The sequence below is a fragment of the Rhododendron vialii genome, chromosome 7a (genome assembly GCF_030253575.1).
Source record: "Rhododendron vialii isolate Sample 1 chromosome 7a, ASM3025357v1".
Classification (NCBI taxonomy): Eukaryota; Viridiplantae; Streptophyta; class Magnoliopsida; order Ericales; family Ericaceae; genus Rhododendron; species Rhododendron vialii.
This window is the reverse complement of record NC_080563.1, coordinates 27708637-27780725: the sequence shown is the minus strand read 5'-3', so window position 1 is coordinate 27780725 and position 72089 is coordinate 27708637. Positions and strand designations below refer to the sequence as shown.

The 72089-nt window shown below is 40.3% G+C and overlaps 3 protein-coding genes across 10 annotated transcripts; 1 reads left to right on the top strand and 2 right to left on the bottom strand.

Annotated features, from left to right (window-relative positions):
- The first annotated feature begins 32215 nt into the window (after window positions 1-32215).
- On the top strand, window positions 32216-32938 carry LOC131332853 (uncharacterized). Its single transcript, XM_058367162.1, has one exon. It carries the CDS (start codon window positions 32216-32218, stop codon window positions 32936-32938), a length of 723 nt encoding a protein of 240 aa, XP_058223145.1.
- Window positions 32939-47794: 14856 nt separating this feature from the next.
- On the bottom strand, window positions 47795-55171 carry LOC131333859 (ACT domain-containing protein ACR2). 3 transcript variants are annotated; one of them, XM_058368644.1, is made up of 9 exons: window positions 54861-55171; window positions 53985-54062; window positions 53821-53872; window positions 53584-53698; window positions 52507-52574; window positions 51669-52059; window positions 51214-51527; window positions 50773-50877; window positions 47795-48319 (listed from the first exon to the last, which is right to left on the bottom strand). In XM_058368644.1, exons 2-9 carry the CDS (start codon window positions 54053-54055, stop codon window positions 47981-47983), a joined length of 1455 nt encoding a protein of 484 aa, XP_058224627.1. In that variant the 5' UTR covers window positions 54056-54062; window positions 54861-55171; the 3' UTR covers window positions 47795-47980. The 3 variants fall into 3 exon arrangements, with proteins under 3 accessions (XP_058224627.1, XP_058224629.1, XP_058224628.1); XM_058368646.1 differs by having other exon boundaries at window positions 53976-54062; window positions 54861-55170; XM_058368645.1 differs by having other exon boundaries at window positions 51669-52047; window positions 54861-55168.
- Window positions 55172-59115: 3944 nt separating this feature from the next.
- LOC131333383 (RNA-binding protein 2-like) lies at window positions 59116-64587 on the bottom strand. Of its 6 annotated transcripts, XR_009201790.1 has the most exons (7): window positions 64400-64542; window positions 64086-64175; window positions 63246-63623; window positions 62847-62908; window positions 61752-61989; window positions 59934-60015; window positions 59439-59499 (listed from the first exon to the last, which is right to left on the bottom strand). XR_009201790.1 is itself a non-coding variant. In XM_058367867.1 (5 exons), the coding sequence occupies exons 1-5, from the start codon at window positions 64440-64442 to the stop codon at window positions 59387-59389; spliced, it is 681 nt and encodes a 226-aa protein (XP_058223850.1). In that variant the 5' UTR covers window positions 64443-64587; the 3' UTR covers window positions 59116-59386. The 6 variants fall into 6 exon arrangements, 3 of the variants coding, with proteins under 3 accessions (XP_058223850.1, XP_058223851.1, XP_058223852.1); XR_009201789.1 differs by lacking the exon at window positions 64086-64175 and having other exon boundaries at window positions 59444-59499; window positions 64400-64574; XR_009201788.1 differs by lacking the exon at window positions 64086-64175 and having other exon boundaries at window positions 59447-59499; window positions 63246-63626; window positions 64400-64587.
- Between the last annotated feature and the right edge of the window lie 7502 nt (window positions 64588-72089).

The window sequence follows — 72089 nt, the reverse complement described above, 5'->3', positions numbered from 1 at the left end:
CCAACTCAACTAAAGGTACTTTACCATACCAGGGTCCTTTACCGGCTCCCAACATCCTCAAACAACTTTAAAATTTTTATCCTTTATTTATCCACGTCTATATGTTCACTACTCGAAACCACCCATGAATCTAAGTGCATTCTAACACGTACAACACGATACAATCATTAACAGCTCAATTCATAACATGATACATTTCAATGAGATAAAAAGTACATATCAAATAATATTGTGCGATTAAGTAAACACATAATATTTTATGATTGGGCTGATGCCTTTAAGGTTCGTTGAACAAGTAATTTAATTGTAGTTTTTATTAATTTCAAAGGTGTCGTTAGCGATTTCGTAGGCTTAGCTTTGTTAACGTACTGGAATAAACTCTTAGGAACTAAAGTATAATTATCGAATCAAAAATTTGATCCATTACAGCAACTTACATTATAAAATCTAAGGGTGCAATTTTATTAGTTAAAGCTTACTATTACTAAAAATCTTATTATATATATATATATATATATATATATATATATATATATATATATTAATGATAAGGCTTGATTGTTATTTGACTTGTTCAAAAATATTAACTCCCACCTATTGATAACAGGAGTACAATAATCATAGCATGCATTTATTTATTCTACTAAAAAGAAGTCAACCACATAGTTTAGGTTCAAATTGAGAACTAAAGTATAATAAGGGGGCAAACTGCAATTTAAGAACATTATGCTTAAAACCAAAACGTGTATGCACAATGGTGCATTTCTTATTTCCTGAAAATAGAGTATTCTCGATTTCCATGATTTCCGATGCATACATGCAATTTCTCCCATTATCACTTACTTAAATCTACATATAGGAATTATTTTATACTCTGGAGAAAGTAGGGAAGCGATTATGCTACCTTTAATCTGGACAAAGCAATTCGGTGGAGTCCGGTGGATTTTCGTTTGGCAGCAAAAGATCGATATTCTAGCAGCAAATTTGGACTGGAATAACTTGACCCAAACTCTGCCGTTTTGGACAATTCTTCTATCCAACGCGAAGTTCTTGAAACGCTCTATAATTTTTGTGAAGAAGTCTAAGCCCGAAAACCATTTGAACTAGGAGAAAAGTGGAAGTTTTCATAAGTCCTGTGTGTTATCTGGAAACAGAAATCTGAAAATTTCACTGAATTTTGGACGGCGATAAATCTATCAATCCTTGACTATTTTGGGTGATTCTTGGATTGAAATCAAAGCTCTCAACGCCCTCTACAACATTCGTGAAGAAACTCAGGCCTAAAAACGTCATCAACAAGGAAGAAAAAGGCCATGAACAGAGGTACGTGATATGGACGAAAAACGAAATGGTGTGATCAATCTTTTCTTTTTTTTTCTTCTCTTCTTCTTTTTCTAGATTTCTTCTCACTCTCTCTCTCTCTCTCTCTCTCTCTCTCTCTCAGCCAAATAAAATGGAATGGGAAAGATGGGTTTGGTTTTGTAGTAGACGTGGAGTAATATAGAGGGAGTAGTGGAAGAATGTAGGAGAGTGGGATGTTATAGAGATTAAAGTGAGATATAGTTGGAAGAGTTCGAAGGGGACTGGATACGTGAAAAGATAGAGATAGAGGGAGAGATAGGTGAGGGACCAAATCCCATAAATTATGAGATGGTTACTAATATCTATTTTATAAACATATAGACACACTTATATATAGTTACAAGCTAATTAATAATGTATAAGCTAAATTAATTTTAATCACCAAAAATTAATCTAGGTTCTAGTTTAATCTAATTACACTTTTAAATAATTAATCGATTACTATAGACTATTTGATTAAATAATAATAATTTCTTTATTCGAAAAAAATAGGGCAAAAATCCAGGTCATTACAATCTATCCCCCTTAAAATAATTTTGTCCTTGAAATTAGTTCGTTGCTACCATTGCATGTAGGTTTCACTTTGATCGATGAGTCGTTGTAGTATCACCTTCGCTTTTTCGGTTATCTCTTGAAAGTTGGGTCTTTGACTCTCAGAAGGTGGGTCCTCCCCCATAAAGAAACAAGAAGATTCGATGAACTAAAATAAAATTCAAATGGTTTGGAGGTTTACATGCCAAATGGAAAGGGCGATATTTCATTCTCTATGAGTTAGAGTACAAGTAGTTTGGATTTGAGGAGCAAGGAGTGGCTACTATCAAGTTAATAAGAACTAATCAATGATGATGGTTCATGTAACTACAATAATGATGATTCAAGACCAAACACACGAACAAAATGAATGGATACTTGTCTCGCATAAACAACAATGGTTCTCGTAGAGGAGCCCATTTATTTCGATGAAGTTCTAGAAATGATTACGAGATGAAGAATTGAAAACTGAACCGATATTTAATTATCTTGAATTACGTCGGCCAAATGCATTTCAATGCAAGTATCTAATTCTAATGGTTTCAAATGTATACATACGCAATTGGCTCATTAGGCCATTCTCAAAATAGAGCAAGTTCTTGGTATTTCAAGGGCTGAATCTCATCCATTCAAAAGGATACACGACTCAAAGAAAGAGTAGCATCACAAATACATATAAGTGTTCTGAAATTCGAAATTCTAGAAAAATATTGAATTTATAATTATAAAATTTGGAAGCATGAATGCAGAGGAAAAAAAAATTCGAGGGGCTTGATGACGATGAGATATTTCTATACAGCTAGTACTTAATAAATGAGAATTTCACAAAGCTTGTACCAATGGTCTTATAATTGAGTAGACTGTTGAGATAGCAAGGATGAGATTGATTGATTAAAAAGAATTTGCAATAAGAGAATTCTTAGAAATTCACAACTAACAAAAGAGAAGTGTCATGAGACTCGGAGTGAAAATTTCAACGAGCTTAAGCTCTTGGGTTTGTACTTGAATGAGAGAAAAAAATGCATCGAAAGGAATCTCATAAGAAAATAATCGAGAGAGGTTGAAAACATTGAATAGTGATAATATATTCAATTGACTAAGAAAGAGGATTAGATGAATGTATAGTTGTCAATCTCCTCTTCTATCCCCCTTAAAAGAATAGAACCTCAATGCAAGAGGACGCTCGCTGTCTTCTCGGATGTTCATGACTTCGAGCAGTTTCTGAATCTTCTAATCTATGATGGTGCCACGTCTAGATCAATTTGTGCAAAAACATAGGTGGTTAGCGATTGCAGATCTCTGACAGCATCATGCTTTTATTCATCGGTCTACAACTTTGAGAAGCCTACGATGTTTGAGGTTTCGGTGTCAAAATAGTCACAGTGACGACGACTACTAGCAGCTGTTGATCTCGCAGATTCTTGATATCTTGTTAGGATGCACGTTAACATTGACATCAACGTTAACATTGTTGTAAGGGTGGCAGCGTTGCGATCAACGTTGACATCATGGTAATTGGTTTCAGCACTAATTCTTGTGGTGATGGGTTTCTACCTATTTGGTTCTCCAAAGGTATCATGTACAAGCATTTTGAAATTGCAATGGTAAAGTTTTGGTTTCATGTCTAACGACAAGTAATGATTTCAAAAAAAAAAATGATAATATAGTACAACTAGTCAAATCCTATTGGCACATATATACAATAAGCACTAACAAGTAAAGCTTAAATGTTAGTCAACTTGTAGAGCCTATGTTTTCTCACGGTACGTTCTCACAATGGAACTACCCTATGTGACTTATTTTCAATCACAATCTACCAAGGGAAAGAAAGTATTCTTTTTTTTTTCTAGCAGGTACTCCATTCACTAAGTGGCGTTCTCCGACAATACTTTCTCCTTCTGTAACAACCCCGATTTTTGGTCAGTAAAAATTTCGTTAAATATTTGAATTTTATTTGAATTACTTATTTTCTCTTGAGTGGCTATATGATTTCTTGTTAATTTTCGTCGTAGTTAGATTTTGGTCATTGGTTAAACTCTCGACTAGAAACCCTACTTGACCAATTTAGTTAGTTTCTAACCAACTAGTTGGAGGAACCGAGCAACCAACTCACCTAGTTACTAGATGAACCTTTTGGACCTTTTGAACTTTTTGCCTTTACCCATTGGTTCATATTGTTAGGGTAATTTTTTGTCCATTGGACAATAAGCTTTTCATTATAATATTTGACTAAAAGTACATATAGTCTTTTCAAATCTTATTTTAAGTATAAAAGTACTTGTACTTCTTTTATCCATTGGTCTTTAACCGCAAGGGAAATTATTATCCATAGGGTAATAGCCCTAATCTTCTAACAAGGTACAAGTTTTATTTTTATAATCAAGATTTGGATTCCTATGTACCTTATTACATTAAACTATTGGGGTATATCTAAACCCTAGATTTTCAAAGTACTTTATTTATTAAACTAGTAGTTGTACTCTATTATAAACTAATGGGGAGAATCCTAGCCTATTATTTAATTGGGGTACTTGGTACCACACCTATATTTAAATATAGGGCTTTTGTCACATGCTTTAAAGGACAACTTTGATTATTTTAATATAAAGTTCCCTAGTTACTATTGTCCATTGGACAATAATAGTTAGGAGATTTATTATCCATTGGGTAAAAGGTTTAGTCTTTCAAACAAGTACATGGGTTTATTAAACTAGTCTTTTTCTTAAACCCCATGTGATAAAGTACATAATATTCTATTATGAAGAGTACTTAATAGCCTTTAAAGCCTAAGATTCTCCTAAGTACTCTTTTATTATTTTATATTGGGGTTTTGTACCCAATTGGATTAATTTATTGGGGAGTTGATCTTCTTAGAGTACATTAGTACACTAGTTTATTTATTTAAAGGGACATGTGCCTAATTGGATTTCTTTAATGGGATTTTGGATTTAGAAAATCTAGTACCTTGGTACTTTCTTATTCTTTCTTGTTATTATAGGTGTCTATATATATATATATATATATATATATATATATATATATGTAGTGTACTTGTGAGAGAGAGAAAGAGAGAGAGAGAGATTGCCGAGAGAGAGAGGGAGAGATTGCCGAGAGAGAGAGGGAGAGAGAGGCCGAGAGAGAGGGAGAGGAGAGAAAGAGCCGAGAGAGGAGAGAGAGGGAGAGAGAGAGAGGAGATTTGATGTGTACCTTGATCTTTGATCTTCTTTGTACTTCAAATCCATGGGTGAATCTTCCTTCCTAGCTAGGAAACTAACCCTCCATTGTCCTCCATTGTACTTCTATGATTTGTTTAAACACCAAATCTTGTACGACTAGTCTTCTTGCCCACCAAATCTTCCATAATCCCATCCAAGGTACACAATCTAGCCATGCAAGCCTACCATTTAGCCTTTGATCTTCCAACCAACCTATTGATGGGCCATTATGACACAATCCTAGCCTTTGTCAGCCTAAGATTTGACTACAAGCTAGACCTAGGTTGTAATTACCTAGATTCACCTAAAAAGCCTAAGATCTTACTTGATTCTATAGCCTTACACCTAAGATATGATTGGACAAGGCATGGCATGACATGTGAGGTGATTTGATAACTTAATGGAGCAAATCCATGGAGGATTTGTAGAGAGAGAGGGCCGGCCATGAGAGGGGAGGGAGAGCCCAAGGTTTTGCCTATAAATAGCAAGCTATTCCAAGCATTCAACTCACACCTTCACCTAGCAACTTCTCTCTCTAGAAAAATTTGTGTTCTTTTTTTGTTCTTTCTTTTGTTCTTCTTGTTCTTGAGTTCTTCTTGTGTTCTTCAAGAAACTCATCCAAGACCGCCACTAAACCGCCACCCGACCACCCTTCGATCCATAAAGTAGAGTAGTGTTAGTCAAGAAGAAGTTTCGAGAGAAACTATTCTCTTTCGAAGCTCCCGAAGGCATACCTTAGGAAGTTACTCCGTCCGACCACCGACTAACCTTCCGTAGCTGACTACCGCCAAGAAGTAAGGTAGGATCCCATATACACTATCTCTAAGTATATGTAGAATCCCTTGCCCCTAACTCTACGTATAGAACCGTATGTTAGAAAGTAGAATGTCTTTACTCTTTATAAACATGTGTTGTTTTGAACTTTCGACAAAAGAGGAAAGAATGGATTTTTGAAAGATAGAACTTATTGTTTGTTTAGAAGTATTTGTATTTTGATATTTAAGATGGTTATGAGCATGCATATATGAATTGCTTGTATTACTTGTGGTGTGATAAAGCATAAGTGATTTCACTCCAAGGGCGTCCGTACATGTGGCATTGTGCTTTGAATAAGCATAAATGATACACTCCAAGGGCGTCCGCACATGTGGCGTTATGCTATAAGTGGTGATTGAGCGTGATAAGTAATATAGAATTGGATGATCTTGTTAGAATGATTCATGCTTATTTTTGTCCTACCGCGGAGTTTCTGCATGTAAACGAGACACGAGAACCGAGAAAGTAGAAACATAACACCTAGGGTGTGGTTAATAAAGGGAAATGTTTTCCGAGGAAGGAAATATTTTGAAACTACATTATGACCGGTTTTGGTTGCATAATGTGGGTGTGTGTGTGTGTGTGTGTTCCAATGGGAATCCGGGAAAGCAGAACCATTGTGAGGTTGTGTGTGTTCCAATGGGAATCCGGAAAAGCGGAACCATTGTGAGGTTGTGTGTGTTCCAATGGGAATCTAGGAAAAGTGAAACCATTGTGAGGTTGTGTGTGTTCCAATGGGAATTCGGGAAAAGCGAAACCATTGTGAGGTTGTGTGTGTTCCAATGGAGATCCGGAAAAGCGGAACCATTGTGAGGTTGTGTGCGTTCCCATGGGAACTCGGAGCGGCGGAACCATGGTGAGGAATGGCTTGGTTATCCGCGGTACGGAGCCAATGCAATTGTGTGCCAATGGAAACCCGGGACGGCGGAACCATTGTGAGGATACTCGAGAACCCGGAACGGCAGAACCGAGGTTGGGTGTGTTTAACAAAGTTGTTTTTGAAAGGTTGATTTGTAAATGAAAATGTTGACACAGTCTACGATGAGTCACGTAGGAAAAACACGGAAAATCTTGGACACCAACGTTGATTGATATTCGAATATGGATGTGTCATTGTTAGTTTTGTATATACGTATCATGTGAAAATCGATGTTTCAGTATAACCTGTTGTTTGTAAGTTATGGGTTAGCGGTATGGGTTTGTTCTGCTGAGCTTTTGTAGCTCACGGTGTTGCCTTTTTGGTGACCCTGACATATTATATTGGTGGTGACGCCGGTATAATGTCTCAGACCTCATAGATGAACAGGGTGAGATGTACACCTTGGAGGCTTTTGGAGCTGAGGAGCTGGCTAGGATGGAGGAGCAGGTGGAGCTGTAGTTAGGAACCCTAGAACCCCCTTCATTTGTGTAAATATTGAACTCTTATGAGAGTTTTGCTGTAATAACGAGCCAGACTCCATTTGGTTTTATCAATAAAATGTTTATTTAACGTACCCAAAATTCGGGGCGTTACACCTTCATTGGGGTTTGCCTCTTCGTCTTCAGACTTTGAACTTTTCGTCTCAGTTGATCGGTTAGCCAAATAAAAAAGGAGCGGTTCCTCTATCGCTTTCTTTAGATCAGAGTCAACGTTGATTTCATACATCCTCAGAGTCTAAATTGCAACAGCTAATAAAATATTTATATGCTATACTTAGGTACGATGCCGCAGAGTTACAAAAGTAATAAATAAGATAAACGTTTAACTATCTAACTTTACGCTCTCGAAAAGTGATCTACCCAATCTACCCAAGGCCATGAGTCTGAACCAAAAGCTCTGATACCATGTTGTAACGTCCCGATTTTCGGACACGTTAATTAAATCATTTTCAACTGATTTAATAATTCATAAAACTAATATATAAGAAATGAAATTTTATTAAACAGAGTTTAGCAGCAGAAACCTCATATACCAAATTCAAACCTACTTAATTGTCTTAGAAACCAACAAAATGAAATAGAGTTTGACAAATGTGATAACACTTATGAAAATTTAAATAAAAGTACGTCAAATTAACGAAGCTTCTAAGGGTATGGCCTCCAAGGCTCAACAAATTCCCCTTCCTCAGCTGGGAGGTCTTCACCCTGGTACGGATCGTCTTGCAACGGATTCTGCTCTTCGATCTTTTGATTACCTGGCATGAAACGCCAGCCCAAAGGCGCACTATAATGAGTTTTGAAACTCAGTAGATAATCTCAACCCTACTAACCCCTTACCTTACATTTAGCAGATCAACAATATAATAATTCATGATACACAAAAGGTACAAATTAACAGCACATCGTCATTTTCTTTACTATCCATCGACTTACATGAAATCTAAGGATCCTCTCCACAAGGTCCTTTCCTCCCACATCCACCAACTTTGACCGTCCCATAGAATAACTCTCCATGACAACTCAGCATTAGGGGTCACACTATCTTATTATTAGGATCCTTTACCATCTCCCAACTCTACACACTGGGTACTTTACCATACCCATACTCTACACACTGGGTACTATACCGTATTCAGGGATCCTTTACCGTTTCCCAAAATACTGTACCTGAAGTCCTTTACCGTTCTTCAAACACAAACTAGGTACTGTACCGCATTTAGGATCTTTTACCGTATCCCAAATACTATACCCGGAGTCCTTTACCATCCTCCACACACACACTGGGTACTGTACCACATTTAGGATCCTTTACCCTATCCCAAATCCTGTACCCGGAGTCCTTTACCGTCCTCCACACACTCTGAGTACTTTACCATACTCAGGGTCCTTTACCGTTCCCCAACTCAACTAAAGGTACTTTACCATACCAGAGTCCTTTACCGGCTCCCAACATCCTCAAACAACTTTAAAAATTTTATCCTTTACTTATCCACGTCTATATGTTCACTACTTGAAACCACCCATGAATCTAAGTGCATTCTAACACGTACAACAGGATACAATCACTAACAGCTCAATTCATAACATGATACATTTCAATGAGATAAAAAGTACATATCAAATAATATTGTGCGATTAAGTAAACACATAATATTTTATGATTGGGCCGATGCGTTTAAGGTTCGTTGAACAAGTAATTTAATTATAGTTTTTATTAATTTCAAAGGTGTTGTTAGCGATTTCGTAGGCTTAGCTTTGTTAACATACTGGAATAAGCTCTTAGGAACTAAAGTATAATTATCGAATCATAAATTTGATCCATTACAGTAACTTACAGTATAAAAATCTATTGGTGCAATTTTATTAGTTAAAGGTTACTATTACTAAAAATATTATTTTATATATATATATATATAAGGCTTGATTGTTATTTGACTTGTTCACAAACATTAACTCTCATCTATTGATAACAGGAGTACAATAATCATAGCATGCATTTATTTATTCTACTAAAAAGAAGTCGACCCCATAGTTTAGGTTCAAATTGAGAACTAAAGTATAATAAGGAGACAAACTGCAATTTAAGAACATTATGCTTAAAACCAAAATGTGTATGCACATTGGTGCATTTTGTATTTCCAGAAAATAGAGTATTCTCGATTTCCATGATTTCCGATGCATGCGTGCAATTTCTCCCATTATCACTTACTTAAATCTACATATAGGAATTATTTTATACTTAGGAGAAAGTAGGGAAGCGATTATGCTACCTTTAATCTGGACAAAGCGATTCGGTGGAGTCCGGTGGGTTTTCGTTTGGCGGCAAAAGATCAATATTCTAGCAGCAAATTTGGACTGGAATAACTTGACCAAAACTCTGCTGTTTTGGACAATTCTTCTATCTAACGCGAAGATATTGAAACGCTCTACAACTTTTGTGAAGAAGTCTAAGCCCGAAAACCATTCGAACTAGGAGAAAAGTGGAAGTTTTCATAAGTCCTGAGTGCTGTCTGGAAACAGAAATCCGAAAATTTCACTGAATTTTGGATGGCGATAACTCTATCAATCTTTGACCGTTTTGGGTGATTCTTAGGTTGAAATCGAAGCTCTCGACGCCCTCTACAACATTTATGAAGAAACTCAGGCCTAAAAACGTCATTAACAAGGAAGAAAAAGGCCATGAACAGAAGTACGTGATATGGACGAAAAACGAAATGGTGTGATCAATCTTTTCTTTTTTTTTCTTCTATTCTTCTTTTTCCAGATTTCCTCTCTCTCTCTCTCTCTCTCTCTCTCTCTCTCTCTCTCTCTCCTGAATAAAATGGAATGGGAAAGATGGGTTTGATTTTGTAGTAGACCTGGAGTAATATAGAGGGAGTAGTGGAGGAATGTAGGAGAGTGGGATGTTATAGAGATTAGAGAGAGATATAGTTTAAGAAGAGTTCAAAAGGGAGTGGATAAGTGAAAAGATAGAGATAGAGGGAGAGATAGGTGAGGGATGGGTAACCAAATCCCATAAATTGTGGGATGGTTACTAATATCTATTTTATAGATATATAGACACACTAATATATAGTTACAAGCTAATTAATAATGTATAAGCTAAACTAATTTTAATCACCAAAAATTAATCTAGGTTCTAGTTTAATCTAATTACACTTTTAAATAATTAAACGATTACTATAGACTATTTGATTAAAAAATAATAATTTCTTTATTCGAAAAAAATAGGGCAAAAATCCGGGTCGTTACTAAACGGGCCAAGTCAGGTTTGGGTATGATTTGACCCATATTTGACCCAATCTATTTCAACCCACCTAATATTAACCCGTCCAGACAACCCACAACCCAATTCAACCCGCCCAAATCCATCCATTTGCCACCTCTAGTTGTGGGTATTGACTTTAGAGGCGAATGATTCGAATTTGGTTGGTTGTTGGGTTGATAGTAAAGGATACGTTAGTTGCAAAGTGTTTGGTGGGTCATCCCTCTTGCTCGTAAACTCGGCTCTTCGAAGCCTCCCCAGCATCCACAAATTCATGTAACGACTCGCACTAGCTGTCCTACTTACCCTTAGTCTAACCACGTGGCTCAAAAGGTTAACCTCAAGTTATATAGTAGTTGGTCAGAATCACTTATATGTCATATTTATTTCCTAAACTTTTTCAATGTAGGACAGCTGCCCAAGGGGTGGGTTCTCACAATCTCCCCCATTTAGGATCGCAACGTTCTCGTTGAGCCTCATGGTCCATCACTTCCACCCACCAAGCGACGTGAGACAAGTACCCGCTCAAGCATATCAAGCTCCTCAAGTTTGTCTTATGTGGGACATGCCCAATGTGAGAACCCATTGTCCCACATCAGGGAAATGGGATGAAATATAAGTATTCGCCCACCAACTACTATATAAATTGAGGTTAATCTTTTGAGTCACGTGGTTAGGCTAAGAGTTAAGCAGGTTAGCTGGTACGGATTGGGATACCCAAGCACGACAACCACCTCAAACTCTTCACTTGTCGAACCCACCTAAGCACGTTTTCTTGAGGGACCTGCCTCACACTTCCGATTGGTGTCGGCTCTGATACCACCTGTAACGACCCGTGCTAGTTGATTTATTTACCTTTTTTTAACCATGTGGCTCAAAAGATTAACCTCAGGTTATACAGTAGCTGCTCAGAATCACTTATATATCATATTCATTTCCTAAGCTTTCTCGATGCGGGACAACTGTTCAAGGGGTGGGTTCTCATAGTCTAACCTTCATCAGTGACACTGATGGAGGATCTTATCTATTTCTCTCAACTCTGATCCAAGTCTCAGGAGGATCAAATCTTATGAGATCGCGAAGTTTTAAGGAGGTTTGGGGTTTTCCCTAACAAATAAATGGCCAGATCTGAGGCGGCTGCCCCAGCGACATTTTAGGTGATCGAAGTTTTAGTTTTTCATTTTATTTTCAGTTTGTTGTTGTTTATCTCTATTTATGGAGATTTTTGTTCCTTGTGTGCAACTTCTCCATCCTCTGTAGGTATTGTTTTCCTATACTTGGTGAGATCCTACCTGTTTGCATGAGAAAATTATTGGCCCAATCAGAAGGGGACAGGTGGTCATTTATGTTGCATTGCATGGAATGCGTAAGGAGTGAATGCATTGGATTATGATACGTTTAAGAGGATGACATCGTTCTAAGCTAATCCAGTATCCTTTTGATGAGCAGTTAAAAGGAAAAGTAGTTATTGCCAGGTGTCACTCAAGGAATGAATAAGGAAAGTAACTACCCAGTTTGAAGTAGAGGAAAATAGATATTGTTTTATTTTCCTTAAAAAATGCAAGTGGGGCAGTTATGCATGAGCACGATCAAGGGAGTTGAAGGGAAAACTGCCCAATCCAACCATGATGGGAATAAAGAGAGTGAAGATGTAGAGACCCGTATTTTACAAAAATGGTTTAAAGGTTTTATAAATGCTAAAGTAGTGCATAAATAAGAAATTTGAGAGTTTATTTGATTTGGGGTTTAAATGATAGGATTGTTAGTTGCGGAAGTGAAAGTGTGATTTGTATATGAGGTAATATATATATGTGGGTGTGTGCGTGTGTGTAGGGGATCAAAAATCCCATCTCACTCTCTCTCTCTACCTCTCAACTCTCCCTCCCTAATCTCTCTTTAACCTTCTCTCTTGAAACTCCATCTCGAAACCCAAAACTCATGGCAATCAACCACCATTCCACTACCTAGACGTGATTTCAAGCTTATGGTTCAATGGATAGAGCTCAGGGAGGAGTATTCATGGGGGATTCCGAGTTGGAAAGCTAGGGCTTGATTGTTGGAGCTCGAACTTCGATCATTGATCATTGAGGTAGGGATTTCTTACTCTCTCTATGTGTTTATGAGTTGATTGTGGGCTTAGATCGTGCCTTAATTCGTTGTTGTTGTTGGGGTTTTGCCTTTCGAGATCATCCTAGGTTCATTTGGTATTCGTCCTATAGATTTTCGTTTAGAACCTAGTCGGTGGTGTGTCGTGGAGTTGTTGTGGGTTTGGTATGTGATGTAGGGTGTTGCCATAGACTTAAGGGAAATAATGTGGACTTAAAATATATATATATATATATATATCAATGTACAATGGGATATGTTTCGAGTTTGTATTATATTGTGTGATGACAAATGGAAGGATGTGACTTTGGAAAGTGTCGTCTTCTTGTATATGGATTGATAACGCATGTGTGTTTATGTGAGTTATGAACTTTGAATTGAGGGTCCTACAACGCAAGGTGTGGTAATGCGGAGACTCTAGTAGTCCCGCAACGCAAGGTGTGGTAATGCAGAAACCCAGGTGGAGAGAATTCACTGTAACGTAAGGGGTGATAATATGGTTGAATATCTTGCATGATGAAGGAAGTTATGATTGGTTATAGAAGTTCGTGTTGTTGTTTGAGTTGTTTGTTGCTTGAGATGGTAATTGTCAAACAAAGGAATAAATGATCGATTTTATCGAAGTTTTGAAAAGAAAGGAATTTAGTTTTGGAAAAAGGATTTTTATGAAAAAATCCTTTGGTATTCCTAAGCGAATCAACGGTTCCGGTATTTGGACACAAATCAACGGATTCCAGTATTCAAGCGAATCAACGGAGCTTGACCTATAAAGGTCGAGAATTTTCACAAGTTGTTTTGGCAACCAAAGAGGAATGTTTTCTTTTTATGAAAAGAGACTTGATGTTAAATGGTAAGAAATCCGGAGATTAATGGTGGCATTCACTTGTGAGGTCTTAAAATGGTTTGAGAAACTATTGTGGGTTATTTAGATTGATATGTGCTTAATGCGGCTCCTAGTTGATGTATAAATGATTAGGGATATCTTTAAGGCGTATTGAATTCCCTAGTCATAGTCCATCGGCTCATTATGGTGCCCCTTTGTATCTCTTACATATTTATTGGAAAATCATCTATTCTCATTGCATGTTTCATCACATTTACATATAGCTTGGGTATAGAATTCTCTACTGGGCTAGTGTACCTCAACCTATCATTTTCAGGTACATCTCAAGGACCTTGACGTGGAGAGCATGGTGTGCATGCTTGATCCCATCTCTTTTAAAAGCCGCCCGAGAAGTGATTTCATCGTCTTTTGTATGATCTCTCGGAAAGATGAAATTGTAAATTCATTTGAAGTCTTTTAATTTCAGATATTATGTAACCTCTAAATTTACTCTCTGTAACTAGCTATGAAATTTGGGCCGTAGTGCCAATGTTGTAATTTTTTAAACTTGGGGATTTAGTTTGTAAATGATCATTTTGGGAACTCTCTTTGGGGTTTTATCTGTAATATGAGAGGATCATTTATTGAAATGGATTATTTATTTTATGTTGAAAATCCAGGGCATGACAAATTGGTATCAGAGCGTTAGGTTTGAATACCTAGAGACCGTGGGGAGACTTAGTCTCATGGGTTCAAAAATCATTTCATATTTTAACAAAAACATGCGTGTGCTTGCATGACCAACGTGTGATCATCGATGTAGCATTGTATCTATGTTCATGTGGATTGGTGGAATGTTGTTGACCTGTGTCAAAAGAAAAGAAGAGAGTTTGGCATGTGCGTAGTGGTTGTGACAGCGTTTGTTGCTATTGTTGTAGTTGCTGTTAGCTGTCTTGTTCTCAGATTTTATGTGGTAAGGTGCCCTTTTAGATGAGCCGAAAAGCCATGAAGGATTGCGGTGCATGGTTGTGTGTAGCTCCGAGGCCTATATGCAAAAGCTGATATCTGTTAGTATATGATAGAAGTACTAGACTGTTAATAAGATTTTATGAGCTAAGTGTTGGATTTGCTTTATTTGAATTGTGTGGATTATGTATCAGGCATTAATTGCGTTAGTCAAATCTTATGTGATGTAAGCCGCATTGAGTGTAAGTATACGAAGGGCAATATTTCTTTTTTGCGTCACAGAAACCATAGTTTGTCCGGAAAGAGAGGACCATAGCTAGCAGGTGAGTTAGCGTGTGCCTTGCATGTGTTGGAAAAGGGTATGACTTCTTGTGATACTAATTGTGGTTAGCTGTTGTTATCGTAGACATCCGAGATGACGACTGTGAGTATAGGTAAGGTGAGTTGAGCCCACATAGGGAGCTATATGTATCTGAGGTGTTGATTTAGGAAGATGAAAGTTATAGGTAGAGTGTCAGGATACGGTATGTGTCTTCTGGATACCCAGGCAACTACCGATGAGATCCAGTTAGAAGAGGCGCTTGATCACCGCTCTTTTTAGATGGAAGTCTCGGAAAGTCAATTGGACATTAGGATTATGTATAGGGGCTAGATCTCTAGGCTTGAGAAGAGTTATAGTGTTGTAGTCGTCATTTCTGAGGTGAATGTCATGATGGTGTCATTATGGCAGATTGATAAGGAATAGTGAAGATATTGTTTAGTGAGAGGGACAACAAGACTTGAGGTGAACTATATTGATGTGACTTGAGCCGAATGATTGATGTAAGTGTGTGGTGAGAGACTTATCTGAAGTAAGGCCGATATGAATGTGAACTATTGAGACTGACAATGAGGTGAAGTATAAATGGTGTCCTGAGTGGAAATGGTAGGAACCTTGTAGGGATAGGCATGTGACGAAATAGTATGTCGTAAATTGAAGGATCAGAGTGTAGAGATCGTGTGTGGAGTGTAATCGGGTATGTAGCTAGACTAATGACAGTATAAGACGTGTTCAGGTGTGCCACTGAGATGATGAGTTTGTTTAAGAAAGATTAAGAGATAATAGTGATAGCAGAGATGGCGGTGGTAATGAAAGTTGTTGTTCTTAAGGTTGAGCGTAGAAGTGGCGAATGCCCTTGAGGGATATTTAGGTTGACATGATTATTTGGTTGAGAGAAAATTGTGAGCTGTGAAACGCATAGTGAGTGGAACTGTTAGAGATTATTGGTGCGAGTGAGATTGATTCTTAAGTAATGAAGTAGTTAGAGTTTTAGAATATAACGAGAAGTATAGACATGTTGTTAGGTTGTAATGTTGTTGGAATTGAAGAATAATTAGAGTTGATAATACATGTATCTGTGATGTGATATTTGAGATTATGAATTTGGGAAATATGTGATTTGCTTTGACTAAATGAATGGGAATGCTTGAGATTGATAAAGTGAATAAACATTGTGTGAAACATTACGAGATTGAAAAGAATAAGATAACTGTTGGGCTTTTTAAAGTCGCGAATTGTGAAGTGTTAGATACTTGATGAGTCCGTTGGACACGGAGTGAGTTTGTTAGTGCGTGAATGTGTTTGGTGTCATGTAAGCTGTTAAATGGTACGGTTGGTTTGTTAGGAGATCTCGTGTATGAAATTTGTTGCTATTTAGCTTAAACCTACATGTTTGACTTGTTATGTAGTCTCAATGCGTGAAGTTTGCTTTTGTTATACGATGTAGAATAAGCAATGAAGCATATGTAACGCCCCTGAATTTTGGTCAATAAAAATTTTGTCAATATTTGAATTTTATTTGAATTACTTATTTTCTCTTGAGTGGCTATATGATTTCTTGTTAATTTTCGTCGTAGTTAAATTTTGGTCTCGACTAGAAACCCTACTTGACCAATTTAGTTAGTTTCTAACCGACTACTTTGAGGAACCGAGCAACCAAACTCACCTAGTTACTAGATGAACCTTTTGGACCTTTTGAACCTTTGCCTTTACCCATTGGTCCATAGTGGTTAGGGTAATCTTTGTCCATTGGACAATAAGCTTTTCATTATTATATTTGACTAAAAGTACATGTAGTCTTTCTAGATCTTATTTTAAGATAAAAAGTACTTGTACTTCTTTTATCCATTGGTTATTAACCGCTAGGGAATTTATTACCCATTGGGTAATAGCCCAATCTTCCAACAAGGTACAAAGTTTTAATTAAATAAATCAAGTATGGATTTTCCATGTGATTTTATGCATTAAAATATTGGAGTATATCTAAACCCTAGATTTCTTAGTATTTTATTGACTAAACTAGTACTTGTACTTTATTATTATTCTAATGGGAAGAATCCTAGCCTTTTATTTAATTGGGGTACTTGGTACCACACCTATATTTAAATATAGGGCTTTTGTCACATGCTTTAAAGGACAACTTTTGATTATTTTAATATAAAAGTTCCCTAGTTACTATTGTCCATTGGACAATAAAAGTTAGGGGATTTATTATCCATTGGGTAAAAGGTTTAATCTTTCAACCAAGTACATGGGTTTATTAAACTAGTCTTTTTCTTAAACCCCATATGATAAAGTACATGTATATATTTTATTATTTAAGTACTTATTAGCCTTAGTAGCCTTTAAGGCCTAAGATTTTCCTAAGTACTCTTTTATTATTTTATATTGGGGTTTTGTACCCAATTGGATTAATTTATTGGGGAGTTGATCTTCCTAGAGTACATTAGTACACTAGTTTATTTATTTAATGGGACATGTGTCTAATTAGGATTGTTTATTGGTTTTTGGATTTGGAAAGAATCTTGTACTTTATACATTTCTTATTCTTTCTTGCATATATATATATATATATATATATATATATATATATAAGTGTACTTGTGAAAGAGAGAGAGAGAGAGAGAGGAAAGAGAGGCCGAGAGAGAGGGAGAGGAGAGAGTGAGCCGAGAGAGGGAGAGAGAGGGAGAGAGAGAGAGGAGATTTGATGTGTACCTTGATCTTTGATCTTCTTTGTACTTCAAATCCATGGGTGAATCTTCCTTCCTAGCTAAGAAACTAACCTCCATTATCCTCCATTGTACTTCTATATTTGTTTAGACCAAATCTTGTACCATTGTCTCCTTCTTTCCAAACAAATCTTCCATAATCCATCCAAGGTATACCATTTAGCCATGCAAGCCTATGGTTAGACTTTGACCTTCCATGAGTGCTTGACAAGTGTCAAAATTGTGAGCTATGGAGAGAGGGGGGGCCGGCCATGAGAGGGGAGGGAGAGCCCAAGGTTTTGCCTATAAATAGAGCCATTCCCATGCCATTCAACTCACACCTTCACCTAGCAACTTCTCTCTCTAGAAAAATTGTGTTCTTTCTTTGTTCTTTCTTTTGTTCTTACTTTGTTCTTGAGTATTCTTGAGTTCTTCAAGAAACTCAACCTAAGCCACCACTAAACCGCCACTCGACCACCCTTCGATCCATAAAGTAGAGTAGTGTTAGTCAAGTAGAAGTTTCGAGAGAAACCATTCTCTTTCAAAGCTCCCGAAGGCATACCATAGGAAGTTACTCCGTCCGACCACCGACGTACTTTCCGTAGCCACCCTACCGCCAAGAAGTAAGGTAGAGTCCCTTGTCCACTAACTCAACGTATAAGTAGGAATTCCTTATCCCTATTCCTAAGTATAATGTAGGTACCATATTTACTCGATGAATATGTAGGTTATTTACCATGTGAATCCAAGTGTTCGTATTTTGATCTTTAAGATGATTATGAGTATGCATATATGAATTACTTGTATTACTTGTGGTGTGGTAAAGCATAAGTGATTTCACTCCAAAGGCGTCCGTATATGTGGCGTTGTGCTTTGAATAAGCATAAGTGATACACTCCAAAGGCGTCCGTACATGTGGCGTTATGCTATAAGCGGTGATTGAGTATGATGAGTGGTATTGAGTCGGATGATCTTGTTAGTATGTTTCATGCTTACTTTTGTCCTACCGCGGAGTCTATGCATGATAACGTGACACGAGAACCGAGGAAGTAGAAACATGACACCTAGGGTGTGGTTAATGAAAGAAAATGTTTTTCGAGGAAGAAAATATTTTTGAAACTACATAATGACCAGTTTTGTGTGGCATTATGTGTGTGTGTTGTGTGCCAATGGGAACCCGGGACGGCGGAACCATTGTGAGGATACTCGGGAGACCGGAACGGCGGAACTGAGGTTGGGTGTGTGCTTGGTTATCCGCGTTACGGAGCCAATGCAATGTGTGCCAATGAGATCTCAGGACGGCGGAACCATTGTGAGGATACTCGGGAGACCGAAACGGCGGAACCGAGGTTGGGTGAGTTAAACGAACGATTTTTGAAATGTTTTGGAAATCGCAATGTGGCCGGACTTGCCCATTGTGTGGTGTGTGTTTTGTGTGCCAATGGGAACCCGGGACGGTGGAACCATTGTGAGGATACTCGGGAGACCGGAACGGCGGAACCGAGGTTGGGTGAGTTAAACGAACGATTTTTGAAATGTTTTGGAAACCGCAATGTGGCCAGACTTGCCCTTTGTGTGGTGTGTTTTTGTGTGTGTTCCAATAGGGATCCGGGAAAAACGAAACCATTGTGAGGTTGTGTGCGTTCCCATGGGAATCCGGAGCAGCGGAACCATGGTGAGGTATAGCTTGGTTATCCGCGGTACGGAGCCAATGCAATTGTGTGCCAATGGAAACCCGGGACGGCGGAACCATTGTGAGGATACTCGGGAGACCGGAACGGCGGAATCGAGGTTGGGTGTGTGCTTGGTTATCCACGGTACGAAGCCAATGCAATGTGTGCCAATGGGAACCCGGGACGGCGGAACCATTGTGAGGATACTCGGGAACCCGGAACGGCGGAACCGAGGTCGGGTGTGTTAAAAACGAGTTTTTGAAAAGGTGATACGTTTATGAAATGTGGAAAATGTTGACACGGTCTACGATGAGTCGCGTAGGAGAAACAAAGAGAATCATGGACACCTACGATAGTTCGAATAACGGTTGCGGATGTGTTTTTGACATTGTCTTTTGTATCTGTGTATATATGTATCATGTGGAAATTGATGTTTTTATCATAACCTATTATCGTAAGTTATGGGTTAGCGGGTATGAGATTGTCCTGCTGAGCTGTTGTAGCTCACGATGTTACCCTTTGGTGAACCTGGCATATTATATGGGTGGCGACGCCGGTATAATGTGTCAGATTTTGTAGATGATCAGGGTAAGCAGATTACCGTGGAGGCTTTTGGAGCTGAGGAGCTGGCAAGAATGGAGGATCAGGAGGAGCTGTAGTTAGGAACCCTAGAACCCCTTCCATTTGTGTAAATATTGAACTCTTGTGGGAGTTTTATTGTAATAACGAGCCAGACTCCATTTGATTTTATGAATAAAATGTTTTTTTTAACGTACCCAAAATTCGGGGCGTTACAGCATATGTGGGTATTTGCTATGAGGAGTTACTTTCGTAGTCGGAATCTAATGTATGTCCTTTCTTTTACTAGCCATAGTGAAGCATAAAGTTTGAAGAGAGTAGAATTTAACTCCATGTATATATTGTGTCCTTGCTACTCCTATGTGAGATACGATTAGAGAATTAGAGGCGAAAGGTTTCCAGGATGTGTTAACCCATCGTTGGGAGTGGTTAGTGGCTGGCGGTAAGGAGAATAGTGGATTTGAGAGTTTACATGAATGGTTTCAAGGTTGAGTCGTGTGGAGCTATGTAGAGACGGCATAGCACGATAGAAGTGAGTTTAGTCTTCTAAAGCAGAAATCGATGATGAATCTAAGTGGTTATGTTTGAATGTTAGGTGGACAACGGGGCGTTTGAGGTTTGTGCAAAGTTCATAAGAAATAGTTATGAGAATGAACAAAGTATGAGTTGGGGATTGTGACTGGCAGTTTGTCTTGTGTACGTTTGGTGTCGGTGTCTATCCTTAGTACTATCAATTGAATTGGATCAATGAACAAAGTATGAGTTGGGGATTGTGACTGGCAGTTTGTCTTGTGTACGTTTGGTGTCGGTGTCTATCCTTAGTACTATCAATTGAAGTGGATCAATCGTGAGATGTGTTTACCTTTGGAGTTGAAAAGGATATCAACAGCTTTGAGACATAAGAAGTTCAATTATGGAGAATTGGTGTTAAAAACTGAGCAGAGGGTGATGATCACTATGAAGTCTAATGATTGGATTTTAGGTTTCTTGGTTTTATTACCGTAGAAATTATTCGAGATTTTCTAGATTGGCAGTTGGCATTTGTCACGTCCTCAATTTTCAACATATTTTAGTAATACATTTTAAATAAAGAACCTCGCATATCATACATATTACCCAAAAGAATTCCCATCTGTCTTAAATTACAATTTAAATCCCCACGATCAAAGATTTACAACTGTGGCACTTCGGCCCCAAATATACATAAATGCAAGTACGATCCTGTTTAGAATGTTACAAATGTTTAGTTAAAAGGATTGAGATAATAAGTTACAATTACATCTCTGTTAAAATAAAGTAATACAAAGATGCTAAGTAACTACTTGAGATTAACTTCCAAAAAAAATGGTCTTTCATTCCCAAGCACACATAGCATGCGAGCTATTGTCCAGCATTTTGTCCTGAAAAGAAAGATTAGGTTGAGTTACACTAGCCCAGTAGGAAAACCTTTACCAGTTCTATATGTAAACATGATGAAATGTGCAAGTGAAACGAAGGCAAGACGTACAGCTCAAACGATGGAAAACAAGTGATTTAAGGGTATTCCCAACGTTCATCGTGATCATTCTATCACATGCCTATAGCTTAAGATGTCACCAAGTTCACTCAATGTCAAACAACTCAAATAACCTCGATACAACCCACTATCGCCAATCACCTCCATCGGTATTTCCACCCCTTGCGTTACCGTATAACACCATGAGGATTACCATGTTACCACCCCTTGCGTCACAGTGATCCCTAACAACTCGGGTCACCGTATTACCACCCCTTGCGTTACGGGACTGCCTAAGTCTTCGTATTACCACCCCTTGCGTTACGAGACTTCCTAAATCAATTCCCGACATCAACAACTATTTCCTTACTCGATATACAAGCTATAACCTTCCCGAGACCACAATCATACATGAAATGTGTTACAAGATGTCGACTATTTCACATATATACCACAAATGTTCCTAATTAATCAATCAATCACAAATTGCATCTTATTGACATTTAATTAAGTAAACTATCATTTAATCGTTACCAACGGAGGGCCAACGGTTCAAGAATAACATCCACTACTCATAGGAAGTCAATTAGATAAGCAAAAGATGAGCTAGAAGGTATCCAAAAGGGGTTTAGAAGCGATTGGGGGTTGAAACGATCGAAGGAACACAAAACAGCATCAAAGTTGTCCAGAAAAACAAGGGATATTGATACCCCCGAGTCAGGTATCATTACCTGGCAGGCTGGAAGTCCAGAGACGGATGGGGTATTGATACCCCATTTTTGGGTATCAATACCGCGCTGTTTCAAGGCGATTTTCTATAGTTTGACCGACATTCAAAGCACCAAAGGGGGATGATCCAAGCACGATTTCTACATCATTTCAACATATATACACATAAAAGAGGTAAAGAAATCCCTACCTCGAGACGATAACAAAGATCTCCGAGATTCGAACGAGCCCTAGTTTTCTTGGACTTCAAATCTTCGATTCGGGCTTGACCCAAGGATTTCCAAGCTCTAGGCACGATCGAAAGGTTGGAGGGAGGTTTATTCTTGAAGGTTTTGCAAGATTGAGTGAGGTTTTTGTGTAAGAAGAGGAGAGAGATAGATGATCCGGTGGAGAGAGAGAGAAAGGGACGGTAGAGAGAGGGGGGGAATGGAGAAAAAATGCTCTCCTACATACATACACCCCTATTTATACTCACATATCCTTAAATCACACACTTAATCCCTTAACACTCTATTCTTTCACTTCAATCCCCAAATCAATTAATCACCTATTAAACCACTTTTTCTCGTTATTCCCAATTTTCGACATTTATATGATCTTTAAATATTTTCTGAAAAATACGGGTCTCTACAGTATTGATTAGGAACAAGAGAACATGTAATTCAAAGTTTGGGAAACGAGGGGATATAAGTCATTGAATCTTGGAGTTAGTGTTAGAATTTGAGTGTCTGTGAAGGTTGAGATTTCAGAAGAGCGATTAGAGGTGGGTGTAGTTCTTGGGGACAAATCGATGTGCATCCTAGGCATACAAGATTGACCATTGAGTAGTAGGAGCATATCATTAGATTGTGGAAATGTGGCATAGGGTTATGTATTGCGATTGATGACTCAGTTGGGCTAGGCTTAGCAAATTTTGAGGACGGAATTTCTTTAAGGAGGGTAGAATGTAGAGACCCGTATTTTACAAAAATAGTTTAAAGGTTTTATAAATGCTAAAGTAATGCATAAATAAGAAATTTGAGAGTTTATTTGATTTGGGGTTTAAATGATAGGATTGTTAGTTGCGGAAGTGAAAGTGTGATTTGTATATGAGGTAATATATATATGTGGGTGTGGGTGTGGGTGTGTGTAGGGGATCAAAAATCTCATCTCACTCTCTCTCTACCTCTCGATTCTCCCTCCCTCATCTCTCTCTCATCCGACCCACGGCAATCAACCTCCATTCCATTCTCTAGACGTGATTTCAAGCTCGTGGTTCATTGGATAGAGCTCGGGGAGGAGTATTCATGGGGGATTCCGAGTTGGAAAGCTAGGGCTTGATTGTTGGAGCTCAAACTTCGATCATTGATCATTGAGGTAGGGATTTCTTACTCTCTCTATGTGTTTATGAATTGATTGTGTGCTTAGATCGTGCCTTAATTCATGGTTGTTGTTGAGATTTTGCCTTTCGAAGTCTGAAAATTCGCTGAAAAATTCTGGGGTATTGATACCCCAGCCTTTTCTGGACAACAGTCGTTCAGGTATCAATACCTCATTTTGGGGTATCGATACCCCCTTGTTTTGCTAGACAGTTTTGACACGTTTTGCTCTTCTCATGCTCGTTTGAACCCCGATCACCTCGAGCACTCTCTAAACACCTTTGAATCACTTCTAAGCTTGATTGTTCGTACCTCGAAAGATTCATTGACCAATCGGTTTCCTTGGGCTCTCGTTGTAATATAGAAAAGTGTAGAATTAAATGATTAGGGTGTTCGTACATCATTTATGCATCTGGTTGATTGAAGTAGATATTGTAACATGTCTCAATGAACGATATAGACTTATTAAGCGCTATGGCGTGATGTAGTGATTGGTGGATTGGTGGACGTACCATGGAGTCGTTATTAAACATCGTAAGCTATAAGGTATGACGTGGGTGCTTGGGTGGTCGATAGAGGTTTGCCTAGTGGTCCGGAAGAGAATAGGGTAACTCGTATCTTCGTGCTTCGTTTTGATTGATCATCCTAGGTTCATTTGGTATTCGTCCTATAGATTCTCGTTTAGAACCTAGCCGATGGTGTGTCGTGGAGTTGTTGTGGGTTCGGTACGTGATGTAGGGCGTTGCAATAGACTTAAGGGAAATAATGTTGTAGACACCCTAATCCGGACCTCGGAGGATCTTTGAATGCCCTAATGATGAAATAAAGGAAACGGTACCTTGGCAAGCTTGAATAAAGGATTATCTCAGCCCAAAAGAGCTCAGATAAACCTAAAATCAAAAGCCTAAAAGCCTAGAAAAGCCCTGAACAGAACCTAGAATACCGCACGGAACACTTTTACACCGCGTGGCGTAACAAAACTTATTACGCCATGCGAGGTCATGAGGTTAGCCGCATGGCATTTTGGGTAAAGTTTCGGCTGACTCAGAAAGCTGTCGGCCATGCTCACTTGAGCCACAGCTACAAAAGTGGCTTAGCTGAAAAAGCACTTCTGGCCCACCCAGAAAATACCTCCACCATTTGAATTCAAAATCCTTTGCTCTAGCCTATAAATACACCCCTCTACTCAAGGGAAAAAGCCCTGGCTAGATAACCTCTCTCTCTCTTCTTGCCTTTACACTTACTCCCTATTTCCAAGCCTTGAGAATGCTATTCCTAAAAGATATTCTTTAAGCACTTTGCTCCATTTTTCTCCTCACCATCAAAGTTAGTCTCTTATTAACTTTAAGACCACACGAGACCACATCTACCAAAACACCCAACCACCACCCACACCCATACCTATCTTTTTTCACCCGATCTCATCCACCCACATCATTCATCATCCGCTGTCATTTCTGGCCATCCACTCCCATTCAAGCTCAAGATCAAAGGTAAAAAAAAACCAAGTTTCCTTGGGCTAGGCCTTGTCCTGGCCGTAAGGGGGCCTTCCCTGTCATCAGGCTTAACCCCTTTTGGTTAAGTTTTGACTTAAAAATCATTTACAAAAAATAAAATAGCCACTGTGCTGAAGATACCATGCCGCGCGGCGCTTTGATTCGTCGCACGACATAGTATGTTCAAGCACATGGCCTTTTGTTAGTTACTACCTTCTTCTTCAAACTGTCTAGGTCATGAACATTCTTCGTTAAGCTTGTTTTTTTGTTGTTGTTGATATGTCTGTCATTAGCGCTCTCAGAACAAGACCATATCTACAAGCCATGTTTTATCTTCTAAATAATGTTTTCTTAATCATCTCAAGCAATTAAGTAGGTCAAAAGTTGTTTTACGTCCAAGGCTTCAAGAAATGGTACTATTCCGAGACGATCCAGTGTTTGTATAATTTTTGATGTTTCTGAAAAACGGCGCACATGGTTTATGATATGCGGGGCGATGTTCTAGATGCTAATGACAGTCTGGTAAAAAGATGAGTACCCCACACGGCGTATTGTGATGCCGTGCGCGGTATTATGGTATGCCATATGATGGGTGGCCATAGTCCAGGTAGTTTGTTGAGTAGTTCTTTCTTCTTTTCTTTTGGGCATCATACTTATCATTCCTGTACAGTAAGCACCACGTACACGTCAACGTGATATATTTTCCCATGTTCCTTCCCCTTTTTCTTGTTTATTAAAGAGTTCCACTTTTTCAAAAAGATTTATGAAAGTTTCCCCTTTGAAAATGTTTAGTAGAGACCGATTTTACCGAGCAAATGGGGTGCTTTTCAATAAAACCTTCCCCGTTTGTAACATGGCTCCCGAACCCAAAATCTCGACGTTATGGCTAGACCAAAAGCCTTCTTCAAATGAGTTCTCGGTTACTCAGATTATCCATCTCAAAAATCCAGGTGGCGACTCTTCGAGCGCACGCCAGGCGGGCAGCCCACAGTGGCAACTTTGCTGGGGACTTATTGCATTAATCAAAATTTGGGAATTAATACATAAATGAACAATCTTTCGAAAGTCTGTCAAAACAGTACACTCCACGCTGCTGAAGAACGAAAGGGTAACGTAACAGGATCTCATAACTGACCAATCCAAACTGGGCTTTCATTATTGTTCGCTCATGTAGTTTTCTCCAAAGTATTGATTAATGGAGTGAGCCAAGCTTGAAAAGGGCATTTTCAATATCTTTTGGAAGAGGAAAACTCTTTTGTCATGTACACTCTGCACCGCACAAACCTCGCCAGTGTGTTTCGGCAATCTTGCCCGGTTCGTCGGCGACAAGCTCTCCCGAGATGCCTTGCGACCCTCGACGATGATGAGCCATCGCACTGTTCGACCACTGTCTTGCAATACACTTGACAATGGGAAGTACATCTTGGCTCTAGTCCGAGCAACCCTGTTGAGACCCAAATCGGCCTTTGCACTTGTATATAACCATAGAACCATCCCAACTAAGACGGGAACCCGTGGTTAGGACTTATGTGATATATCCTGTTTATGTGCTTCTCATTTCTGTACATGCATATCATTCATGCATCATTGCATTCTGCAGGCTAGAGGATAAGGTTCCCTTAGCATTCGGTCCGTCTAGGAGACTATAAATCTATGGAGTTTGAGATACCTCTGGTGTTTGCCGTGCCCAAACGGCTCCCTTGATCTAGGACTAACCTTAAGTGCGTGTGTGTGTGTGTGTATCTGGATTCCAGCGGTCATATTGCTCTACCTCAGATGGTCAAGATAAAGAAATTGGCTCTAGTTCCGAAGCATTCAGAATTTAACCTGCCTGACAGCACTACCCAGATTGTTGGAAATCTTCTGTACAAATACCTTAGGTGAGGTCCGGATCGCTGTAGGTCTTAGGCTTAGTTTCTAGGAGGCACGAAGAAAAGTAGGACAAGTACCCGTGATGAGTTGAGAGTTTCCCCTTTTGCTTTGCTGCCAGTTCTGAAACATTGGTCGTCCACGAGAAGAGGCTGTACCCAGTTGGTTTTGTCCGCTCTAAAGACTAGTTCGCATAGACACCCTGGAAGGCACTCAACTATTTGAAGTTCCAACAGCACGAGAAGAGCAACCGCCAATAGAAATATTACAAGAACCTTTAGTAGAAGTGCTACCCGAAAATCCCTTACCAATGGCTGATCAAGGAAATGGGGTAGAAGAGTTTAGGCAAAACATGGCTGCTTTGGATACCCAACTCAACAGTCCATCGCCAATGTCGATGTGCAACTCAAGGCTTCTGTTGCATCCATGAAGAATGACATGATCATGGTAATGGAAACCATGTAAGAAATCAGTGATAAGCTTCAAACCAAACCTTCTCCACAACATGAACAGCCCAAAGAAGAAGCACCAGTTACCGATCCTAAGTTGGCTGCTCTTATTACTAAGATTAGCAAGCTAGATGAGTTAGTTCATGAAACTAGGCGACTTGGGAAAGGAGAAGTCAACATGAACAAGCTGTGCTTATTCCCGAACACCAAATTGCCGAAAATGTTCAAAGGCGTGGACTTTGCAAAGTTTGACGGCACTGGTGATCCAAAAGCACACCTTCAAGGATATGTTGTCTCTCTCACCAAGCGAGGAATTGAAAAGGAAGGTATGGCGCAACTATTTCATGAGTCTCTATCCGGTCCCGCCTTGTAATGGTTCCTTACTCTCGAGCCATCCAAGAAAAGGGCTTAGGAAGATGTTGGGACAGCCTTTGTAGTCCAATATGACTTCATTGTTGATCTAAAAATGACCACAAGAGAGTTAGAGAGCACTAAGATGGGTGAGAAAGAAAGGTTCGCTGACTTTGTAAAACGCTGGAGAGCCAAGGCCGCTCAAATGCAAAATAAGCCGGATCTCAAGGAACAGATACGAATCATAACAAAGAACTTGCCAAGCTCCTTTGCCCCATACATGGTTCTTTCCCAAGCCGCCACAAACTTCGAAACTTTCTATGACTCTGGGTTGGCTGTAGAGGAAGCTTTGCAAGACGGTACCTTGGAGAAAAAGGAAACGGGGTCGAAATCCAAAAGAGCATATTCCGGCAACAGCAACGTTCTTTTCGGAAATACCAATCAGGCCGGAACCTCATCAGCACCCCCAGATCTACCTTACTTAAAAAGTTCATAGAAATCGGGGTATTGAAACCTCTCTCGCCACCACAAACCATTCCACCAAACCTAAGCCAAAGTGTCTACAGTGAATTCCACCAGATGCTTGGCCATACCACCAACAATTGCATTCACCTTCGTCACGAGATCCACAACCTCATTGACAATAAGGTTATTGACACCCCACCTCCAGATAAACCAAATATCGTCTCAAACCCCTTACCACAACATAACACTCCTCTTTGTATTAACCAAATCACCTTAACCCCGCATTAAACCACCCAAGATTTTGATCCAACCCTCTTCATTACCTCTGATACCGAACCTAAGCCGATTGTGAAAATTCCCAAAGAAATTGCTCTTTGCTTCTTGGGAGAATGGGAAAAAATGTGGGGAGACCTCATTTCAGATTGGGAAGAATTCGAAGTGGCCAACTTTCAGAGGGATGCCGAACCACCATTCGAGCCTGGATGGGAAGTTGATTGGCAAAATGTTTATGCTGACCCACTAGATGGACTTTCTCTATACATGATGTTCAAGGGCTAGAATGAGAACTATCAGATCCCTTAAGAAGTTCCTGAGTGGGAATGGGATCCAACCCCGAATGAATATCAACTTTTAGCCAGGGATGACCCGCTGGATATGTTTTCTCTACCTGCAATGTTTGTTGTGGAATATCAACCTGAGATGTTAGCCTATAGTTGGCTGGAGCCTGTTCCTCTTTACCCAAACTTCTCCTGTTGTAATGAACCCCCAGAGCCTGAAGAAGAAGTGGCCAGTAGTGAGTTTAACCCCATGGATTACATTGTGGAAGGAGGAGAATCAAAACCCTCGGTCACCTTCCCTAAGGATGTTGATGTCACCATGATGAACTTATGGGAAGACGAACTTGGAACCAAAGCAAGACCATGGACTAGCTCCGAAGTTATCAACATAAAAGTGAGAAATGAAGAATGGACTGTGAACAAGGCAGTAATGGAAGTTGAGCAATGGAAACCCGAGGACCTTTGGGAAGATCTGGTTATCGCTGATTTAGCGTCCAATCTCCAGGATACCACCATTGGAACCAAGCGCAAGGCTCCGATCGACTTATGGAGTGAAGAATCAAAGTACCGCCAGATTGACCACCTGACCAGGAGTGCCCGTATCTATCAACCTCCCAACCTCCAAATCGGAGAATCCTCTAACCCCGCAGCTCCACCAGCCAAAAAACCCTCAAACTCTTTCACTACCCCGACCAAAAACACTTTCCAACCTTTTGCTCCACCAGCCAAAGAACCCTCCCGTCCTGAGAAAAACCCTGAAAGAATGATCAAACAACAACTCAAGCAAACCCAGGTCAAAATGTCTGTTTGGGATGTGCTTGTTCATTCCACTCGCCATCGAGAAGAGTTTATCCAAGCCCTTTCCCACCCGAAAGTTCCCTCTGATATAACCCCTGATGGTCTCGTGGCGCTCATCAAGACCATACCCATCAAGCATGCTATAACCTTTAATGATCGAGATCTGCCCGCCGAAGGAACAAACCATAATAGGCCACTTCATGTCACTCTGAAATGTCATGATAATTGGATCCCAGTGATTCTCATCGACAGTGGGTCAGCCATCAATGTTTGGCTGCTCCGTGTTGCTTACTGCTTGGGGTACAAAAATAAGGATTTCTCTCCCTCAGAAGTCAAAGTCCGAGCATATGACAACACTTACCGCGATGTGGTTAGGACCCTCATGCTTCCTATGACCTTCGGATTTTATCAAACTGAGGTAGAATTTCATGTGGTGAGCATCCCCACTTCTTTCAACTCGTTGCTAGGTAGGCCTCGGCTGCATCGACCAGACATCCTAGCTGTACCCTCCACCCTTTTTTAGAAAATTCGTTTAGGACTTGAGATAGGAATGCTCACTATTCACAGAGACTTTGGGATCCGCGCACCTATCGAAAACAATGCCTCACTTTTGGAAGTCCAGCATAGGGAAGAAGACATTGCTTTGGGAGGCTTTTCATTAGATACTTCCAATGCTGTCTTTTCGGTCAGAATTGATAATGATTTTGTCATTAGCAATATCGCCATAAAGATAATGAAGAAGATGTCCTACATGCCAGGTGTAGGATTGGGAAAGAACCTACAAGGGCCTGCAAAGTTTGAGTCCCGTGGAACCCTCATGCGCACTACCGGCCTTGGTTATTTGCCCGCAAACGGCAGTAAAACGAACAAGGGAGATAGGTTGGAAGACTATTTTGTTAAAGAGAAAGCAAAATAGGTCTATCGAGGTCAACCAGAACCATTTTGGGATAAGGAAACTAATACTCTACTGTCAGGGTTTGAGATATTCGCCAACGATGTTTGGCCAAAAAGTGAAGAAAAATTCGAAGTCGCAAAGGAACCGAAGATAATCGGCTGATTGGATTGAGGTCTTTAACATGGGGAGTCTAGCGGTCCTGTTCAAGAAGGACGAACCAATGGGTACAGTCATGGAAACTAAAGTATTGACGCTGGGACAGAAGGTCCCCGAAGACTCGACTTCGCTCATCGTGCATGCTGTAGGAAATTACAAAAACTAGACTTTCATACCAAGTACGACGTGCCAAGGATCTGATTCTGAGTCCGAGTTTGAATCCGAGTTTTCTGAGTCTTCCGAGTCTGTTGAGTCTGAGTTGGTGCCGCTTGGCCTTGCTCTTCAAGGTCTATACTTTGAATTTGAGTCTATCCGTGTGTATGGTGCCCCCGAGGCCTTTGCCAATGATGAAATAAATGAATCGGATTCCGCTTACTCCCCTGATCTTGAAATAAATTGTGTCAACCCAGATGATGAAGAGATCGATTTCAATAGGGATATCCCTGAAGAAATCTGATCCCTAGTCAAAAGGGAAGACGAGAGGCATGCTCAGCCTGTAAAAGAAGAAGTTGTTAAAATAAATTTGAGAGATGAAGGGAATCTCCGAATGATTCAGATCGGTTCCGCGTTGTTTGCAGAAGAGCGTCAAGCTCTCATAAGTTTGCTAAAAGAATTTGAGGATGTTTTCGCGTGGTCACATGCTGATATGCCCGGAATCGATCCTTAAATCGTGGAACACCGGATCCCCCTTTATCCCGATGCAAAACCCGTAAAACAGAAACTGAGACGCATGAGACTTGATTGGGTGCTTAAGATTAAGGAAGTGGTCACCAAACAGATCAATGCAAGATTTATAATAGTAACAGAATACCCTCAATGGGTCGCAAACATTGTTCCCGTCCCCAAAAAGGATGGTAGAATTATGGTCTGTGTTGATTTCAGGGACCTCAACAATGTAAGTCCAAAAGATGATTTCCCGTTACCACACATTGATGTACTAGTCGACAATACTGCTGGGCATGCTTTACTTTCATTCATGGATGGTTTTTCAGGATACAACCAAATCCTCATGGCCCTAGAGGATCGGGAGAAGACCACATTTGTCACTGAATAGGGAACTTATTGCTATTGGGTGATGCCTTTCAGACTAAAGAATGCAGGTTCTACTAATTAGCGGACCTCTACGACCTTGCTGCACGTCATGATCTACAAGGAAGTAGAGGTTTACGTTGATGACATGATCGTCAAGGCCAAGGAGCGAGAAGGGCACTTGCCTGCACTCAGAAAGTTTTTTGAGAGGATCAAAAAATACATAATGCGCCTTAACCCGGCCAAATGCACGTTCGAGATCACGGATTGAAAAATGCTCGGATTCATGATTACCACTCGGGGCATCGAGGTTGAGCCATTAAAAATCAAGGCTATTTTGGAAATGGAGCCACCGTGGTCCGAAAGGATGTGAGGAGCTTTCTCGGCAAGGTGCAGTTTATCAGTCGGTTCATTGCCAAACTAACTTCAACCTGTGAACCAATCTTTCGCCTGCTCAAGAAAGGTGTGCCGTTCAAATGGGACGATAAGTGCTAGAAGGCCTTCGAAGCAATTCGAACCTACCTACAAAATCCACCAGTGTTAACACCCCTCGTGTCGGGAAAACCTTTGATCCTATACCTATCAGTCACTCCGTCCTCCATGGGATGTATGTTGGCACAGGAAGGAGACGACAAGGTTGAAAGGGCTGTGTACTATCTGAGCAAAAAGATGGTCGGATGTGAAGAGCGTTATACTCCATTAGAGAAGACATGTTGGGCACTTGTCTGGGCTTCCAAGAAATTGAGACATTATATGCTAGCCTACCAAGTGAGGCTGATTTCTTGAATGGACCCTCTCAAGTACTTATTTGAGAAATCGACTCTTACAGGAAGGATGGCACAATGGCTACTGATGTTAGCAGAATTTGAATTAAAGTATGTCATCACGAAGTCTGTAAAAGGAAAAGCTGTTGCTGAATTCTTGGCTGACTGCCCAGTCAAAGGAGGTGAAGATGCTGAGTTTAAGTTTCCTGATGAAGACATAATGACTCTAGCCGAAGATGTTTGGAAGTTTTACTTCGATGGAGCAGCCAATCAGAAAGGATTTGGAATTGGCGTGTCGTTGATAGCACCCGACGGATCCCACATTCCGCTCGCATTCAAGCTAAACTTTGAGGTTACCAACAATCAAGTGGAGTACGAGGCTTGCATTGTAGGTATGGAAGCAGCAATTGAAATTGGTATAGAGAAATTAGAAGTGGTAGGAGATTCCAACCTAGCAGTGTCACAGGCCAACGGTGACTGGAAAGTCAAAGAAGAAAAGCTAAAGCCTTACCATCAAGATCTCGAAGATCTCATCCCTCATTTCAACAAAGTAACCTTCACTCATGTACCGAGACTCAAGAGTCAATTTACGGACTCCTTGGCCACGCTGGCATCCATGGTTGAAATTCCCATTGGTGTGAGGCTAAGGCCAATCGTGATCGAACAAAGGGATACACCGGTCTACCAGCATGTCATGGCCATTGACGAGCCCGATGATGGTCACCCTTGGTATTACGACATTTAGAGATTCGTGGAAAGAGGAGAATACCCCATCGAGGCAAGCAAGAATGACAAGATCGCCCTCTAGAGGATGGCAGCTCAATACATCTTCTGCGGCAGAAATCTATATCAGAGGTCACACTGCGGCATGCACAAGTTATGCATCCATGGTACAGAGGCAAGAAGGGTAATGGAGGAGGTTCATGAAGGTGTGTGCGGCCCTCACATGAACGGCATGATGCTTGCCAAAAAGATCCTCAGGCAAGGATGTTTCTGGTCCACCATGGAGACAGAATGTGTAGAATACATGCGACGATGTCACAAATGCCATATCCATGCCAACCTCACGCATATCCCACCATCGGAACTACATCAAATGACCTCGCCATGGCCTTTCTCAATATGGGGAATCGATGTCTTTGGAAGGATTGTGCCAGCAGCATCTAACGGTCATAAATTCATTTTGGTGGCCATTGATTACTTCATGAAATGGGTGGAAGCTGCTTCTTACACCACTTTAACCGCAGTTCAGGTCGCACACTTTATCAAACAAAATGTCATCTACAGGTACAGGGTTCCTCAGGCATTTGTATCAGATAATGGGGTTCATTTCAAAGGACGAGCCAGGGAAATCTTAGATGAATTCTAGATTCAAGTACATAAGTCAACCACCTATCGGCCACAGACCAACGGAGCTGTGGAAGCGGCCAACAAAACGATAAAAGCCATTTTGGAAAAGACTATACAGTCTGCAAGAGATTGGCATGAGGAATTGCCGCTGGCTTTGTGAGGGTATTGCACGTCTGTACGTACACCAATAGGGGCGACCCCTTACTCTTTGGTCTACGGTATGGAAGCTGTACTTCCCATTGAGTTGGAAGTTCCATCTCTTCGAACTATGGCCGAGTGTGAGGTCCAGGAGGCAGAATGGTTAAGCAATAGAATTGAAAAGCTCATGTTGTTTGATGAACGCCGGTTGAGGGCTCTCTATCATATTCAAGGGTATCAGAGAAGGATTGCTCATGCGTTCAACAAGAAAGTGAGGCCTAGGGACTTAGCAAGGGTGACATGGTCTTGAAGGAAATTCGGGTGCTAGTTTACGATCCACGCGGAAAGTTCCGACCAAAGTGGGCCGGACCATACATCATTAAGACCATCCTATCTGGAGGAGCTACGCAGCTCATTGACTTGGACGGAAACGAATTTTCAACTTTGGTCAACCTTGATCAACTCAAGCGCTATTATCCCTAAGAAAAGCTCCCTGGGCTGAAAAACACAAGGGCAGGCAGACCCAGGCAAAAGTTAGAGCAAAGGCCTGCTACGTTGAAAACCCACAAGGGCATCCTAGGCAAAAATTAAGGCATGCAATGAATGAGCTCGCTAGACCAAAAACCCGAAAGGGCGGTACTAGGCAAAATTTAGAGCGCAAAAGGAGAGTGTCAAAACCAGAGCAAACCCTATCCTGAACTACGTTATGACCTGATTCCTTCGCTATGAGGATACGTAGTCAGCCTTACTCTGAGGCCCGGTCACAATCAATCAAAATGAAAATCCAGGTTGTAAGAATTCAAAGCACTGAATCAAGGAAGGGGAAACCCTCCATGATTCATTTTATTATAATAACTGCTTCTAATACATAAGGCTGAGCATGACTTTCAAAAAAAAGCAACATGATGAAAACAGGATCCACGATTTATTCTGCGATCAGGGTAGTAGGATTGAGTCAGTTTCCTTGGGCCCCAGCTCTTGTAGCGATATCCCTCTTGAGTCACTTCCGGTAGCTCCCACGAATCATCACGGATGGGTAAGGATGCGCATCGGTTACCACACGAGTTCCCCAAAATTGCTGATAGTTGTAAAGAACGGAGTGACGAAAGAGGGCAGAACAACATCCACCACAACCTCCGCAGGGACCTCTTGTCTAAGGCCAAGTTGACGCTGAATCCGGTAGGGAATATAGAAAGTGAAAGCCTCCAAACCAGCAAGAACAACCCACTGGGGGCCCATGAAGTGCACTATCATAGGTGGAAGGTCTAGCCACGAGCACCTCCAAGAAATGGTCTCAGCTCGTAGGCATCTAAAGAAGTTGACCCACTCAGGAACTCGTTTGTCCGCAAACTCAAAGCATCGTAGGGATAGCAACCTAGCCTCGTACACCCAATTGCCAGGAGGGATGGTCAGCATGTTCACCTTATCACAAAGCCAAATCTACAAAAAAGAGAAAAACAAGTAAGAAACCTAGGAAGCCGAACCGAGCATTGGGGTAAAATGGGAATGTAAAGAAAATTCAAAAAAGGAAAGCTGAGTGAGAAAACAACCTGCAGAAGGAGAGGACTACCCCCGTAAGTCTCAACCACTCCAGAACGAACTTTGTCCAAACCCATCAATGTCTCAGCCAAAACCATGGGAATCACATCCTTTCGAGCCTCGATTTGAACAGCAATGCTGACCAGTGTCGAGCTAGCATGACCAATGAAGGATACCAAAAGATAGGCTGCAAGCAAGCAAATGCAAAGGGCGGTCATGCGCCAAGTTTGGTAGGTTATGTCTGCCAGATCACCAGGAGGAGAAAACATCTCGATGAGCCGCATCACGTTAAGATGACCATCGCTGACCAAATAGCGGGCAGCACCGCTACTCAATCCAAGGACCGCAGCCAAGACCTTTTGGATGCTCTCACGTACAGGAGGGATAATGACTTCTCCCAAGCCGTAGCCGCCGAGGTAGGCACCAAACTCCTCCATGGTAGGACAAAGCTCTTGCTCGCCAAAATGGAACACGTGGACCTCGGAAGCCCAAAAGCTCTCGGCTGCCCTCAAGAGCTCAGGGTGAAGACGGATGTTGCGAAGATACCTCATGGAATAGAGGCCATGAGCCTGAAAATTGAGCCAATCGACACCCTCCATTGAGACTAACCATGGACTGAACAAACCGGTGAGCGAAAGGGCCATTGGGAGGAAGACAAAGCTTTAGAAGAATGAGAATTGAGTAGGATGAAGAGAATATGGAGTTGAGGGGCCTGAATTTATAGGAAGAATGGAGGAAACAACTTATACTTTCAAAGAGCTTTGGGTTCCAAAAGTGCAAATTTTCCATGAGTCTGGCATAGGAAAAGACTTGGTCATAGCATGGAACTACAATGCAGACATGCATTGGCTCTGAAATGCCTTTGCACAGGTCAAACTTCAACCTCGTGCAAAATGCCTTGGGAAATATCAAAAATGAAAATGTCAGGAAAATAATCACGCGCGGCATAATGGAGCAACGCCCAGTATATGAAATCCAAGGAATCAGCACGGTGCAGCGTTGGTACCCCATGAAACCTTAAGGAATAACGCACGGCGTTTTGAAGAAACGCATGGCATACTGCGTCTACATTTCTGCAGTTTTTGACAGCAATGGTATGGAATGGATTTGAGGTATCTCAGGGCAACATCAACCCCCAGAACACACTCCAACAAGTATTTGAGACTTCAGGGATGTTTCATTTCAAGTCAACTCCCAAAATTCAAGGTCGTAGTACAAAAAGTCAACATAATCCCATTTTTGAGTCACGTCAAGGCATTGAATTGCATTTTAAGCCTCTTTAAGTCGCTTTCTTGAGTCACACAGGTCATATTGGTCGAAAGTGACTTAGTCAAAGTTCCAGCTCAAGTCTCGGGTCAAAATTCGAAGATGTCGCCTTTTAAAGTCAACGTTAGTTTTCGAGTGTGTCCCAAGCATAAGGTCAAACTTTCAAGACTTATATCGAGCTTTGAGAGTTGTCATTCTTATATGTAGTAGTGTTGAGCCTGTAGCAAGGGCATTTATGTAAATTCTCATATGTAGCGTCAAAGTTTGTTCGACTATTCATTAGATTTCTATTCCTCATTGTACACCACGTATTGGACGTAGTTTTATGATCTATGGCTAGTTGTACATTTTGGTAAGCGTCCTAGTTATTCCATTTTCGCTAAACAGCAGCAATGAAAGAGATTGAATGACAAAGACAACGGTGAAAGAACATTCTTTGTGCAAACCCAAAGGCATCCATGAGTCGAAGTACATAATAAAACAAGACTTGCAAGCTTGATGCTCAAAATCCTATCTGCCAAGGGTAAATAGGCACCCTACAAAGGGAAGCACGCAGGCTCCGCCAAAAGACAAAAAGCAAAAAGAGGAAACTCAGTCCTCATCCTCATCTCTGTCCTCACCCTCCTCTTCGTCCTCCTCAGAGGCCTCCTCCTCCGCCTCAGAGTTGGCAACCTCCTGAGTACGAGTAACCTTGGGCACGATACTCCCAGACGTATCCTTCAGGTCAATGTCCGTAGGCTCCTCGGTCTCATTCGAGACGGCGATGGGCTCCTCCTCGATGCCACTGGAACGTCGCTGCCTCTTCGATGGCCTTTCCTCCCGAGAGCCGGCGGAAGAAGCCTATTGCGCTGGCATGCGAACAGACTTCTGGCGAAGCCCTCAAGAAGCCCCTCCTCTAGCCTACAAAAACGTAACGTTCATATAGCATTTGCATTATAACCTCGAATAAGGGTGCTAAGAGTAAATGTAAACAGCCAAGATTCAAGGGTTTACCATCGTCCCTCCAGCGCGAGTCAGTACCGGCGGGGGATGACCCATGGCATATTGGCAAACAAGCTACTCCAGGCCCATCATGGCCACTGCCATCTCCCTAGCATACTTTGGAGTAACCTGCACAATGAAAGGGATAATTAGAATGAGCAGCAACGATAGCAAATTCACGAATGAAAACATGTCATACCTGAGCAAGGAACTCTGGAGGCTCGACCGTGGGACATGGAACCACCACTAGGCTAGGGACCCCCTGAGCGGTCACTACGTCCACTGTCCAGGAAAGTACAAGCAACTTGGCCCCACTCTGGCCCGCGCCATCACCGCGACCTCCACCTCTTCTCCCCCCTCTATCTCATCTTCTTCCTCCTTTACCACCTTTACCACTCCGTGTCTGCTACGTCGCCTCCCAAGCAGTGCGTATCCCAAAGCTCTACATCAACTACTGAGCCTGATATTCAGCATAGTCAACGCCTGCCTGGAAGAACGGCTCTAACTCGGGATTAGTTAGACAACTCCAGCGTATATTCGCTCATCCTCTGCATGAGAGAAGGGAGTGGTCCAGGAACCAAGAAGGTGTCTAGCCTTAACGACTGACGTGATACCCGGTCGCCCAGGTACCACTACCAGCCGTAAGGGGACTCCAAAGGCACTCTCCCTCTTGTCACCTCCCTGCTCCGAGCCACATACGGGATGTCGAATAGATCCCAGATACGCAGTACACCTGCAGTCAAGAATGCAAGGTATTAGTATGCTGATGAAACGAATAAATTAAGCAGTCAAGGAAGCATGGATACCCGATCAGGATGTAGGTCGTCCAAATACAACCGATAGGCATTCAGGTCACCCTTTCCTTTCTTCACCCCTCGATACGCTTTTGACCAACGGAGCGCTCAAGGAAGTATCACGTCATTGGGGCACGACGTTGCGGGAGGGTACATGTCCAGTACCTCGTATGTCCAAAGCTGCAAAGTTCAAAGCATTAAAAGTTAGCACAAGATATACGAAGAATGCTGGAAGGCTAACTAACCAAAAGGAAAGGCAGGGTTTTGAGCTATACCTCCCAGACTCTCTAGTAGCCGCCGAGGCTCTTCCCCGCTCCTCGGGAAAGAGACCCCATGAAGGCGTAGCATGCCCCCAAAGCTGCACCACCCCAGTTAAAATGAGCAATCTCCCCAATATTCCTCAAGGCCGGCAAGAACGACAAGTGTACTCGGTTGCGTCTATTTGGAAATAGGGACGCACCGAGTGTGTACAATAGAAAGCATCGGGCCATCTGCTCTTCCTGAACCTTACCCTCTGGAGGCTCCGCCCAAAACTCCAAAAGCTGAGCGTACGGGGCGACTCCCTTCTCCGCTCTCAGCACGTACCCCAAAAGAAGCCTCTGCAAACCCAGGTCTCTCCCCGCCGCAGCGTCATAGGGGATAGGGTCACCTCCGACCCTCAGACTAGTGATTGCCGCAAAGTCTAATGGCGTCACCGTCATCTCACCGAAAGAGAAGTGGAACGAATTTGTCGTATCCCACCACCTCTCAGCAAGAGCCCTCACCACCTGGCGATCGTTGCTCACCCGCGTCAACACTCCAACAAACTCTCCAAAGCCTGCTTCCCTCACCATCTCCCTCGCTGCCTCAGGGAGCCTCTCCCAAAACTTCAGCATGTCAGCCGCACCCTCGTAACACGAAATCGTAATCGCCTGTTACAACAACTTGATAATATTCAATAAACAGGCATAATACTCAGAATAGGCATAATGTCCTAAAGCAAGGAAATGAAAGCATGATACATTATATCAAAAAGCTAGTATTAAAGCATATCTCATCTCGTCGCAAGGACAAGTGCTGCAGGGGGTCCCTTAGGACCAAAGCGTCGTCATAGGTGGTCCTCTCAGGCTTGTAAGCATCCAGTAGCGCAGGCACCACCAAGTGCCGAAGAGGCCTGTAACCTGCCTCGTCAAAAGCCCGGTGGCTCTCAAGGACAACTGTTGCCTCGTCCACCAAGGTCCTCCATGGAACCAAAACCTCCTCCTCCTCAACCCGTGGCCTCTTGGCCGCTCCAGTCTCAAGCTCGGCCTGTAACTCCCGCTCGCAGGACTCAAGCAAAGCCTCTGCCAGCCCAGGTACCCCTCGTAGTGTCTCCACCAAATCTGCGAGGGACGCTGTCTCTAAAAAGTCCCCTGCACCTATGGGCCGCGACGACCCCGCACCCGCGCCACTGCCTGCGAACATGGTTGGTGTCTCCTGCTCCTCCACCAGCTCCTCCTCGACAATGGGATCCTTCCCCAAATCGGCCCGAGGCTGTCTCACGGGAGAAGCCTCTGTCTCCTCTGCCACCCCTACCGGACTATCACCACCGTGGCCCTCTTCTCCAAACCAACCGCACCCTCCGATTGGCTCGCGGCCTCATTCTCTCCCCTTGGCTCCACTGCACTTGAGCTTCTCACAACCTGGTCACCGCCGACCACACCTTCATCGCCACCATCACTGCCCACAAAGGTTACCGAAATCGAAACCCCCGGGGTCTCCGAGACCTCCCCAATCATTGAGTCACTGTCCGGAGGGACCGGGAGTTGTGTAACCTCAACCCTTTGTGGTTGATCACCACCAGGTAACTCGCTACCTTCCATGATTGGTGTGTGTGTGTGTGTGTGTGAGAGAGAGAAAGAGAGAGAGAGAGAGAGAGAGAGAGAGAGAGAGAGAGAGAGAGAGAGAAAGCAGAAAGCCAAGAGAGATAGATAGAAAGCAGAGAGCCAAGAGAAAGAGCAGAGAGAGAGATGATCAAGAGAGAGAGAAAGACGTTGAGAGAGAGAGTGAGAGTAAAGAGACGAGAGAGAGAGAATTTCGAACGGTGGGGCGAACTGTGTAGTCCTCACCCGTATATACCCCCTCGCGAACCGGTTCGTTTGGAATTAAATCCGGACCGGGTTCAAAACCCGTAGCGCCGCACGGCGTTTTGACTGAAGCGCATGGCATAATGATCTAGCATGCATAATTCTTGGGTCCTGAACCTTGTTCCAAGTCTATTTGGGTTTTTGAAAATCCCCTTTGAGCCTCGTGCTTATGTAATGGTTCATTATTCGAAATCTCAAATTAAATTTTTTTTGTTTTTTGTTACGCCACGCGTCCTTCTGTAGCTATGCACGGCGTTCTGGTTTATTTTGACAGTTCAAATTCTGTAAATAATTTCATAGTGTTTGGGACTGTGGTGCTTTGTGTGTTTGAGGCTTCGTGCAGTAATAAGGAAGAAAACAGACAGGAAGATGGGAAGAAGGAGACTTTTCATTCCGTTAAAGCTGGGGTGAACCCCGGGAATTTTTCATTACATTTATTCAAAAAAAAAAAAAGAGAAAAGAAGCAAAAACAAAAGAAATAGTCCTACTATCCCTCATTTTCTTTTTCCTCGCCCTCCGCCTTCAGTCACTCCCCTCACTTAATGCGTCGTTCGCTCCGTCTGAACGATTGTCAGAACCGTTCGGATTCCCCTCAGAATCCTCCGCGGTATCGTCGAACCCGCGCTCCGATGCATACTCAGGATCGTGCTTGTCGTCCTGCTGGTCGAAAGCAAAATCCTGGAGGTTGGAGACCGCAAGGCGGAGGGTGCGGATTGTGGAAATCAGTCCCGCAATTTGACGGTTGAGTTCTTCGATTTCCTCTCGGTAAAAGGCCATCTCGGCCTCGAGGGAGACCACCCGTGCCGCCAAGTCATTGTCCGCCATTGAATTCACTCTCGAAAAGCCTAGAAAGTAATCTGCCTTTGATAAATTAGTAGGACACTAGAGAGTTTTTGGCAATGCATGCATAGAATGAGGCACCACCACCCTTTATAAAGAAACGTTGGCCATCGAAAAGGCACGCCTGTATTAATGGGCACCCTTAAACCAGCCAACTATTCTCGAAAATCAAAGAGTTACATGGGAAGTTGAAAGACCGCGTGGTGTTATGCTCAGCCGCACGACATTCTGGCTTTGCATGATTAAATCTTTTTTCTCAAAAATTGTTTAACCCAGCCACCAAAATTCCCTTGGAAATCAAATATTCTAGCTGTTTTGCAAAAAAATCTGTTGGAATGATGCGCCTTGATTATAGGATCCTTTAATTTTTGTCCCCCGGGACTTGCTAATACGTGTTTTTCGCTGTATTCGTCCTCTGGGGCTTCAAAAAAAATTTCAACCTCCGGGGTTTACTGATATTTTTTGTCCCTCGGGACTTGTAGTATTCTCGTCTCGTCTCGTATCAAATTTCGCCCCCTAAGGGCTCGTATCAAATTTCGCCCCCTAAGGACTCATCTCTAATTTCGCTCCCTGAGGGCTCGTCTCGTCTCTAATTTTGCTCCCTAAGGGCTCGTCTAGAATTTCGCTCCGTGAGCACGTCTTGTCTCGAATTTCGCTCCCTAACGGCACGTCTCTTCTCGAATTTCGCCCCCCGAGGGCTCGTCTCGTCTCTAATTTCGCTCCCTGAAGGCTCGTCTCGTCTCAAATTTTGCTCCCCTGAGGGCTCGTCTCGTCTCGAATTTTAGTCCCCTGAGGGCTTGTCACAATTTTAGTCCCCCAAGGGCTCGTTCCAATCCCCTGAGGACTTGTTTCACATTTTAGTCCCCTGAGGACTCGTTTCACGAATTTTTGCAACTTACAGCACTATGGGCACTCAATCTTCTCGAGTTCATTGCATGATTTCGTAATTTGTCCTCCGGGACTCATTCCACTTGCATTGTCTCGATTGAACTATGTCGGTCTAATCCCTGTACACAGGGTACGTAGGCAGCTCCACGAGCGTGACCACCATCGTCATTTGCTTGCATTTCGGTTTTCATGTGTTTCTGTCTCCGTTTAAAGACCTTAGAGCAACGGATTGGGATGCATATTCGTTAAGCGTCACTCGCACCAACCAATGGTGTCCGAGTTACGTTAGAGAGGGACTACTATAGACACCCCAATCCGGACCTCGGAGGATCTTTGAACGCCCCGATGATGAAATAAAGGAAACGGTACATTGGCGAGCTTAAATAAAGGATTACCTCAACCTAAAAGAGCTTAGATAAACCTAAAATCAAAAGCCCAAAAGCCCTTAACAGAACCTAGAATACCGCACGGAACACTTTTACACCGCGCGACGTAACAAAACTTATTACGCCATACGAGGTCATGAGGTTAGCCGCACGGCATTTCGGGTAAAGTTTTAGCTGGCTTAGAAAGCTGTCGGCCATGCTCACTTGAGCCACAGCTACAAAAGTGGCTTAGCTGAAAAAGCACTTCTGGCCCGCCCAGAAAATACCTCCACCATTTGAATTCAAAATCCTTGGCTCTTGCCTATAAATACACCCCTCCACTCAAGGGAAAAGGCCTTGGCTGGATAACCTCTCTCACTCTTCTTGCCTTTACACTCACTCCCTATTTCCAAGCCTTGAGAATGCTATTCCCAAAGACATTCTTTAAGCACTTTACTCCATTTTTCTCCTCACCATCAAAGTTAGTCTCTCATTAACTTTGAGACCACATCCACCAAAACACCCAACCACCACCCACACCCATACCTATCTTTTCTCACACGATCTCATCCACCCACATCATTCATCATCCGCTGTCATTTCTCGCCATCCACCCCCATTCAAGCTCAAGATCAAAGGTGAAAAAAAAAAAACCAAGTTTCCTTGGGCTAGCCCTTGTCCTGGCCCTGAGGGGGGCTTCCCTGTCGTTAGGCTTAACCTCTTTTGGTTAAGTTTTGACTTAAAAATCATTTATAGAAAATAAAACAGCCATTGTGCTAAAGATACCATGCCGCGTGGCGCTTTGATGCATCGCACAGCATAGTATGTTCATGCGCACGCCCTTTTGTTAGCCACTGCCTTCTTCTTCAAACTGTCTGGGTCATGAACATCCTTCGTTAAGCTTGTTTTTTTTTGTTGCTGATATGTCTGTCATTAGCGCTCTCAGAACAAGACCATATCTACAAGCCATGTTTTATCTTATAAATAAGGTTTTCTTGATCATCTCAAGCGATTAAGTACGTCAAAAGTTGTTTTATGTCCAAGGCTTGAAGAAATGGTACTGTTCCGAGACGATCCAGTGTTTGTATATTTTTTGATGTTTCTGAAAAATTGCGCACGTGGTTTACGATATGCCGGGCGATGTTCTGGATGCTAATGACAGTCTGGCAACAAGACGAGTACCCCACACAGCCTATTGTGATGCCGTGTGCGGTATTATGGTATGTCGTATGATGGGTGGCCATAGTCCAGGCAGTTTGTTGAGTAGTTCTTTCTTCTTTTCTTTTGGGTATCACACTTATCATTCCTGTACAGTAAGCACCACGTACACGTCAACGTGATATATTTTCCCATGTCCCTTCCCCTCTTACTTGTTTATTAAAGAGTTCCACTTTTCCAAAAAGATTTATGAAATTTTCCCCTTTGAAAATGTTTAGTAGAGACAGATTTTACCGAGCGAATGGGGTGCTTTTCAATAAAACCTTCCCTGTTCGTAACGTGGCTCCCAAACCCAAAGTCTCGACGTTATCGCTAGACCAAAAGCCTTTTCAAATGAGTTCTCAGTTTCTCGAATTATCCATCTCAAAAATCCGGGTGGCGACTCTTCGAGCGCACGTCGGGCGGGCAGCCCACAAATGTGGACTTAAAAAAAAATGTATATATATATATATATCAATGTACAATGGGATATGTTTCTAGTTTGTATTATATTGTGTGATGATGAATGGAAGGATGTGACTGTGGAAAGTGTCGTCTTCTTGTATATGGATTGATAACGCATGTGTGTTTGTGTGAGTTGTGAACTTTGAATTGAGGGTCCTGCAACGTAAGGTGTGGTAATGCGGAAACTCTAGAGGGCCCGCAATGCAAGGTGTGGTAATGCGGAAAACCAGGTGGAGAGAATTCACTGTAATGCAAGGGGTGGTAATATGGTTGAATGTCTCGCATGATGAAGGAAGTTATGATTGGTTATAGAAGTTCGTGTTGTTGTTTGAGTTGTTTGTTGCTTGAGATGGTAATTGTTGAACAAAGGAATAAACGATCGATTTTTCCAAGCTTTGAAAAGAAAGGAATTTGGTTTTGGAAAAAGGATTACCAACGGATTCTGGTATTCAAGTGAATCAACGGTTCCAGTATTTGGGCACAAATCAACGGATTTCGGTATTCAAGCGAATCAATGGAGCTTTGACTTGTAAAGGTCGAGAATTTTCACAAGTTGTTTTGGCAACCAAAGGGGAATGTTTTCTTTTTATGAAAAGAGGCTTGATGTTAAATGGTAAGAAATCAAGAGATTAATGGTGGCATTCACTTGTGAGGTCTTAAAATGGTTTGAGAAACTATCATGGGTTATTTAGATTCATATGTGCTTAATGTGGCTCCTAGTTGATGTATAAATGATTAGGGATATCTTTAAGACGTATTGAATTCCGTAGTCGTAGTCCATCTGCTCATTATAATGCCCCTTTGTATCTCTTACTCGTTTATTGGAAAATCATCTATTCTCATTGCACGTTTCCATCACATTTACCTATAAATTGGGTATAGAATTCTCTGCTGGGCTAGTGTACCTCAACCTATCATTTTCAGGTACATCTCAAGGACCTTGACGCGAAGAGCATGGTGTGCATGCTTGATCCCATCTCTTTTGAAAGCCGCCCGAGAAGTGATTTCATCGTCTTTTGTATGATCTCTTGGAAAGATGAAATTGTAAATTCTTTTGAAGTCTTTTAATTTTAGATATTATGTAACCTCTAAATTTACTCTCTTTAACTAGCTATGAAATTTGAGCCGTAATGCTAATATTGTAAATTTTTAAACTTGGGGATTTAGTTTGTAAATGATCATTTTGGGAACTCTCTTTGTGGTATTATCTGTAATATGAGAGGATCATTTATTGAAATAGATTATTTATTTTATGTTGAAAATCGAGGACGTGACAGAAGAACATGGAGAAGTTGGTCTGTTGCTAAATGAGTTCAAGTAAACACTGAAGAACTTTGGAGGGAAATTTTGAATTCAAAAGAAGAATGCCTTCGAAGGCAGCTTGGGTGGGAGATTGGAAGCAGTTAAAAAGACTCAAGAGCTTGCCTATAAATAGAAGAAGTTGAAGAAAGAAAAGACCCCCAAACAAATCATCAACAAACAGCTATGCTATGCTTGATTTGTTCTTAGGCAGTAATTTAAGACTTAGACTTAGTTTGAAGTAGTTAGGAGTAGTTTGTAGTAGTCACTTTGTAATCTATTCTTGTTCTTTCGAAGTTGGAGAATGATTTGGAAATCAAGTTGTTTTGAGTTTATCAAGGTATTTTGTTTCTTTTTGGTTGTTGAATTTCTCGTAAATTGTTGTGCTGTTTCAATACTTCAAAGAAAAAATCCTTTTCATTGAGGTAATTGAACCAACAACACAATCGCTTGATTAAGTTTGACTTTTAAGAAGTTAAATCTGAAAAGAATAATTACAAGTTTTTTTTGGCACATTTACACACAATTATAATTCCAAAGTAGTCAAAAATCCCAACCAAACACTACCTAATCCATATGGATAACCCCAAAGTTAAGGATTGTTTTTCCAACGGAGGACTCCGAATTTTGGGTTTATGTCCTTTTGGGCAATATATTGGTAAAATAGGTTTGTCAGTGTCTTATTTAAAGGGCAAAAGGGTCATCTTCCATTATTTGTGGATGGCTGTTAACCAACAATTCTGGTGAGTGAGGTTAGTGACCTCAAGGGAGGTTTTTGTATTTTTTAGAAATTTATTTAATGGGAGGTCAGTGTAATTTACCCTATAATAATACACTTGTCTTTTGTCTTTAGAAACATAAATCAACGTTAATTAAAAAACAAGGGGCGAGCTATTTGCAACCACAAATTTCGTAAAGGTAGTCTGTTCTAAACCTAACCCATAAATCTTATAACAATTTTCTAAATGCAACCTAACAAATATCCATGAACTTCCCAAAATACCATTATGCACCACCATCACCAGAACACTAGCACCACACCACCACCAACACATGTAGCCTCCATCACCACCGTCGTCAGCCACAATTTCCACCTCCACCACTTGCCAAAGTACGTGGTAGCCAGATTCAGACAAACATGCCCGAAAAATACCCCAAATTTACAAACTCATACCCACTATCCTCCACTAGACTTCTACTCCCTGTCGACGCCATTTCCAGCCGCGACCATCAACGTCAACGACCAACATCGAGGCACCCCAATTTTTCCAGTTCAAATTTTCACTCACAAGTGCTTAGGAAATCAGAGGAAAGAAGACCCAGATTTTGACCCCAAACCCACAAGCAATTGACGACCACCAACATTGTACCCCATTTATCTCCCCAACCACGACCGCTAGTTACGACCCCTATATCTCTCCCCAACTGTTTCTGAACAAGATGTTGAGAAACATCAATGGTACATTTCTGAACGAGATGTTCACGATGTTCAACCCCCCGACGACGACAATAAGACACCAGAAGACGACGACGAGTTCCCTTTGTAAAAATAGTCCATTGCGCATTACCAAAATGCGTGATGTTAACCGTGCATTCACAAAATACATTTTACGGAGCATGACGCATTCTGAAAATGCGTTTTCACCATTCAGCTATCAGAATCCGAAATTCCTCAGATTTTCATGTATTAGGATCCGAAATTTCCCTCCCCGGGAAAGCCGATCAACCACCGGTGAGAACTCCCATTAACACCGATTGACCACCGGAGGGAACTCCCATTGACGCCGATTAGACCTCTCATTTCTCTCACCTTGGAATACCTTTGTCCAGATCACCTACAGAGCCACATCTCTCTCTTTGAACTCCCATTTCTCTCTTCCTTTCTTTCTCTCTCTCATCGCGAACCCAAATTAGTTAGTGTGCGCAGAGTTATTGTTTTGTGGGTTATTGAGTATTACAGTTTTTTATTTGCTCCCCAACAAATGAATGAAACAAAAGAAGGGGAACTTTCACATTTGGGTATTACGGCAACTGATTGTGGGAGAAAATTTTAGCTGTGTGGTCGGAGGAAGGTGAATTGGGTTTAGGCCGGTTGTGGGAAGTGGAGGTTTTGGTTATGGGGGAGGTGGGAGAGAGTCCAGATGTGGTTATGGTGGAAAAGGGTTTTTGTAGGAAGAAGAAGAGTTGGGAGGAAGATGATGGATGATATTTTCTCATAAAACGACGCCGTTTCATAAGGGGTATTTTTGTCAATTTTTTTAGGGCATTTTTGTCCGAAAGTAATTAATTTTAGAACATGTTATGTTTAGGAAATTTATGGTTGCAAATAGCTCGCCTAAAAAACAAAAACACTCTTTTGCAACAGAACATGTGGTTATACAAAACTGAATCATCATAACTTTTATTTCGCTTGTTTACGACCCCGAATTGAACCAATTACACTAAGTTCCATCAATTATTTATTATTTGTACATCTCCACTCACTAAAATATAGTACTACAAAAAGAATATACATGATACTACAACAACTAAAGGCCACCTACATACATATATATTTACATCACTTGATGGTAACAAAGCTGTGGGAGAACCGTTCGAGCTGAGACTTCAATATGTCGCCGATGGAAAATCGTGGCCGGTCTATTAAGCTTGGCATCATGGACTTTTCTTTCTTGACTGCAAGATCTATTGGACCTATCTGTCTCTTCATCGACTGATCGATGAACTCCATGTCCACGTCATTGCCTGAAATGTCTCTAACGTAGAAAGCATTCACTGCTTTGGCACCATGGGTTGCTATGTCTGCTCGAACGACTAATAGGCCATTCTCGCGGAGAACTCGTGTTATGTCTGATAGTAACCCTGCCCTGTTTTTCGCACATAATTCTAACCTTACCCCCTGTTGGTGCATAAGATGAAAGGATAAATACAACTCAGTGATTTTTCGAAGAATTGTGACATTTGAAATGAGAAAATGATATTGATACTTGCATGGGATAACCAAAAAAAAATCAATTCTCAAGGAATTTTGTTAAAATAGAAACTGACTTGATTTGAATGTCATTGGTGAACTACGGGCAGAGTCACTTTTAGTTAAGTTGGGTCACTTGACCACACTTGCTTGTTAAATTCCCTATAGATTTTACTTGTTTTTACATCATCGACCCCTTAATTATTAGAAAACTTTCCTAATAGTCTACTAAGACTGACATTTTCTCTTTTACAATATCATTCTCTGCGGAATTTGCCTGTATGTAATTTGCTATGCGTAATACTCCAATCACCCTACTTTGTTTGTCTACGTTTTGATTTTCATGGCCCATAATTATCTTTATGTCAACATGGAATGTTCCCTTTATGCCCTTTATCCGATAGAGCAACATAAATAAAATGAAAATACAAAACTATATACATTGGAAAAAATGCACTCTCATTTGATGCAAAGAAAATAAAATGTATTCTTGAAAATTTAAAGCCTTTTTAGAGTAATCATTTTGGCTCCTCAATAAGTTTTTTGATCTATTTCCCGTAATAATAAAAAATTCTCAAAATTAGACCAAAAAAAATTTGGGCCGAAATGAGTACTCCTTTGTTTTTTGTAGTGCTACAAAGACTTTATAACACATGGTTTTCAAAATATGAATAGCCAACAAAGTTCTTAATCAAATTATGCAAGTTCTAATAGATATTCATTCCTTATCAGCAATTTAATACGGAGTATAAAGTTATTGGCTTATTTATCTTTTTGATCCCAAAAGTATTAGTGAGTGGCCTATTTCATCCCTAATGTATACATTTGATCGATTAATTTAGTATCCAACGTTTAAAATTTGCGTCGATTTGATCCCTATCCATAATGTTGTTTCTTGATTCCGTCAAAATTGGGGACATTATTAGTATTTCACCTATCATCATCTTCTTCGCACCCCAGCCGGCGGTCCTCCCCACTCCTCATCCTCTCTTCTTCCCAAAGGACCCCATCTCCATCTCCACTCTCCTCTCCACTTCCCCACCACCAAACCCACACACCAATTCCTCATCAAAATCCCAATCCGGCCTCCTCTCCTCCACAGAACCCCCAAAACCCACCACCACAAGTCAGCCTATTGATGGCCCCACATCCGCTCCAAATCCACGTCCCAAAACACCCACCTCGACCCCCCAATGGTTCGGCTTGAAAACGAACCCAGTTGGTACGAAGAAGAAACAGAGAAGAGGGAGAGAGAGGGCCTCGCTTAATCGATGAACGCGGGTCGAAAAACCCATGTCCAGCTGTTTGATTTATGGGACATCTGATGACAATGGAAGAAAAATGGTTGCGAAACCACGTGAAATAACTCCGTCGAAGAAAAAGGTATGTGAATGGTAGTCTGTTTATCGATCTCTTTATATCCTTGAAGTGGTCTAGACTTGAGAACGTGTCTTCTGTTCACACTCAGTGCACAAACTGGAAAGGACAAGGTTCAATGGACGATGGCAAGTACGAAATTAGATTGCAGTTATAAGATTGGCCAACGAACTCAATGTGCTCCTCTTTTGTTTTCTGGTTTGAACCATTTTCAAAGTGTTCTTTTTTTGTTGCAGAAATGTTTGGTGTGTGGGTTTGGTGGTGGGGAAGTGGGGAGGACGGCCGGCTGAATTCATTAGGTGTGAAGAAGATGATGATTGGTGAAATACCAATAATTCCCCCTCTTTTGACTGAATCAAGAAACGGCGTTATGGATAGGGACCAGATCGACACAAATTTTAACTAAAAATCGGTCAAATGTTTACATTGATGACGAAATTGGCCACTCGCTAATACTTTGGAAATCAAAAAGGTAAATAAGCCTAAAGTTATCTTTTAAATAATAAAGTACTCGCTCCGTTCCATTTTTATTATCTATTATTATATTTGTCTCTTTTATATTTTTTTGCCTATATCTTTTAATTAGTGTAGATCTTAAAAATATGCAATATGAATCTTATTTGATAGATTTTGATTAGTTCTATAATTCAAAATTTTCGAAATTATGAAAAATATTGTAGATTAAAAGATACTGTATAAGCAATTAAAAAATAGACAATGAAAATGGGACGGAGGGAGTATATACAAAAAACATAACGATATACTATACTATGACTCAACTGTCCTAAATTCCTGACTCTGGATGATCAAGTTATCTGTAAATAAATGGATCATTAACGGTCATAACATGAGTGGAAATTTGAGTGAATTTGTTTGAAATGAATATTAGATCACGGACGGAGGTCATGTTACGGGGAACTTTTCGTAATAAATTAAAAATTCGCTTCGGATGACTACAAACAAGCATACATGATAAGAGATAGTAGGAAGGTAAGAGAGGTCACCTCACAAACCCTGCGTTCTATAGCCGCCTCTAAGCATTTAATAACTCTTTCTTTCTCACCATCTGTGTTAAGTGCGCACCCATCTACGTGCCGGATAAAGTACTCCTGTCATTATAATGGAACATCAATTAATGTAGTATTAATTGGTATAACACATTGGTGTGGGACGCATCAAAAAGTGGTTCAATGAACTCCACGTCAATTTGTACACGGTGAAGAAGTCCTTGACAGAATTGAATAATCTCTCTTCAAGGGCCGGTACGTAATTTGTTTGATTGATTTTATGGCAGTTGAATAAATCATACTGTATAGTATTATATATCATTTTGAATGATCTGTTATTTGGTCCGGTAGTAATTATGATCAACTAGCTAGTAATTGTAATTTGGTAATTATTAAGGGCTAGCTAAGGTCAGGTGAGCTGGTGAGGTGATTACAAACCTGAAAGGCGTAACCCCGATGAGAATCAATGGAAGCATGGAAAACCACATACTGCATATCCGTAAGCGTACACACCGTATCAAACATAAGCCTGGGTCGATCCTTACACTGCACTGTCACTATCGAATACCCCTTCTCTTTACAACTCTCTATGCTCACAGTACTACTATTACTGCCCCACCTCATCATCCCTAGCTCCTGATCACCAGCTGTAGTACCATTCAGCTGCCCCAACTTCACCACGGGCCTATCGAAGTCCCGCACCGAAAGCATCAGTTGGTGCAACCGACGCTCCACCTTAGTCATCATACTACCTGTTCGATCGGTTTCATCAGGCCGGGACCATTTAATTTTAATTAGTTAATTCATGTTCAAGTCATGATCAGCTAACATTTAGTAAGTATGACCAAAGATTATAATAAACATACTAGTTAGTAAGTAGGAGTAATTAATACCTTCTCCTTCTGGGAGGCCAGCAGTCTTCACCTCTTGCTGTTTCGAAAACTCTCCAGCAGGGTTTTGTGCCGTGGTCGCCCGGAGCACGGTGGTGAGATGGTCCTCGATGGCGGCAAGCCGGCGGTCGTCGATGGGGACGTCGGTAGATTGGTCCGAGATGTAGGCAACACAGGCCAAACGTGCATTGTGGCTCCATGCATGGGCTTCCACCACGTTGCATTGGAGCTCAGCTAAGGCTGCGGATATCTCCGAAAACAGGCCGGGCCGGTCAGGCCCAGTCATTTCAATTGCTTTGGGCTCACTGTGTGGTTCGGGCTCGTTCATTTTACTGGTTATGGACTTTCTCTTTTGGGTTTCTCTAGTAGTTGTTCCTATTGCCTGCATATATAGCTTTGTCTCAAGTTAGATTAGCAGTGCTAACGGCAAAATTCGTACCTTACTTTTGGTCAATTTTTCTAGGGTGTTGTTAACGTCAAAATTGTTTTTATTTATGCCAAAAACTCTAGTAGTATATTTTAAATGGTCACTGACACAACACTTGGAATAACAATTCTCCGTAACATGTCAATGTGGTAGTTCTTCAATGAAGATTGAAAAATGACAATCTTCTAGAGTCTTTAAAGATGCACATATAGTAAGAAAACCAGGAACGTACTTACATGTGTCTAGTTATGCGCAACACAATAATATTGTACAAATTTAAGTGTTTTGTTTTTATTAAAGTAACTTTAATCGTTTTGCACTCCATGGTACGTATATGCAAATAGATATCAGTTCCATGTTGTATGCATGGATCAGTATATCATCTTTGATTAATTGAATTGCGCACACATATACCTGCTGGATGTAGTTGATCGTTCTTTGGTCTGTAACCTTGTTCCCATGCGCATCTTTCGCGTGAAAAACTGCAATATATTATACAAAAGCTTAAACGTGAAACTCCAGAAGGCTAAGAATTAATAATATATATATATATCAGATTCAATCAGGTAAGGGCGCCCTTACCTTGTTAAGGTAAGGACCTCCCATTTTCCGATCGAATTTCGATGATCCGAGCCGCTCAATGTGTTTAGAATGTGATTTTAAGGGTAGTCGCAAGAAATCGGCAAAAAAAATGACCGGGAAGGGCTTTATCCGAGCAGTTTTTGTTTGTTTTATATCGAACGGTTCAAATAAAAACTGTTCGAATGAAGCCCTTCCTAATATTTTTTTTTGCTGATTTCTCGCGAGTACCCTTAAAATCACGTTCTGAACACATTGAGCGGCTCGGATCATCGAAATTCGATCGGGAAAAAGGAGAAAAAGGGAAGCCCTTACCTTGTTAAGGTAAGGGCGCCCTTACCTGAAGGGGACTGTATATATATATATATATATATATATATATATATATATATATATATATGTTGCTTTCTATTGTTTGTTTCATGGCTAATTTTAATTCTGTTGAGCGAAACAGGTGAGACACAAGAATTGAGTAATGCTATATGTACATGACACAGATTGATGTGCATATGTAAGAGAGGTGTCCAAAACCGTCCGATGCAGGTGGAATTCTTGCTATTTTGAGATCGAGGTCCCACGTGGAACATACAATTTCAGATACATCATTAATTATCCGAACAAAGACTTCTCCACAAAATTAGACCATATAGTGAGCAGAAAGTCTACACGCGCATACAACTTTAAAACACAACTGTGTCCAGAATCATTCAAATCACGTGGTACCATCCCATGTGCATCGATAGATGGTAGAACGCAGTTGTGTCCAGAATCATGTTTTGAAGTTGTGCGTAGCATTATTCTAGAGTGAGACCTTCATTGTGTGACCTGCAACTTGATTCGGTGCACCTCTCCCATATTTTTCTATTGGTAAAGACTAAAGAGGACAGAAGATCATATATGAAGTATATATACCATCCATGAACCAGCCAGCATCACTGGATATGTAGCTTTTGGAGATGTTGAGGTTCATATCTGTTAGTACTTGCACCACTTCCAGAAGTAGACCCTGCTTGTTTACACTATCTACCTGCACCAATATTTAGACTCATGTTACCATATTAATTTTTAATTTTATTAAACCTCTCTCTCTCTCTCTCTCTCTCTCTCTCTCTCTGAACACCTATGCATGCATTCGCTTACAGCACTTACCTTTATGACGGTGCAATCTCTTAAGCTTTCATTGTCAATGGAAACTCTGCAACTGAAACCAACACACAAGCAGGGTAAATGAGTAATAACCACAAATTAACTTCAGCAGAAGCTTCTTTTGAAATAGTAATTGAGAGGTTTATTGAAAAGTATACATCACTTACTCCGGGCCGAATATCCTCTCTGTAAGACTATCAAACTCTGGATCAAAGTATGGCGAACTAACTTTCTTCATTATTATTCTGCATAGGAGATCGAGACAGAGACAGAGACAGAGAGAGGGTCAAAACTGGAAGTTTGTGATTCATCAAAGAACAGTTGGACTCATCAATTGCTTGGCAAATTGTACCTTATTTAGATTAATAATGATGGGACCATCATTCAAATATTATTTCACTTCTTCTTTTGGTATACAATTACTCTGCAGAATTACATGGTAAATGAAGGAATCGCAATGTTTCCCTTATCCTCGTACAAGCATAGAGAAAGAAATTGGGAGTATATTAAATTGAATAGAGAGACGACACAATTGAAAAATCCTTTAACATAGTAGTAACATTTTCTCTGAGAATTTGACGTGTTACCGGTTACCCTATGCAATATAACTGCACGAAATCTGAAAGTACAGCTTATGCCTAATTTCAAAAGATTTTTCTTTCGTACGGTACGTCGAACTGTTCAGCATTGTACCTCTAGATCTTCCTCAATGTAATTTTTTGAAGTGCATTGTGGAGATTTTATTGTATTTCTTTGATTTCCCTCCCATTTTAGAGGGAAGGCAAAAGAACGATCCCACAGATGTAACAGAAAAATAGATAGATTTCTGAAATTAATTCAAATAGTACTAGTCTGCAACATATAATTATAATTGAGACAAATGTGGTAAACATGGAAAGCTATATGGTGATGGAACAATCAAATGCCTAATATGTGATCTATAAGAAGACAATACACACACACACAAATTAACCTAATAGTTTGAAATTTTCAAAAAAATAAGTACTTTGAAATAGTGAGATTACAAGAAATAGAGAGCTTACATGCACAAATGCGTTTATATAATGTACGTATCAAGATGAAGAGCTTTTGTGATAAGCAAGGAAGCAATAGCTAGAAGAGAGAGAAGAGCAAAGAAAATTCTTCAGTTCTCTCTCTCTTTCTCTCTCTCTCTCTTGAAGAAGACGAAGAAAGTTGAAGATATTCTACAGCAAATGAATGGTTTTCTACCATTAATGAGAGAGAGATGCCAACTTCAGATTAGTACGTGAATGGGAGTGCGGTGGATTGGACAAAATAGCACGGGGAAAATGGACGGTATGTATTGTGTGAGGTTAGGGGTGTTAATTGAGAGAGAGAGAGAGAGAGAGAGAGAGAGAGAGAGAGGTGTTTGATTTGGTGGAGCTCGTGAGTGAAAGTGGAAAATGCATGGACAATGGATGAGCTTAAATACTAGAAGAATGAAAGATAGGAATGATTGGTAAAATGATTGATTTATTTGTAGAAAAGTCCCATGTTGTTTGGGGTGTTATCTAAAAGAGGGAGGGACAAATTAAGGCATGTGGATACGTATATACGTACAAGTCAAAGAGATTTATCGGCTGGCCGCGTGTGTACATTTGATTCAGTCAAACCCTTTCTTAATCAGAAGTGTTTCTCAATAGTCTTATTCACGCCTTACCATTAGCCACATATTTTCCCCCAATCTTTCTGCCCATGTTCTCGGGTTAAGAACCACTTCCATTCTCTCTCTCTCTCTCTCTCTCTCTCTCTCTCTCCTAATAAGAACTTTAAAATGAAGACCTCATAGTTTGGAGTTTTCCGGGTCATATTTTGATGATTCAAGCCGTTTAATTTATTTAAAATATGTTTTTAGGATACTTGCAAAAAAATCGGCTTAAAATGTAACCAAGATATGATAATCCAAACATATTTTACATAGAACAATTCTTGTCAAGCTTTATGAAAAACTGTTTGGATCAAACATAATATGACCCAAAAATGAAAAGTTTGTCTTTTAACAAAATGAGGAATCCCTTAGTAGAAAGAGACTGATATACATATATATATATATATATATATATATATATAGACACACACACACACACACACCATTTCTAGTAAATATTAAATTAATCGAAAGAATTTCATTCAAGCAAGAGGGACACAAAAGAATACCGACGAGTTTTCAAATATGTGGGAGGCATCTAAACTACTATATCATGCACCCACCTAGAATTTGATTGTCAAAAGACAATATTACCCTCACGACGATAGTACGCCCACTACAATATTACCCACCCTTCTTTTTTTTTTGGTACAAATAGGCTGTTGATTTTGCCACTTTCTTTTTTGTTAATGCCACTCCCCTGCAAGTGTATTTTGGTGCAAAAATACACTTGCAGAGGAGTGTCATTAACAAAAAAAAGAAGTGACAAAATCATTTCCCTACCAATATTACCCTATTATCAACTTACTTCTTGAACTTAGAAGATGTGAACACAGGAATCATGGTGAAATTTGCACTATTCACCGGTTCCAACGCGATGTCTTAATGCTTTCAGTCTCAGATTGGGCATTAATTTGTGACCATTAATTGACAATTACTTCCACAAAGATAGATGACTTGCTCATTCAGCTTAAAAGACTTCAACCACAACCATAACTTGAAATTATCGGAATTTTTTTGGTGTGAATCAAAACCGGAAGTATTATATATAAAACTACCAAAAATAGATTGTAATGGGTGGCTAGATCAAGTGGCAAGGTGTTGGTTTCTCACGTGAGTGGCTGCGTGTTTGAGGCACAGTATTGCTGTTTGGTTTTTTCCTTTTTAGCTCACTTGCGTTTGGAAAAACAGAAATCTTCAAAACGCAAGCAGGAGCTGAACCAAGTACATTAATCTAGTCTTAAGAAGTTGAAGTACCACAAAGCCAACCATACAATTTTGTTAAATACTCAAATAAATATTTAATTAACAATCTACTGAAAATGTAAAAACACTAGTACATTCATTTTTTATTCTCATCATATTTTTTTGAACCCATAATCTTTTTGTATTAGATTGTGAGTAATTTTATTAAGTTTATGCTTAAAAAATGACCCATCTATTCAAAATTTCTGGATCCGCCACTGATTGGATTGCATTGTATCACTAGCTGATCATGAGTGACGTCATTTTATTAAACCTAGGAATAAAACTGTCTTGGTGATGTTAGATCTGGTTTCATGTTTTTCTAAATAATACTCTCTTCGTATCTTATTTAGAGTCCAGTATTTCATTTTGGGTTGTCCCTTAATAAGTGTTTATTTTGTAAAGTTAGTAGAAAAAAGTTGATATATTGTCTATTTTGTCCCTAAAAGTAGATTTCATTTTGAAAAATTAGTGAGTACGTAAAAGTGTAATGATAATGGATAAGTAGGAAAAGTTGATGTGAAAGGTATAATAATGATGTCTTTTTAATAAATTGGAGTTACGAAACAGGACATTTAAAAAAGGGACGGAAGGAGTAGTACTCCCTATCCATTGTCACCGCTGTCATGCAAGTCATTTTCGTCCCTTCTATTGGAAATTGAGATTTCTCTCTACATTTTGCACGTCTCTTTCAATCCCAGAAAATATCGGAGACGATATGTCACGTTAGCTAATGTACGTGGCAAAAAAGATAGTATGAAGAGGTGATCAAATAGAATCGAAACTATCGCTAAGAAAAACGTTTCTGGAATGTATTTTTTGACGTCTGATACGATGAAAAATAAGTGAGTCCACAAAAGTCATTTTTTATGAGCCAAAACATATTTCTTTACTTTTTTAAAAATAACAACAAACTTATTGAATATGCACTAGTAACATACCACCACCATCGGGTTGCAACTAAACACAAAAACTTATCTAGTGCATTTTTTAAGGTTATTTGATGATATTTTCTTAATAAGTTGGAGTTACGAAGCTGGACATTTAAAAATGGATGGAAGGAATACAACTTAAGCAGAAATAGATAGTAAAACCAATTATTGGTTCTCCATTGGTGAAAACTTAGACTTTGTTCGAAGGCTCCGCATTGAGTCCTCATTACCTTTTATTGGGGCTAAACACATTTTTTAACACCACCAACGCATACATGGAGAGATTTTAGTTTCGGTCCCGATGCAAGTGTAGTGGGGTTCCGTACTGATAGTAGTATGTAAGGGCAATATTTGCTAGAGGAGGTGGAGGTATCATCATATCTGCAATTCCATTTTTATAAACAAAAGACAATTACGTCGGATTGGCCGCTTAAAATTTCCGGGTTATTGCTAGTAAACGTGAATAGGGGGCTGCTGCTCTAGAGGTTTCGTGGCTGGTTCCTGAGTGGAAGGAAGTTTTAGTATAACCACAGATAGCATCCAACTTTGCTGCGTCAGGATAGAAAGATGATCTCAGCTTTATCACAAAAAAAAAAAAAAAAAGAGAGAGTGAATTTTAGTCTATTCAGCTCAAATTTAAAACGTGTTAAAACTTGTTGCCCTTATCTTGATTGTTCTAGTTAAGGCAACAACAATTATTTTCTCCTTTTTTGTCATTATCAAAATTTGGTTACTGAAGATATATAGGATAGCAATGACATGTGAATAGGAACACTCTAGTTTTCTCTCTCTCTCACACCCTCTATTGATCAGGTATGAACAAGAATATTGGGAAGCGAAATCAAAATACCTAGCTATAACCATACTTGATACTTTATAGTATGTGCTAGTAAAAACTAACAGCGAATATACAGAAATATTGGCATTCTCTAGTTTTCTCTCTCTCTCACACCCTCTATTGATCAGGTATGAACAAGAATATTGGGAAGCGAAATCAAAATACCTAGCTATAACCATACTTGATACTTTATAGTATGTGCTAGTAAAAACTAACAGCAAATATACAGAAATATTGGCATTCTCTAGTTTTCTCTCTCTCTCACACCCTCTATTGATCAGGTATGAACAAGAATATTGGAAAGCGAAATCAAAATACCTAGCTATAACCATACTTGATACTTTATAGTATGTGCTAGTAAAAACTAACAGCAAATATACAGAAATATTGGCATTCATTTATGTGGAAAAAGTGTCCATATCTGTTAAAACATTCTATGAAATTTGTGAGTGCATATTCATAACGTGACATGTATTAAACTTTGAACTTCTTTAGCTTTGGGTGAGTATCATCCACGCTTATTGAGCAGTGACCAGTGAAATTTTAGTGTTACAAGGAGTGCAACTACACTAAAACTCAAGCAAAGACCAGATTCACAAGCTGCTGCAAAAAAATTGAACTACCTAGAACAAATCCTTTGTTAACCGGTGGATTGAGTGCGAAGTACAAATTCACAATCGTGGACTAGCAAAATATACCACTGAACATGCTAATCAAACAAGTACACAAGAAAGATTAAGTTGAAAATATTTTCAGCTGTAGCGTTGGGTACATAATATTTACACAATGTAGCCCTCAAACTAAATATTACAAGGACTGTCAATCATATCAACCTCCTTATGACCTCACGAACGGGTGACCATCCTAGCCATTTGTCTCTGGTTCTCAAGGACCTCCCGACCATTGCTCACCATGATCAGATGGAAGACGGAAAGGAAAATGTGCAAAGTGGATCTTCAAAACAGGGGAATCCGATTTCTTATCATCAAATTTGTAACCTGGATTGAGAAGATACACATATCAAAAAGTCACCATGTGGTGTAATTAAAACAGAAACCATAGTATGTTAATCCCACTCTACAAATCTTCTATTAAAGTACATGGCAATGCCCACTCAACTGTCTTTTTCTACTCAAGTGCAAATTGATAAAACACAATTTGGTGGGTGAACTTCAAAAACCATCAACGAAACTTTATTTCATGATAAGGATCAATCTCAAGATACATAACTTGCTTTAAAAACATTCGGACTGTATTGCCCGTTACTCTGTGTATCATGTCAATATTATGTCAATAGCATGGCCACGATTCGGTGTGCCATATATACCAAACTGGACCCATAAGGCCCTAAGGGCAAAATATACCAACTTAAGTTAAAGTTGGCAGTAAGATGGAAACGGAAAAGCTACAAGCTAATCGAGCTGTATTTCACCTTGAAGAGCTTCCAGGGCAGTAAGTGCACACTTTGCATCGTCAAACTCAACAAAGCATAGAACCATAGCCTTATCTCCACTCTGCAACAGTAAATATAGTTTATGATGGTAGCAAGCACAAAGGTAAAAAGAAGAAGGTTAAGTTGTCATCACAAAACCCGGAGAGAGCATTTTAGTTGTTTTGGAGATCTGGAAAACAAAGCTACAGATAGATCACAAATACGAAGTTTAATGAGTAGGGTAGATGCTTGATCATCTAAAGATAATTTTATTGACATGTTTGCCTTTTCCAGAGGTACATCACAATTTCAAGCAACAGTTCGAACACTTGAGACAGGTTATTTCGGATTCCGTCCTAGGAAAACTGTTGTGACTTTCAAGATGTAATCTCTTCAGTATACAGACTATAAGATCCCTAATTTAAGCATCAGAAATGTACGTTTCTTATACCAAACAGGCAAACACAATGAATTAAACTTTTAAGATACAACCAATGTTCTAAATGGCGCTTGGCGCTAGTAGGGCGGAGACCCACCTCCAAGCGCCAAGCCGCCTAGGCGGCCGCCTAGGCGCCGCCAAGCAATTCAGCCTTTTTTTTTTTTTTTTAACAAACCATTATCCAATCAAACTATATTCTATGTATCCATAATACAAGTTCAAAGTTCTACATAACCATAATGCAAAGTTTAATGTACAAACCCAAATGAAATTAAGTAGTAGCAACTAGCAAATAAGTTGAATAAGACAATAAGTAGAAATAAACGAGATCGGAGATCCCTAATGCCAAGTTAAAAGTTCATCTCCTTTCTTTAACTCTTCTCCTCCATACCCTTCCAAAACTTGATCTACATTAGTTTAATACTATACATTTAAGGCCGCCAAAGGCCTCCAAAGACGTCGATGATGCCGCCAAGGTCCGCCAAGACCGCCAAGGCCGCCTAGGCGGCCGCCAAACACCACCAAACCTTCCTGGGCGCCAAATCGCCAAGACCGCCATGGCCGCCTAGGCGGCCGCCAAGACCGCCAAGGCCGCCTAGGCGGCCGCCAAACACCGCCAAACCTCCCTGGGCGCCAAATCAAACGCCAAGGGGTATTGGCGTGGCGGCAGGGTACCTCCAAGCGCCTAGGCGGCCGCCATTTAGAACAGAGGATACAACTGTCACAATCTCTTCAGGATAGAGACTCTAAAAGATCCCTAATTTGACCATCAGAAATGTACGTTTCCTATACTAAACACAATGAATTTATCTTTTTAAGATACAACTGTTATCTGTGTGAATGGGATCAAATAACATTCACAGCACTACGCAAACCTCATGATTCCAGAAGTCAGACTTAAGTCCTCACCTGTCCTTAATCGTATGAACTGCAGATGTTGGGCTGTGTTTGACGGTAGTTGTTATGAGAACGGCCAATACGGAGACCTTTTTTTTTTTCTATATAATTTCATACCATTAAATGACCGCACTAATTTTGCAGCTGCTGTGTCAATAACACCCTAGCCCAAGATTCAATGTGTCAGTATCCTGCTTGTGATTAGTGCTTAATTGTTTCCAAATTGACCAAAACCTTCATTGTTTCCCAAGTCGACCACAAAGAATATAGGAACTTGACAATTCATAGTTACTACCTTCAGACCAAAAGGTTGATCCTGATTCGACAATAGCTAGGAATACTTGGAATACCTTCTTTCCATCAGCATTTCCATTTTCCATTAGTACATAGAGCATAGGAAGAAATACAGATCTTGCTTTTACCTAAGTAAGAGAATGCTTTTGCCTGTAAATACTGCATATAGAATTCTTTCTCCCACGTACCTTTGTCCACTGACTCTGACACAACCAGTGCCTTCTGCCTCAGGCCCAAAAATGCCAACAAGATGAGGCACTTTGTGATTCCTTCTTCATCAATACAAGCAAAGCCTATTCCCTTAACTGGATGGAGCCCAGGTATGTACAACCATATACATCTCAAACGGAGACAATGACGCACATGATCCTCACATTTTTTATCCCTCCCTACGCAATCTTTACTTAAGTAACAGAATGATTTTGCCTGTAAATACTCCTGTTAGAATTCTTTCTCCCACTTACCTTTGCACTCTGACAGCACCCAATGCATTCTGCCTCGGGCCCAAGAATGGAAACAGAATGATGCATTTTTGTGATTCCTTCCTCATCAATACAAGAAAAGCCTACTCCCTCAACATGATGGAGCCAAGTATTACAACCATATACATCTAAAACAGAGACGGTGATGCACATGATCCTCACAATCCTTTCTGGAATTCTGATTCTTGATGTAGCCTTTAGAAATAATTTATACAACTAAATATGTAGAAAATATAAAAATTCATAATTCGTATCAACTGCATATAAATATTAGGTCTATAGTAAGTACTAGAGCAAAATTGAGTTACAAATTTTCAATATGTTAATCATTATGTCGTATCTTCTCTTGCTCGGCATGTTTACTTTTGTTTCTTTGGGACTTTTAAGCCTAAGAGGTTCAATCCTAGTTGGGAGCGGATTCTTTTCTCGAAGGGAGTGAGGTTGCAAGGAAAGTAAGACTTGGGAGCACAGAAGGGACGTTCTGAGGTGCATTCACCACCCTGATAGGAGGTTCCTACAACTATGCTCCAAACAAATTGAAAATGAGCGGAGAGGCTGCTGGACAAAATAATAAACATAAACAGTACAAAAAAGTGTTTTCTGTATAACACAAAAGGAAACGAAAGATTTACCAATATTGTGAAAATTTCAGCAGATAATATTACATGTATTGTTACAGTTTTAAGTACTCCATAAAAAGTTATCTGAAGGAACTCATGCATCAACCCTGCTAGTTATACATATTATATATAGAGCATAAGAGCACTAACAAAATAATTAAAAAAATAAATAGCAACTTACACGTCTGGGTTCCTTGTGAACAACTCTGATGTCCTTAAAGCCAATAAATGGACGAAAAAGATCTTCAATCACATGTCAAGGAATAACATGGAAAAATAAAACAGTATGCTTGGGGAAGTCTAAGATCACCAAGGCTGAAGCCCATTCCTTGAGAATACAAGCCAATGCCAGCTCTACAACAATAGCAGGTCTAGACATCCTTCTCTGAAACAAAGCTGGACACAAAAAAAAAAGGACAAGTTTTCGCTAAAATAAGAGTTTCTCAGGCATGGTTTCCAAAAACATTTTTGCTGGTGATAGAGAATTAAGCGGCATAAGTACATTTCTTTTGCAAGTTGTGTTTCATCATGATGTCACAAGCATGTAAGACATGCGTAATATCAAATAATCGAAGGATACGACCAACTTCTCTCCTCGAAGAGTCACTTGGAAGACCATCAACAAACAAAATGTTAGATTCCCTTGCTGGGACTGGAATACCATCAACCCTTGCCAAAGAGCCAGGCCTTCCATTAATCAAATCTGGGATGCCTGAACCAATGCCTACAGCAAGATCGGGTCTTTGGCCAAGTAAAACTGGATCTTGTAGAGGAGGGTAGCCTCTAATGCTTGCTCCTGCTGTTAATCCACTAAGACCAGGTTCAGCCCCCATTCCATTACCCGTAATATCATCTAACCCATAAGCCCCAGGATGTGGTGTTAACGACAGATGATGAGATGTTAATGCCGATGGTTCAGATGACAAATAGCCAGGAAAACTTGACCTTGAGATGCTGCCTGCTATTGAAGGGTGGCCATTCAATTGTATTCAGGTTAGCCGAGAAGCGATAAAACATAAAGTGAGTAACCAATCATAACAAGAGAACATCTAATATTAGAACATTTATGTAACAAGTTGAGTGTGCCCTCTGTGTTGCATAAAAACAGTGGTAACTTAGTTCGCCGCGTCTAGTTTGTGCTGTTATTTAATTCCACGACTGGTACTGTGTATAGAAGGGACAAGTAAAACAATGATCAACTACTTTTGCACTGCCTTGTGGCTTAAGCCTTATGGTGTAAATTGCTGCATTCAAATACTGTTTGATTATTATATGGGTTTTGTCCTCAATAGCAAGGCCCAACTTATTTAAAGTTTTGTAGTTTGAACCGTGTTTTCAGCGATTTGGTTTGAAAGAAATGGAAGAATTTGCAAGGTAAAGCATGAAGAATAGGAGTTCAATACAAAAAAATTTGTTCTACCTTCGCTTGGTCATCAGTGTCATATCCTCTGAAGGAGATCCCTATCCAAATCCCGTAACCATCGGGTTGAGGTGATGCGGAAAGGAACAACTTGATGCCCGCAAACAACAACAATATTAAGAACCAACTTCTTTCACCCCTCTATATATTTTCTCATCATATATGCCTAAGGACACGCTATATGTTCATATATGCATAAATATTATATGTGACCCTATACCGATGAAATACCAAACCTACATGCAGGGATGTACCACTGTCAAGAGATAAGAGACACGAAGAAAGAGTTAGGGTTAGGGCAAAAGAATTAGAACCTCTGTCTGCAGAAGCACCGTATCTCCAATAGGGATCCTCCATTCACGCCTCTCTCTCTCTCTCTCTCTCTCTCTCTCTCTCCACTGTGATTTTCTGATCGGCCGAGTACCACTGTGATTTTCTAATCGACGAACTCGGCCGGAAGCCTGGCCTGCACTCAAAAGAAAGGGAAAATTTCAACCCGTTCGTTCATTTAAGGGTTTTGGTTTTGAAATTCTAATTATTACACTATTGTTTTTTAATTATTACTCTGATTTTTCTCTTTATTTTTTTCAATCATTACCTATAATTTTAATTATCACTCTATTTTTTTTATACTCATTACATAAATAATCTAAATCTAAATCCAAATTCAAAATTCCAAAACGAACGAAAACTTCCAAACTTTAAAAAAATTAATTTGACTCCTTAAGTTATTTTCCCTTGTTCAAACTTCCCCTTCCATCCCAATCTATGAAATAACTAACGGTACTTGCTGAGGTAGACGCTAACGGGTAGAGGCAGCAATTCCAACTCATATTTTTTAATCCGCCCAAATTCACCCACTTATAACCTAACATGTCCATATTGTATATCAACTCATATTTACATGGATTTAGATAGATTGAAAATGGGTTCAATATGGGTTGGAATTAGAAGACCCAAACTACTGCCTCTACTAGTTTATCCCAAACTTTGGTTTGGTTTTCTTTATCTGTACAGTTTAAAGAGATTTGTCAGGTGTTTGAAGAGTTTTTTGTTTTCTTAGATTATCAGGTGGTTTTGGATTAAAAAATAATATATTTTTTTTTTGGAAACAGTCGATTTTATAAAGGGACTAAGCCCAAAAAACTCAAGGAGATGGCCTTGATAACACCAAAGACACAACAAAACCAAGGCTCAAACTAGACAAGCCTCTATACAAAGGAACTAGACTTAAGCAAATTTAAAAATAGACTCCGAGAACCCACATTCTGCACAAAATTTGGAATAGTCAGGAGACTTCACCATCTGCCGCCAAGAGCACGCACAAGCCTTAATTTCACCCACGATCAGATTTGCAACTGAGGAAGAATCACTGACAATCTTTCTAAAGATTCTGGAATTCCTTTCTCTCTAGAGATAGTAAATAAAAGCAAACAAACAAAGCTTGAATAGAGGGGGCAATGAATTTCAGAAGCCAAGTCCCAGTCATGAGGGGGCACCTCACACTTTTCCTAACCTGCAACCAGACCCAAGCAGAAAAGGGGCATTCAAAGAACAAGTGAGTATGAGACTCCTGACCTCCATGACATAAGACACAACTTGAATCAGCCTGCATACCCCAAGCAAGTAACCTATCCTTTGTTGATAAATGACCCAGAAAAGCCACCCACTGAATAAAGGACCAACGAAGAATTGAATATTTGTGCCAGACTAAACAGGACCACACCACCTCAAGAGCACATGACCTAAGAACAGACCAAACAGATTTAGCAAAAAAATTCCCATTAGAGTTCAAAAGCCAGACAACATAATCCTCCCTATCAACATGGGGGACAAGATCAGGGGCAGTTCCAGCAACAATATCCCTTACTAGAGCACTTCTTGCACTAGGCCATCTCCAAGCACCATTATAGATAATAGAGTCAACTTTTGCACAAAGGGACCTTCCAAAGGTAGTATTCACTCTATCGCCAAAAACCTGATACAAAGGCTTAAGAGTGTGCCAATGATCAAACCATAAGAAGGTGTTGGATCCATTCCCCACTCTGATTTAATGAATCTCTGACCAACAATCCTAAGCCCAAAAATTTTCCTAATAGTCCAGGAAGAGTCACTAGGAAGCTTCATGGACCAAAAGTAGTTATGTTTTATAACATAGACATGCATCCACCTAACCCAAAGGATATCCTCCTTTTTGCACAAAGCCCACATATGCCTAAGCATAGAGGCCTTGTTCCATTCCCTGATTCTTTTAAAGCCCAAGCCACCTTCTTTCTTAGGAACACACAGAGCAAACTATGCCACTTTAGCCCCACAAGACTTTAATTCCAAACCTTTCCACAAAAAGGCACTAAGCATACTTTCAATTTCCTTTATGATCGTTTGGGGCAAAAAAAATAAGGATGACCAATACACTTGTATACTAAAAAGAACAGAAGCAATAAGCTGGGCTCTACCTCCAAAAGACAACAATTTATTGGACCAAGATTGAATTCGCTTGAGCATTCTATCCTTTAGCACCACACAATCTAAGTAATTAAGTTTAGAAGAAATTAGAGGCACCCATAAGTACTTAACTGGCAGCATAGCCTCGGAGATGTCAAGAATACTCCCCAAATCTAGTTTTAATTGCTCATCCACCTACCAAAGAAGCAAGCACTTTTTTAGAAATTAGGTTGAAGACCAGACATCAGATAAAAATCCTTAAGGACACTATCAATGGTAGAGAAAGATTGCTTACTAGCCCCACAAATAATGAACATATCATCAGCAAACACCAAGTGAGATAGATTAATAGCAACACACTTAGGATGAAAAGTGAAGCTACCAAGGCAAATTCTGGACTGAAGAATAGTAGAAAAGGCTTCCATAATCAACAAAAAAATAAAAATAAGGAGAGATGGGATCACTTGCCTCAAATCCCTTTTACCAGGAAAGAAGCCCTTAAATTCACCATTAATAAGAACATAAAAGCTAGGAGTTGAAACACATGCTCTGATCCAATCAATAAAGATAACTAGGAATTCCATAAAGTGCATGACTTGAAACAAAAAATCCCAATCAACACTGTCATAAGCTTTCATTACATCCAGCTTGATAGCACATCTTGCACGACCCCTGATCACGATGGTAACCCCTGACAAGCTCTTGCATTAACAATATATTGTCCATTACAGATCAACCTTTTATGAAAGCAGATTGGCTAGGTCCAATTATCGAAGGCAGAATAGTTTGAATCCTATTCGCTAGCACGTTAGTCACACACTTATAAATTGTATTACAACAAGCTATAGGTCTATAGTCTTTAATGGAGTTAGGAGAAACAATTTTAGGCACCAAAGTAATAGCAGTAGCATTCCATCCCCTAGGCATAACTCCTTTTGCAAAAAAAGAGATAATAGCAGACACAAAATCTTCTTTAACAATCGACCAATTATCATGGAAAAAAGCAGAGTTGAATACATCAGAGCTAGATGCCTTATCCCTATGAATGGACTGTAAAACAGACCAAACTTCAGCTTCAGTAACAGGGGCCACGATACTAGCCCTAACCTCTCGGGGAACCTTCTTAAGCATAGCAGCAAATAGCACCTCTGAAGCATCATGTTTGTGCATAAATTAAAACCCCAAAAGTCTCTGATAGTACCCAAGAATTTCCTCTTCAATAGCAATAGGATCTTCAAGCCTCACTCCTTGATCATTAACCAAGCTCAGAATAGTGTTTTTCACCCTATGAGCATTCATCTTCTGGTGAAAGAATTTAGTATTCTTGTCTCCCAATGCAAGCCAATGAACCCTAGACTTTTACTTTTTAAATGCTTCTTTAGTAGAACTGAGGGCATAGAATTACTGAACAAGGTCCTTTTCTAGCTCACACAATGTCGCGCCCTCGACTTTTAACATAATAATAACAATAACTTTTTTTTAAAAAGAAACCACCGCGGTATACTTATAATAACCCAAAAAGATTTTCTCATATTCATTTATTGAGCACTATCAAGTTCAAAAGATTACAACAATGGCACTCTGGCCTCAAAGTTTCAAAGTTTAGTCAAAAGATAAGTTAAGTGATTACAATACTTCGAAACCAAGGATTTGAATGAAAATTACAAGTTACGTCTTCCCAAAAGAGTTTAGAAAAGATGTCTAAGTTGTTTCCTCGATGCTAACTTTCAAAGAGATGGGATGATATGCATGCCAAGTACTCCATGCTAATGTTCTTGAGTTGTACCTAAAAGAATGATAGGGTTGAGCAATACACGTGTCCAGTAGGAAAATCTCTACAAACTTTATATGCAAATGAGGAGATTTGAACATAAAAGAATGAGGTCGGAGACAATGATAGAGAATGCAACTAACGCAACTTCATGAAGGGAACTCAAGACTCAAAGGGTACTTTACTTGTCATTAGTCAATCTATTTGGCATCTTTTATGTATCCTTATTGATCAAACTTTGTCTCGCACACTTCTACAGTTAATGCCTTACATTCTGGGTCTTAAGGACCCCGTACATCTCCCGTTGGTCTCCAGTATGAGCTCAAGGAGCTCTTCCTCCATTAACGTACCGAATAGTGAGCTTAAGAAATTTTTCGGGTCTTAGGGCCCCATATACCCACAATACATTTCCAGGTGCTCGTGACCTTGTACATCCATTTTACTTTCCGGGTACTCATGGCCTCGTACATCCGATTCAAGTTTCGGGTATCAAGACCCCGTATGCCGATTACAACTCATTTGTATTGCTTTACGTCATATGTGTTTCTAATGCTCTAATTGCACGATTGTAGATAAAGAGAGATTGATATTAAGTAAGCGGTCCACATACCAATTCATATTTCCATTTTGTTTCCAAACTTGTTATCTCAACTCACTCCTCATACTACATGTCATCAAGTGTCAAGTTCTCGTGTTCGTTTATGATTTATCCATCCTCCTATCTAACAATCAACCTTATCAACACGCACATTTAGTTTTAACGAGTTCACTCTGCCTATCCTAACATCTCATAATATCATTAATAGTTAAACGAACACACCAATAAAACATTAGAATGACAATTCATTCTATATGATGCTCGAATTCGACGCAATGAGAGCCAACGAATGAGGATGTCCAAGGAATCATTGGAGTGCAAACAACTATGTTTGAAAGTAGCTTAGAATAGCTAAAAGTGTGTTAGAAATGAGTTGGAAGGGCTTGGAAACCAAGGCATTGAAGTTGGAGCATGATACAACAAAACTGTTTTTAAGCCAAGGGTATTGATAGGTATCAATACCTATGGGTTCCAAATCATTCCAGACGGAAGGGTATCGATACCTTGAAGAATGGTATCGATACCAGAGTGCTACCTGGGTTTTTAACATAATGATATCGATACCTTCTTAAAAAGATATCGATACCAGCTCATTTCGAGCATATTTTCTCTCGAATTAAACACAGCTCAAACAACAATCCAAGGCATGAATCATGTACAAAACCAACTCCAGAACATGTAAAGAAGGAGAGAAATCCCTACCTCAAACATGGTGAATGAGCTCCAAACGAGAGATCGGGCTTCGGCCTCCAAAATCAACCCCGAGCCAAATACGACACACCGAGCTTCTATCGATGGGATACGAGCTCCAATACGCAAAGAGGTGAAGGATTTGAGGTTGGTTGATGAAGGATTGAAGTTGATTTGTTGGGTTTTTTAGTGAGAGAGAGAGAGAGAGAGAGGGGGGTCGAGAGAGAGAGTGAGAGATGTAGAGAATGTCTCTCTCTCCTGACCACACACACACACACACACACACCCTTAAGTTTACAATTCCAACACATTAGCCCCAAAATCAATATCCTCCACAAATTCCTTCATTTTATTCCACATAACACATTTTAAATTTATTAAACGATATTGCGGGTCTCTACATCCTACCCTCCTTAAAGAAATTTCATCCTTGAAATTTGATAAACCAAGTCCGATCATGCCACGCAACATATACCTATATCACAGCCATACTGCTACTCATCATACAACAATTCGATAACTATCAAAATCAATGTGAAAGATTCATATCAATCACACCACAACAAATGCAAGTATATCTTTCTAATTTTGTCCTCTCATTTCCACGTAACCTCGCACTAACGACATCGGCTTACCTCTCAACATTTGACTACACAAGTCTAGGATACGTATCGGATACTCACCATAGGACACATCGGCTTATAACTCAAGTTCGGACCTTTGTAACACATGTAATAGATTCGTCTTATACTTTCTCAATGTCTATGCATAGAATGCATCATGTATAGTGGAAAATTTTTAGGTGGCCATACCAAGCGATACGCAATTTATAAGCTTTCTTCTATTAGCGAAATTCCTGCATACGGTTATCTATTTCAGTGTAGCAATCTAGCCATTAACTGTAACCCGATAGTCCAATTGACTTCCTAAGACTTCCATTTAGAAGGTGCGGTGATCAATCACTTCTTCCAACTGGATTTCATTGGTTGTCGCCTGGGTATATCCTAAAGACACGCACCATATCCGATACATAACATATCCGTCTAACGATAAAAGCTCGCTTTTTTCTGCTTCAAACAAAACAAACCTCAACGCGGCGATACCTTAAGAAATACGTGAGTTCTCCTGCTTCGAGTGACAATGGGTGACGACAACGGTCAACACAATCTTCCGGTTATCTCAAACGAAACAAGTGAGCTCCAAAACTCAAACAACACCAATCAAAAACTCAAAGAACGGGGATGAGGTATCCTGAATTCAAGGAACACATGAAATCTTTAAAATCGCTAGGCAACCAACTCAACGTACCAATTTGGGACAATCTGGAACTCATAATAATAAGACAAGCCACTAAATAAACAAACTGATGCAAGATCGAAAATTTGTCCAGTATCAAAGATAAGCAAAGCTTCTAACAGATTGAAATTGAGCAACATAGAATGAGGTTTGTGCCTCTGGAGTTGAGGGACTAAAACAAAGGCTACAAATCTGAATGCCGCAGAGACCAACTACAACAAATGAATTTGAATTGAACAACAACTATAAATCAATATCAATCAATATGTCACCATAAATTTTGGCCCCAAATAAGTGAGTGTTACGATACAAGGACTTGAGTAGAGTAGCAATCTCCGATAAATAGACTAGTAGTTGCAATGATGGAATCCAAATCAACCAATGGAGTCTAGACGAGCAAATCGATATGAAGCGAAAACAAGTTCAAATCACGTAACCCCGAGGTTGAGGAGTCACAACGAACTGTGACGCCAAAATAGGAAAAAAAATGGCACTTCCGCACCTAACGGCACCAATGAATTTGTATAACATGGAATATGTGAAATTTCCCTTTTAAAGTAGCTACGAACTTGATGCACCAACTCACAACAAACCCAAGATTCTAGAAAAAGTAACTTCAACTTCCTTACTATTCCACGAGTCCAAGGAATGAATACATACGCCCTAGCAAAAGAGAATATCCTGATACAAATGACGAGCACAATGCAAAGATAGGGCCAAAACTGACAAAAGGCGTACAACCAAACTTAGACCAATACCAGAAGGTGTAATACGCTTAATAAGCCAGAACGAAAAAATATAGGACAAACCATATACCTTCGAAGCTGAGGACTATGTCAGGTTTTTAACACCCAAAAAGGGTCACAACCGCAACAAGATTTAATTTGATGGCATAAGGAAGATGCAGTGTCATTGAAGATGCCATATCAACTTGGCTTTAATAGATAAAAGCCACCACCGCAGAGATCAAGTGAATAACAACTGCAAACTAAGAAATTTGTAACTATAGCAACGGAATCCCAAATTGACTAGTGAGATTTTATATTATGAATCTTAACGTAAGGAGTAGAACAAGAGTGTGAGATGAGAAATATTCATTGATTTCAAAAACGGGTTTGTCAAAATCAATAGTAGATACGCCACATGACATCTCATAACAAGGATTTGTATAGCATAGAGTAGCAGTAGAAATGATCGTGTGGTA

Bases quoted from the DNA above. Each gene is read 5' to 3' on its own strand.
- LOC131332853 (XM_058367162.1), top strand. From the start codon at position 32,216: ATGGACCCTCTCAAGTACTTATTTGAGAAATCGACTCTTACAGGAAGG.
- LOC131333859 (XM_058368644.1), bottom strand. From the start codon at position 54,055: ATGAAGAAAGTTAGTTCGCCATACTTTGATCCAGAGTTTGATAGTCTT. The intron at 53,873-53,984 runs GTAAGTGATGTA...TGTTGGTTTCAG, and splicing joins GAGAGGATATTCGGCCCGGA to TTGCAGAGTTTCCATTGACA. The intron at 48,320-50,772 runs GTGACCTCTCTT...ATGCACCAACAG, and splicing joins TAGAACGCAGGGTTTGTGAG to GGGGTAAGGTTAGAATTATG.
- LOC131333383 (XM_058367867.1), bottom strand. From the start codon at position 64,442: ATGGAGGATCCCTATTGGAGATACGGTGCTTCTGCAGACAGAG. The intron at 62,909-63,245 runs GTATCCTTCGAT...ATGTGATTGAAG, and splicing joins TTCGAGGAGAGAAGTTGGTC to ATCTTTTTCGTCCATTTATT. The intron at 60,016-62,846 runs GTAAGTTGCTAT...TTACTGTTGCAG, and splicing joins TTCACAAGGAACCCAGACGT to AGTGGAGATAAGGCTATGGT.